Genomic DNA, 72,089 nt, shown 5'->3' on the forward strand with positions numbered 1-72,089 from the left:
CTTTGCTTTTACAACGTTTTTCCTTGTGCACAAATTGGTGCAACACGTATATACAGTGCTGGGTTCACCTCTGAAAAACAAATAAAATACAGATTCACATTTTGTTACGATTACGCAATGAATAATATCATGTGGTGTCATGTTTTAATCAAAAGAGATAAATAGAGAGTTTATTAGGCTGGCATGCAGGTTATTATCCTATTTGCCAAAATCTTGTTATAGAGTCATGTTGAATGGTTAAAAATGATCAAAACATCAAAACGTAGTGTTTTTTTTCTGGAATGTTTGTACGTTTGCACCACGTTCACTTTGAGAAATTTACGGTGGCAACAACGACGCAGCTCGGACTCGGAGCTTTGAGGCGCAGTGCGTTGATGCGGGACTTGGGACGGCCCCTCAGACCACTAGACCAATCACCGCACGTGACGGGGATTAAGTGTCGAGCGAAGCTGCTCTCTCACACTCTGGGTATCACAATTTGGGAGAGGTGAAAAAGCGGTACATTGACTTCCTCCTTTAACAGCCACAGCCGAAGCGCCACGGACGCGCGGCCCCATGGAGAAATCCAAAAACTTTCGCATCGACGCGCTTTTAGCAGTCGATACACCCAAAGTGCAAACCTCTCCGCTGGCGCTGGTTACCTCCCTGTCCTCCTCCTCTTCCTCCTCTTCTTCTATCCCCTCGTCTGGGAACGTAGCAGCCGCGGATCTGAGCGCCGGCGCTGACTCTTTACGCGCAGAGACGCCGTCTCCGCCGAGGATTTCCACATGCGGCCTGATCCCCAAACCGGGTTTCCTGAACAGTCCGCACAATATGGTTGGATTACATCCGCAGAACAGCGCAGGGATCCCGGCGCAGGCTCTGTACGGCCACCCCATGTACACGTACTCAGCAGCTGCGCTCGCAGGACAACACCCGGCGCTGTCCTACTCTTACCCACACGGCTCCCATCACCACCACCACACCACCGACCCTATCAAACTGACAGCCAGCACCTTTCAGCTGGACCATTGGCTCCGCGTCTCCACAGCCGGGATGATGCTCCCCAAAATGTCTGATTTTAACTGTGAGTAAATCTGCATTAATTATAACTCAAAACCGGCCGAACGATGCGATAAAGAATATCTGGTTTGTCTTAAAGAGTTTATCTGCTTTTAATGTTTATGCTGCAAATTTTGTTATCCAAATTAAGATTTGTGGTGCTGCACTTAGCCGCTTATGAATAAAAAGGCTGACAGAGTGGTTCCGAAAGGAACTAAAATGGACAGATAATGGACAGTGGGAAAGTGTCAGAGGAGTGTGAAACCCACAGCCGACATGCTATATGTGCTCACCACATACTGCCTTTTTGTTTCAGCTGGTTTTAACAGATTTGTTCCAAATGAAGTGACAAATAGCTTCTCTGTGGACACATTCGTGTGTCAGCCAGAGAGCTTGAAAAAAAACAAAAAAACAACCCGATTTGGACGTTTAATTCTCTATTTTCCAACGCGTATTGAGCGATAAAGCGGCTGTTATGATTGATGTTGCAGCGCAGGGGCACAAGAGAGACCGACTTTGTTTTGGTTTTGCAGCTCAGGCGCAGTCCAACTTGCTTGGCAAGTGTCGAAGACCAAGAACCGCATTCACGAGTCAGCAGCTGCTGGAGCTCGAGCATCAGTTCAAATTGAATAAGTATCTGTCGCGACCCAAGCGCTTCGAAGTGGCTACATCCCTCATGCTGACGGAAACTCAGGTATGTGGCTGCTTTTTGCGCAAAACGATTTCATATATATATATATATATATATATATATATATATATATATATATATATATATATATATATATATATATATATATATATAAAAAGTCTGGCTTCTATGTTGAAAAATGTGTGCGCCTGGCACAATACATTTTCCACAATATTTCATTTTAGTGTACATTGCAAAACACTTTCAGATTGTTTAACGTAAGGAGTTCTATTACGCACTCTTTACGCACGGACGTCCGCCAATTATCATTATTGCAGGTGTTTAAATAAACTAAAACCCTTTTCATTAAATTCTTTCAGGTTAAAATCTGGTTCCAGAACAGACGTATGAAGTGGAAGAGGAGTAAGAAGGCCAAAGAGCAGGCCGCCCAGGAGGCCGAAAAGCAAAAAGGCACCAAAAGCGGCCAAGAGAAATCCGACGGACACGAACAGGTTGATTATCACAGCAAGGCGGACTCAAAAAATGGCAGAATAAGAGATTTTAGGGACAGCGACGACGACGACGACGAAAATTTCATGTACAACTCGTCAGACTGCTCCTCAGACGATGAGAGGAACCATATGAGTGACGTAAGTCCGCAGTCTTGAAGCAGCGGGAGCGCGACGGTGGCATTAGTGACTCCGGGGGGGCTCGATAAAACGCAGTTGCATGTGATTCAACCTGTAAACACCTTCATGGAATAATAATAATAATAATAAAAAAAACATTTAAACTGAGGTCAGTCGACGGTCCTCGTGTTTATGACGCACAGACTGGCAGGTAAAGTGTGACACTGCATGTTTGTTCAGGACGTCACATCCCGCTCCTGCTCTGATCATTTCTCCTCATTAAAGTATCTTAAACATTCTAGAATTCGCTTGTCTGCCCTTGTTTCCTGTGAGGTTATAAAGTGTAACACTAAACCTGATAAAAAATATTATTTTTCTACACTATTTATAGCAGTGCATGCGAAATTACTGTTTGTGCAAACAATGAAATAAAATGTGGGTGCTTTTTTAATGCAGTGCGTTTTGTGCCTTTCAGCGCTTTGATTTACGACTTGCTTGCAGGGCTTGGATGCGGATGTTTTCTCCTTGCTCTGACAGGTTGGGTCATGGGAATTACTCTTAATAGTGCTGTCGGATCTGTGCAAACGTGCAGGAGAGCAAACAGCAAGACACCGGCAGTCAGACGGAGGAAACATTTCACACCACACCAGCAACGGACTGGTATTTAATAAACCTTCTTAAACTGCGCGCTCGGTCTCAACTTGTCTGTCCAAGCATCAGGGTGGGAATCATTTAGCACAATAAACTGAAATTACGAGGGGTTTTTTTTTTGTGTGTGCAAAAGTCGGTACGTTTAATCAAAGCTATAAATTTGCAGAATATATGCTGCAGAATTAGTCAGATCAAAAAGCAAAAATAAATAAATTGACAAATGTCTGCAAAATGTGACAATTCTTCTTTAAAAGGGTGATAAAAACTAGTTTTGTGGATTTTTTTCCCGTTTATTTTACAGATTTTCCCTGAAACAAAAAACAATAAAATATCAAAAGTGGCGGAAGCATGCGATAAAGAATATTTGATTCGTCTTAAAGATTTCATCTGCTTTTAATGTTAATTCTAAGAAATACTGTAATTTGACAAAAAAAAAAAAATTAAAAACTGTCATTGCAGTAATAACCAATTTCAGTTATTTTCCAATATTTTTACAGCACCCCATGTCTATATATTACGGTTTTTTAAACATTGCTTTTCATTTAAGTGATCTTCAAGACACTGAGGTTGTATATGTAACCAGGTTTCAACAATAATTTTATTATTGATCAGCACTGGTCTTGTTTGTCATATACCAGACATACCAAGAATTTTTATTTAATTCGTGATAATTAACCTGATTAGTTTCTTCACTGCAAATATATTTTAAAAATGTTAGAACATTTTAAATAATAATAAAAAAGCCACTTAAAAAGGTAATGATTGAGGGTTTCTCGAGACCTCTGCAGCAGCGATCTCTGGCTGGTGGACTGCATTCTTAATTTTGCCAGAAAAACAAAACAAAAAACAAAAACAAAACCCAAGAACACCCTAATTACTGTGGCAACAAAATGTATGTGCCAAATGTGATCATTATCATATGGCTCATTTTATTTTAAAATTAACTTAGGCATTTGATCAATCAATTTGGATAAAGAGTCAGAGATCTTACAGAAAGAACACATTGTTGTCATTCTGTACCTGCAGTCATCGATGTTGAACCTTAGCAGAGTTGACTGATTATATGGCATTTGTTGGAGGATTACTGAGGGATCTGTTGGTTATCTCAACTATTTGCTTTAGCTTTAGTTGACTAAATCAGAGTTCAGTTGAGGGTCAAGCCCAACCAGAGTAAACCAGGTGAAGCTGACAGCAGCTCTGAATACTGCACAGTGAGTCTATTGATGGCACAATCTTTGCCTCGTACACACCCAGTGCTTAAATTTTGCTGTTGGGTTTTTCATAATTTAAATCAGCCTCTTTAAAAAGCATCAAAATGGTCTTCCAATGTTACCCACCATTCAAACAGCTTAATTACACAGTGCTTTTTTTATTTATTTATTGGCAAAAGTAAGTGGCAACACCCCAGCCTGACCTTGGTGGCTGATTCCTGACCTCAGGACGCACTCTGACCTCAGACTGAGACAGGCCGCACCAATGGAGTTAATTAACAGAAGCAAGTATCAAATGTAACAGAATGACGCTGCTATGCTAACTATGCAGACAGATACTGGTGTCAGTCCGCAAACAGAATAGGTTCGACTGAAGGCCCCGGGTCGTTTCCTCAGAGTGTGTAAACTGTGAATGCACAACACTGTCCTCAGGTTCTTACACATGAAAGAGAAAATATCTACAGCAAAGTACGACATGCAGTACATATAGTTAGAAGTGCACATAAGGTGAGAAAAATCGTGAGAAAATTGAACTGTTGTTGCTTGGGGGCAGAATGATTAACAATATACATCTTCAATACACTAAAAAAAGTCTCACTGGATGAACTCAATTCAATTATGTGTAGGATTTTCACCAAATAAATATATGTAGCTCCAGCTCAAATAAGCACGTCCATGCAAGATAATTTAATTTAATTTAGTCGGGACTACATATATTTATTGGATGGAAATACAAACCAATGAGTCAGTTTTTTGAGTGAGGAGAAATGTGCAAAAGTTTAAATGTGGGTTTTCTGAAATCAACACTGGGTCACAGTTATATATAAAGAATTAAAAATACACATCGAGCCACTGAGATTATTTCAGTAGAGCTGAAATTTCCACTTGTACAGGTGGAGGCCTCTTTAAATTCCTGTTGGTGTTCATTATTAACTAAAGCGAGTAGCTTGTCTGTGCCATCAAAAAACTGGTTTGTTTGACAGAACTAATCAACATATCGTACAATCTAACAGCCCAAGGTGCTCAGTGTAGATCTGAGAAAGAGGATCACAGATTTACACTAGTCAGAAATGTCTTTTGGAATAATTTCTAAACACTTGCAAAAAGATCACGTTTAAATAAAAGGAGCACAACACCCACACCTTATGTTTGACACAATTCAAAATCAAATTCTTTTACCTTCCAAACTCACCCAAAGTCATGCTACAAATGGAAAGTCAGCATGGTTCCATATTAATGTTTGACATTAACTATAGGTGTATCTTGAAGCAGATTCCTCAAAATAATGTTTCTAATGCTGCGTTCAAAATCCTCGGAAGGTCGGAGATTTCAACCTCTAGAGAAAAATTAATTGAACGCTCCGCTGTTCCCGAATTTTTGCTTGGAACATCGTGAGGAAATTGAGCAACCCGAGGTATCTGATATGATGTCAAAGCCATGGCAGCCGCATTTGCGAGGATTGAGACAATGTTACTGTTAAAATTGCATATTTAAAATTAATTTTTGACATTACTGCTATATGTAATATATTCACAATCTATGTTCAATTAGTTAAGTTTATAGCACCACACATCAGCAAAAATGTCAATGATTTCATTTAGTCCAAAAGATAAAGTTAGCCTAGCTCTACTGCGACAGGCTAGGTAGCTGATCCATATTTGTCTCCAAGGTAATCTCATGCACATTTTCTAGAAGTAAGGTGTTTTTTTGTCTGGTCTTTCTGAGCTTCTGAGGGTTCTGAACCAAGCCGCAACACTCAAGCTCGCATTTTGACCCCACCTGTGTCGTTCCTTAACTAGCTGCTTGAGGCTGGCTCCAAGACAACACATTCCCATCAACGTCCATTTTAAAATGTACGACTTTTGAGCAGAAATTAACATGTTTATAGCCTAGTACAAAAACCAATTTGGTCTCTATACTTTCCTCCTCCATGACAACTCTATGGAGGATGATTTTTTTCCCCCCAAACTTCTTAAGATGTTTTAATTAATATAATTCTGTAATGTGCCAATGCACAGAAAAGGGGGTCATTTCTGCTTTTCTGCGTCTCTATAGAAAACCAAAGGGTGACATCATGTAGGCTCTGAACGCAGCATAAATATATCCCCTACATACTGTATAAGCATTGTCTCAATAATTTGACCTTGCTATGCGACCCTGACTTTCAACCATTTTTTTCCTTTTCAAAAGCAAATAACTGTTGTTGGCTGATCTTCATTCACGCCACCAAATTTGTTCCAAATGAGATCAACAATGTTCGACTTCTGTTCACACACACATGGACCCACAGGGCCAAAAACAACACCTCCGCATGTGCTACTGTGCACGTGTGTAACAAGTGGTATAACCACTTTTACCAAGGTCTGGAAGAAGAACCACATTGTTCCTTTCAGCTGAGAGTGAATTGCTTTTGAAGGTCAGGAATAATCCAGGAACCACCAAGTCAAAGACCTGCCATGAACGAGAAGCTGCAGCTACACCGGTGTCACTGTTTACAGACAAGTGAGTTACAAAATCACTTACTAACCAAGATCGCCACCTTGAAGCTCAACTAAAGATTGCAGCTGACCACATGGACAAAGGAAAAAAAAAAACTTTCTGTAAGCATGTTTTATGGTCAGATGAGTCCGAGTGTTTTGCCACAGTGATCAGAGACATGTCTGGAGGACTAAAGGTGTTGATGAGTAAAGGATTCATTGCTTGTTTTTGTCAGTCTGTGTTTGAATTTATTTTGGTATCTTTAATCATTGGTTCCATATCTGAGTGGATGTTTCCTCATCATTCTGTGTTGTTGGCTGTCCTGTTCACACACCAGCATTCACTGGGTAATCACACCTGTTCTATTTTTGCTCTTTATGTCATGATAGTCTTTTTTTTTTTTTTGCAAGTCTTTGTTGATTCATTGTAGATGTTACACATCTTTGGTGGCTTTCATTTTGTCCGCCCATTAACATTCACCACCGTTTTCACTTCATGGTGGTCTTTCGCTCATCATCATGTCTATTCAGTCTGGCTCGAACAGTCCTTTGACTTGATCCTCCTAAACTACAGCACCACTGCGCAGGAATAAATAAATTAACTAAAATCACCATTCATTACCAAATACCTGTGTGCTGTGTCCTGCACTTGGGTTCAATGACCCGTTTCAGTTGACATGTGAAACATTTAACTCCAAGAACACTGTACTAACGGTTATAAGCATGGTGGTGGTAATAGCACCACACTCTGGGGATGTTCTGCTGCTTGTGGATTTGGTGTATTACACAAATGGAAGGAATAATGAAGGAGGACGACTACCTCAGGATTCTTCAGCAAAACTACAAACCTTCAGCTAGACCAGTGTTTCCAAATCCTGGTCCTTGGTAGCCAAAGTGCTGCACATTTTCCATTTGTTCCTGAACTAATCAGAGCTGACAGTCTGACAACAAAATTTGAATGGGAGAAAAACCTGGACATCATCTGTCTATGTGCTGCACATTTCGTACAAGGTAACATTAATGTGTGAAAGGAAAGCTGTTTTTCTGAGAAAGAGACTAAATTTTGATCTATTTGATAGAAAAAAAAATTATCAAGTACATTAGTTGATTTTCAATTAACATAAAAAATTAGCAGTAAAGGAAGGAAAAAGATAAAAGTACATGATCTGATATGTCTCACTGCATATCATACACAACCTATAGCCAGCCTACCATAGCTTCTCTCAGGCATTTGTCTCCCAAAATTCATGATATTTTTAACTTGGACCCATCCACAAACAAACTGCAGGGCTTCCATTAGAATTTTTGGCCACTGAGTCCTGGGACGCAGTAGGTAATGAAAACGTGACTCCTGAGTCCCGCCGCCTCGCACAAGCACCGAATTCAGTGCATAAAGCTGCACATTTCTGGAGCTACTAAAGTGTGCTGCATTGTGCTACACACGGTGGTGTGACCAAGTATGCAATGAAAACAAACTGTGTCAAAGATTATGTAGTTTTATATTTGAAAAAGATAACAGTAAATCCACAATACTTCAGGACACTTGAAACAGGCGTTGGATCTAGTTACTCTTTTTGCACATTCAGAATTGGCTGGAAATTTAGTTGAAGCGGAATAAAGTTATTTCAGATTTGTGTTTTTTTTTTTAATCTATTGTTAAGAGTCACATCTTGAGCCAATTTAATTTAAATATAATACACACTTCATATTTCATTATGTTGTATTTCATGTCATTTGCTGTTATATATTAAGTCATAAATAATGTTTAAAGTGTTAAAAACAAATAATATAGGATGAATATAGCATTTGCCACTATGTTCAAAAATGTACATACAGTAGCTTTAATCTGTGAGCAGCAGAGAACTGCATCAGACACACTAAGACAGTAAATGTAAACTCTTTCATTAAACCTTTTTTTTAAATTTGGATTACAGCTCATTATTCACATTGGAGGAATTCATCTGCAGCCTGTTTATTTATTCTTTGATTAGTTGTTACAATTTGGGCGCCACCTTAAAAATTCTGTCAATTTGAAGATTGATTTTTGTGAAATTACAGCAACAGATTAAGAATCATCATAGGCAGCATCGCTATTCGTTGGCCATCCTACAAGTATTTGTGAAATCCTAATTCATATAAAATGTCAAATTAATAAGTAATGTAATAAGTGGCATGTTCTTAAATGCGCAGTGATTAAACACAAACGTGGTTCGGTATGTTTTGGCTTTTTAAGTCAGCCCATTCCATTTATTCTTCAAAAGTTTCTGGGTGGAGGGGTGCAGGCTGGTTTTGTTCTATGGTGTCCACTCTAGTGGCCTTTACAGATCCGCCTCGTGGAGAAAGGAAACAAGAGTAGCTGACAGCAGCGCAAAGAATGAAACAAAACGCATACGTTATTTTAAAAACTGATTTTTGAACTTTTTCAGTGCGCAGGATAGGATGCACAATGGAAGGGACGCGTGCATTATGCGTTGTGGGAATGACGTATTCTGCGTGACAGAAACACAGTATGTGTATTTTATATACTACATCCAGCCTTGTTGATTTTGTGTCAGGATGGCCTAAGCACAAACCCTCAGAATGGTGATATGCTTTCAAACTTTCAAGTCCATTTTTCAAGTCCTCTGATGTACAGGCGCTAGGTGAAAATAAAACAATTCACAATGGCCATGTGCATAACAATTTTAGTGGAGCAGATAAGTATGATTTTTGGGTAGAATCCTTCAATTGGTGATATAAGCATCAGATTAGGCATGAATGCTCTTCATAAATGAGTGTTTGAGAAAAAACATCCGAGCCACTTATAAAATATGGCGTCCAGGTAGGGGTCAATGAAGAAGTACACGGGCCAAATTTTAAAATGCTCCAATCATATTGAAAAGTATACCATTATTCATCTGATCAGAAGATTCCAAAAATATATAGTTTGGACTACCTGTGACTGAATGTTATGGGTTTATGTGGTTAAAACAAACAAACAAACAAACAAACAAAAAAAAATGGTGACAAAGGTCAATTTCAGTTTGTAACATTTTTAAATTTTAATCCCTGTGTAGTTCTTCAATTGACCCCTACCTGGCCACCAACTGAAAATTCAAGTGCCTAGTCTGCTTTTTCCAAAAGAGCAATGTCTAAGGAGTATTTGTGCTAAACTGGCTTGACTGTTTCAGTTATCTGCTGAAATACAACCCCTGGCAAAAATTATGGAATCACCGGCCTCGGAGGATGTTCATTCAGTTTAATTTTGTAGAAAAAAAAGCAGATCACAGACATGACACAAAACTAAAGTCATTTCAAATGGCAACTTTCTGGCTTTAAGAAACACTATAAGAAATCAAGAAAAAAAGATTGTGGCAGTCAGTAACGGTTACTTTTTTAGACCAAGCAGAGGAAAAAAATATGGAATCACCCTGTAAATTGTCATCCCCCAAATTAACACCTGCATCAAATCAGATCTGCTCGTTGACATTGACCCTATGCCATGACATTGACCCTATGTGTCTTTTTGCAAGGAATGTTTTTGCAGTTTTTGCTCTATGGCAAGATGCATTATCATCTTGAAAAATGATTTCATCATCCCCAAACATCCTTTCAATTGTCCAAAATATCAACATAAACTTGTGCATTTATTGATGATGTAATGACAGCCATCTCCCCAGTGCCTTTACCTGACATGCAGCCCCATATCATCAATGACTGTGGAAATTTACATGTTCTCTTTAGGCAGTCATCTTTATAAATCTCATTGGAAAGGCACCAAACAAAAGTTCCAGCATCATCACCTTGCCCAATGCAGATTCCAGATTCATCACTGAATATGACTTTCATCCAGTCATCCACAGTCCACAATTGCTTTTCCTTAGCCCATTGTAACCTTGTTTTTTTCTGTTTAGGTGTTAATGATGCCTTTCGTTTAGCTTTTCTGTATGTAAATCCCATTTCCTTTAGGCGGTTTCTTACAGTTCAGTCACAGACGTTGACTCCAGTTTCCTCCCATTCGTTCCTCATTTGTTTTGTTGTACATTTTTCGATTTTTGAGACATATTGCTTTAAGTTTGCTGTCTTGATGCTTTGATGTCTTCCTTGGTCTACCACTATGTTTGCCTTTAACAGCCTTCCCATGTTGTTTGTATTTGGTCCAGAGTTTAGACACAGCTGACTGTGAACAACCAACATCTTTTGCAACATTGCGTGATGATTTACTCTCTTTTAAGAGTTTGATAATCCTCTCCTTTGTTTCAATTGACATCTCTCGTGTTGGAGCCATGATTCATGTCAGTCCACTTGGTGCAACAGCTCTCCAAGGTGTGTTCACTCCTTTTTAGATGCAGACTAACGAGCAGATCTGATATGATGCAGGTGTTAGTTTTGGGGATGAAAATTTACAGGGTGATTTCATAATTTTTTCCTCAGAATTGAGTGATTCCATATTTTTTTCCTCTGCTTGGTCTAAAAAAGTAACCGTTACTGACTGCCGCAATCTTTTTTTCTTGATTTCTTATAGTGTTTCTTAAAGCCAGAAAGTTGCCATTTGAAATGACTTTAGTTTTGTGTCATGTCTGTGATCTGCTTTTTTTCTACAAAATTAAACAACTGAATGAACATCCTCCGAGGCCGGTGATTCCATAATTTTTGCCAGGGGTTGTACATGCAGTGAATTGTCACTCTCCAACCATACAAATGATGGCACTGCGTAAGCATCTTAAACACCAATTAATTTCATCTTCATTTCATATTGCGACCATGTTTCACTGCTAAGTCCATCTCTATATCTGTAGTGCTGCCTTGGTGTCTGCTCTTCTTCCCCTCCCCTCTTGTTCCTCCAGGTGCCACAAGACTGAGCTGATTACTGCACCTGTCATCTATCATCTGCACCTGTATTTAAAGCCTGGTTCAGTCACTCCACCTTCTCCAGAAACTCAGTGTCCATCCTGTGCAACCTCTCCTGTAGTCAGCTCCGTTCGTGGCAGCCTGGTCCTGGTTCTCTGCCCTACACTCGTTCTGGTCCATGCCTTTGCCCCCCGACTCCTGCACCTCAACATTCATTTCTGTATCAATATTCTACCTTGTATATTAAACCATTATCTTGTTTTTCCACTCCAGCATTTTTGGGTCCAAATCAGTCATTCCGATTAGACTGCAACAGGAGTTTCTGGCCAACCATGGACCCAGCAAGAGCAGACCCAGTGCAGAAAGCCCTCAGCTCGCAGGGGACATTACTTGGTCATTAACAGCAACAAACACTCATGGATCAGCAGCAGACACTATCCCTCCAAATATCTCAGCTTTGCACTCAGATCTCGGCACTCACCCAATATTTGTCTCAGATCACCTTGGTCCCCGCACCACCACCACCACCCACTCAGCCAGTTCATAGACAACCAGCTACCACACAAGAAACTGTTATATGCCACCCAAACCTTTGTCATTCGACAAATGTGCTGCTTTCCTCATGTAATGTACTCTGTTTTCTCAGCGCCCTTCCTCACACGCTACAGATCAGAGCAAAATCTCATATCTCATTTGTTTATTGAGATGGAAAAGCATTAGCATGGGTAACAGCACGTTGGAATCAGGACTCACTGACAACTGAAAGTTATTTCACATTCATCCAGCAGTTTCAGATGGTCTTTGATCATCCTGTGCACAGGCATGTGACCTCCAATCGGCTTCTGTCCCTCCACCAGGGAAGCCGCAGCATCGTGGACCTTTCAGTTGAATTCCAAGTTCTGCCGGTGGAGTCCAGTTGGAACACTGCAGCGCTGCGTAGTGTGTTTGTTAGTGGTCTAGCCAAAGAGCTTAAGGATAAGCTGGTGGTCCGGGACGAACCCTAAACACTCAATCTCATCAAATTAGCCATCAAAATAGATAACCGGATGAGGGAAAGACAGTGGAAGAAGGGCCAGAGGGCTGAATGCGCGCCTTTCCCTTAGCAACTCAGTCCCGTTCCTTCTTCCTCACGCTCCACTGGTCATGCACTCCCTTCAACCACAGCGTCCCCAGCCGATGAACCTATGCAGCTTGGCAGGGCTCGACTGACATCAGAAGAGTGACAGTGTAGGATCGCGGCCGAGGAGTGCATCTATTGCAGTGCTCGGGGACATATCCTCCATGAATGTCCGATGCGGCCAAAAGACAACTCTCACCTACTGGTGAGCCAAATCCAAGTCACAGGCGAAAAATCTTCACGTACACAAATTCCAGTGACTATTCACTTCCATCACCAATCCGTGTCAGTTCAGGCTCTAGTAGACTCAGGCGGAGGGTAAAGTCCTTGACGCATGTGTGGTTTCCCGAGCTCACATTCTGGTCGTAGAACTTCGCACTTCCATCACAGTCAACGCCCTTGATGACACTAGTCTTCAGGTCACCATGCATCAAACGGTTCCCATCACAATAGTTGTATCAGGCAATCACGTGGAGACTTTTAAGTTTTTTTATTACTCGTCCTCCCTGTTAGTGTTAGGGCACACCTGGGCTCACTTAACACATTCCAGTGATCAAATGGCTGTCCGGGACAATCACCCAGTGGAGCGAAGCCTGCCACCATAGGTGTTTACGATCCTCCATAGTTCCCAGCCAAAGTGCCAGAGTGTCAAACTACCATCCACCACCAGACCTCACCTCCATTCCTGTTAATTATCACGATTTGGCTGAGCTGTTTAGTAAGGATTGGGCTCTTTCTCTCCCCCCACATAGACCTTATGACTGCTCTATCAAGCTACGTCCGGGTGCGTGCCTACCCTCCAGTAGGCTTAATAACCTGGCGTACCCTGAGAGGGAATTGATGGAGCTGTTGTGTGGGCCGCCAGAAGAGGAGGTACTGCTGGCCCACCACCAGAGGGTGCCCTGCCTGAAGTGCGGGCTTCAGGCACGAGAGGGCGCTGCCGCCACGGACACAGCCGGGGATGACAGCTGTCACTCATTATCTCTTGACAGCTGTCACCCATCTACTCTACATCATCTCACTCCATAAAGACCAGACGTCATCTCCACCTCGTTGCAGAGATATCGTACTTCTATGGAGGTAACATTCATTCTCCTGTATTGATTGATTCCAAGTGCTATTGTGTTGCAGCTGTCAACCAGAGGACCGGCGTGGGTCGCGACTGTTTCGTCCTACGTCAGATAAGTGGTACACAGACGCTGCACGAGTGTGTGTTAGAGGTGGAGGTGGCATTCCCACCATTGTTGTTACGGGGTGTACACACACTCACACTTGACTGTCTTTGCTCTTCGCCAGCAGTACCAGATCCGACAGTCGGGGACGGTGATCACCTGGGAATTCGGGACTTGGCGGCTCCAGTATTCACCAGGTTCGGTGGCGGCGGAAATCGTGTGGTTCCGGCTCTTCTCAGGACAGACGTCTTCTATCCTCGAGCCTGCCCACACGTCACCTTTGTGGATTGACTTATCAGATTCTGAGATTGTCTGTATATTCGTTGTGCACCTTCACAACATTAAATTGTTACTTTTTTGGCTCATCTATTGACCATTCATTTGCGCCCCCTGTTGTGGGTCCGTGTCACTACACTTTCACAACAGGAGCAGTACATAGGAGACTCTAGCAGCAGGTCTCATCTGTCCCTTGTCATCTCGCCTTGGGGCTGGCTTCTTTCTTGTCAGCAAGAAGGACAGGACATTACACTCATGCATAGAATTTAGGGGGTTGAATGCCATTACGGTCTGCAACCAGTACCCACTCCCACTCTTGGATTCGGGATTCAACTCCCTGCATGGGGCCACCATATTCACCAAGCTGGTCTTGCACAATGCTCATCATCTCATCAGAGTTGGGGGGGGGGGTTGCCAATAGGGCATTTTGAGTATTTGGTCATGCCCTTCGGCCTTACAAATGCTCCTGCCACATTTCAGGCATTAGTTAATGATGTGTTCCGCGATTTCCTCAACCGGTTCATGCATCTTGGTGACATCCTTATGTTCTCAGATAGCCTTACTGAACACATCCACCATGTCAGATTGATCGTTCAACATCTCCTTGAGAACCGGTTATACGTCAAAGCAGAAAAGTGTGACTTCCGTAGAGACTCCATTTCTCTCCTAGGATTCATTTTTGAGCATAACCAATCAAACCCGATCCTGCCAAAGTCAAAGCAGTAGCTGATTGGCCCACTCCTACCAACATCAAACAACTGCAACAGTTTTTAGGATTCGCCAACTGCTACCGCAGATTTATACATAACTTCAGTCAGGTCACAGCTCCACTCACCAAACTTGCCTCATCCAAGACATCCTTCCATTGGTTACCAACTGCCGAACAAGCTTTCCAGTCACACACCGTTTCTCTCTAGCCCCCATTCTCATTCAGCTGGACCCAGACCACGACTTCATTGTAGAGGTCGATGCCTCAGACATCAGGATCGGGGCCATCCTGTCCCAGTGGGCTGAAGGCGATTAACATCTCTATCCATGTGTGTTTTTCTCCCAACGTCTGTCTCCCGCTGAACTGAATTACAACCGGGAACTCCTGGCGGTCAATGAGGCATTGGAGGAATGTAAGCATTGGCTGGAAGGTAACACCATCGTCCTTATTATTATGAAATGATCACAAAAACCTTCCATCCATCCATCCATTTTCTTCTGCTTATCCTAGGTCGGGTCGCGGGGGCAGCAGCTCAAGCAAAGCCTCTTCACCACGACGGTGAAGAGAGAGCATAAAAACCTTGCTTACCGTAATTTCCGGACTATAGAGTGCACCTGAATATAAGTCACACCGACCAATTTTAAAAAGAAAAAAAAGTACATAATAGGACGCACTTGTCAATAAGCCGCAGGTCTCCACATTGTTTACACAGAAAGATGTTAGACAAAAACATTTTTTAACTTTTAATTATATACATACCGTAAATGTTTTTTTTTTTTCTGAAGGTGTTACCTGTAAATATTGACCAGCACAGCATCCAGTGCGTGCACAGTGGCGCACTTTCTTTACTCCACACGGAGAACTGAGTAACTTTAACTTTTTTTCTTTGTGGATCATGATATAATTTCATCACGTGCATCCAGGATCGCCTGGTGTCTGTAGTAAATGAGACGTTAATGAGGCGCTGTGACTTTTTCAACTTGTGGCACAAAGACAGAGACCCGGTGGGGAGAAGGCTCCGCTGACTGATTTGATGGAGCAAAGTGCTCGATGGACTTTTCTTCAGCCACGACAAGGAATTAAAGTATTTTCAGACATCATTTCCCAAAATCAGGAGGCTTTATGTGGATAATTTTTCTTCAGGACGTGATGATGAATTCACTAAAAGGAACAGGTAAGACTGTATATTTACGCCGCATAAGGACCGCAGCTTTCAGCGAATCAATGGACAGCATCAACTGACGTATTTCGACTTATGAGAAAACCTATAAAAATCCATACATTAGCCGCATCATGGTTTAAGCTGCAGTGTTCAAAGCGTGTGAAAAAAGTAATGGCTTATAGTCCGGAAATTACGGTACATCCAGTCAGATAAAAGATTGAATTCACACCAGGCCAGGTGGTTGCTTTTTTTTTTTTTTTGGACGTTTTAACTTTACAATCACCTACAGACCCGGTGTCGCAGGCCGAACGGTCCGCCCCTAAAAATCGGTCCGCCTTTCACATCTGCGCATGCGTCATTTTGGACCACAGCAGCACGTCTGAGATGGAGTCTCTTCACCCAAAGCAATCAAATGGATTAATGGGATTATTAGCCATCAGATGATAAAGGTAAAACCTCTTAAATCATTCTAAAGTCAGTTTTAAGCAGAAACGAGGCTGTTTTAAGCAGAAACAAGGCAAAATTCAGTGACACTTTGAACTGTCCAACGCACAGTAAATGCATCAGCTAGCAGCTTATTTAGCCGCCGCGCTCTGATCTCTTCCGCCGCCGTTTATTATGAAATAATGCTGAATTTATGTAGAAATGATTGTTGCGCAAAAGCTTCAGATATCTGTTGCTGAGACAGATGATGACTGGTGTGCAGTTTGAAGCAGAAACAAGCTGTTAATCCGTGAACCGTGTCATCGGGGGGCTGACTTTTCGGGGGACTGTTCAGTCTCCGACAGCCGATCAAAGAACAACAAGCCTGACGTCTTATCAAGACAGTTTAGTACAGACAACCAAGCACCACCTCCAGACTGTATCGTCCCTACCAACACGGTGGTAGGATCTCACCTGGGACATTAAACAAGTCGGCTGGGAGGCTCAGCAACACCAACGCCATCCGGATCCAGAAGGAGGACCTCCTGGTCTGCTTTTTGTACCAGCTTCTGTCCGGTCTGCAGTTTAGCCACAGCTCCAAGATCACCTGTCACCCCGAAATCACCCGCACTCTGGAAACTGTTTCCACCACTTCTGGTGGTCCACTATCCTGGTAGATGTGAGGAACTTTGTCCAAGCCTGTACCGACTGTGCCACGGGCAAACCATCTCATCAACCTCCTGCTGGCTTCCTCCATCCACACCCAGCTGCCCCTGGTCTCACATCTGCCTGGACGTCAAACTCAGACTCCCTTGCTCCAACGGAAACAACACCATCCTTACTGTGGTAGACCAGTTCTCCAAGGCAGCACACTTTGTGGCCCTGTGCAATCTGCCATCTGCATGGCATTCCATCGGACATTGTATTGGACTGTGGACCCCAGTTCACCTCCCAAGTCTGGAAGTCTTTCTGTGCCGTGGTGGGGGCCTCAGTTAGTCTTTCATCCGGCTTCCATCCTCAGACTAATGACCAGAAAGAGCGGGCCAACCAAGACCTGGAATCCACCCTCTGGTGTGTGATGTCTTCCCACCCAGCCATGTGAAGTGCCCAGTTGCCATGGGCGGAGTACACCAAGAAGACCCAGATAAGCTCGGCCATGGGAAAAACAGCCCCCACTATTTCCAGCCCAAGAAGAGGATGTGGCCATGCCATCTGTGCATGCCTACCTGTGGCAATGTCGACAGGTGTTGAAGACAGGCTGTTCAGCACTGCACCAAATGAGAGACTGGACCAAGCGCCACTCAGACCGGTATCGAAACCCGGCCCCCCAGTATCACCCGGGTCAGAGGTGCAGTTGTCAGTCAAGGACATCCTGTTAAAGGCAGAAGCTGGCTCCCCGTTACTTTGGTCCTTTTGTGGTCGACCAAGTGCTCAACCCTGTGGTGGCCCGGCTTCATCTGCCCTGTTTTTTATGAATACATCAGTCATTCCACATCTCTTGCCTTAAACCAGTGCACACCCATATATTGTGCCCTCTGGCTGATCCCCCACCTCCCGTCCAGCTCCTGGATGACCATCCAGCCTGGACTGTCTGTTGGATCCCGGATGTGCGATTTTGGGCCAGAGGTTCCAGTATCTGGTGGACTGGGAGAGTTATGGACCTGAGGAGCACACCTGGGTGCTGCAGGGCCTTATCCTGGACCCATCCCTTCTCTGGGACTTCTATCGGGCCCGTCCAGGCCAGCCTGGTGGGTCGCCTGGGAGCTCCCATTGATGGGGTGGTACTGCTATGCTGCCTTGGTGTCTGCTCTGCTTCCCCTCCCTTCCTGTTCCCCCAGGTGAAACAAGACGGAGCTGATTACGCGCACCTGTCATCTATCATCCGCATCTGTGTTTAAAGCCTGGTTCAGTCACTCCACCTTTGCCAGAAACTCTGTGTCTAACCTGTGCATCCTCTCCTGCAGTCAGCTCCATTTGCGGCTGCCTGGTCTCTGGTTCTCTGCTCTACACCTCTTCTGGTCCAGCCTTTGCCTACTGACTCCTGCGCCTCAACATTCATTTCTGTATCAATATTCTACCCTGTACAATAAAGTTATTGTACAAATTATTGTACAATAATCTTGTTTTTCTACTCCAGCTCCCAGCACTTTTAGGTCCAAATCTGTCATTCTAGTTAGAACATAATATCAGCTGTCTCACAAGTTTTGTGATGCTTTTGCAAACTTTTGCCACCTGAGAACATGCCCTTCCACAGTCTCTTCTTTATTTGCCAATGCCTTAGAGATGGCCAAACATCTGGGTTACCCACATCATGCTGACGTCAGTGAAAACTCTCTTGGAGACCTACGAGAACACACTAGCCTCCAGTGATTCAACATAGAACTAAATCACATTGCTGCAGTGCTTCGCTTGGCTAAATAAAATATATTTCCCTGGTCCAAACATTTTAATAGACTTTTAGGCTACATTTTTGTGTACAATGTAGTGGCAAAAGTCTGGAACCGCAAGCATTTTTCCATACCCTAATTTTCTTTTCCATAATTCTTCAGACCTGGAAGTTACTAAAATCAAATTCCATACTGCGTAGGAACCTGGCATATATTAATTTGGATGGAGGGCCACAGGCCAAAAGTCAATGTTGATGTACATACAAGTACTTGTATAATCATCTATAAAAATTTATTCTAAATTTAAAATTACTACATGTTTATTCTGATTAACACTATTTATTAATTTGCAGAGAATTTGTCAACTGCCATTGGTAGCCAAAATGAAGGGTGTATGGACCAAACATGGCCCAAGGGTCCCACATTTGGTAGCACTGGACGCTTCCTGTATGGTTCTGATCATTAATGACCATGTTATTTGAGTTCTAGAATGGAACCACAGTTAATCACAAAGTATTGAGTGACTACATAAATGTATCTTCGGAAACATTCTGTCTCTCTGAGACTGACAGACACCCGTTTCTAATTCATCATCAATCCAGCATCCTCTAAACACCCAGCAGAAAGTACACACCTGTATGGAATATTACATAAGCAAAACAAAGCTGCTTTTTCGAGTGGCCTGGTCCACCAGAGTTGACTAGATACAAAAGTGTTTGTCCCCATAATGGCTTTTTTAATGTGTCAACTTACAAGATCATAGCATTTATTCTTTTTGAATTCTTGCAGTCAGGATGGCCCATTCATTCATCTATCTATTTACTGCATTTTAGAAGCTTTTAGTAAACTCAGGGATTTTGATCTCATATGTATAATTTCAATCCTATGTTGATTTAAGGAATCCCCAAATAAGTTAGCGCTGCACCAATGTTGCACTGTCCACGGTGTACCCCGCCTTGTGCCCTACAATTGCTGGGATAGGCTCCAGCCCCCGTGACCCTTGATTGGAGTTAAGTGGGTGTAGAAAATGAATTACCGAAAAAAAAAAATTATCTTGTACAATCCTTCTGACCCAGAATAATAAATAAGTGAAAGCCCAAAATTGCAATGGTATGCATGTCATTAATGAATATACAGTATGTAAACTTCTGACCACAGAATTACAGCAGGAAAACAGCCATATAAGACATTGTGCTCTGTCTCTCTAAATGACTGCTCTCAACTGTTGCTGTACACTGCCCCCAAGAGGTTAGTCTGGGGAAAAAAAAAATAGAGAAAGTGGAAATAATTCCTGACATGAAAAAGTATGAGCATTTAATGTTGGATTTCTAACAGAATGAAAACATTTCAGCGAAAATGTATCCATCAGTGACCCTCCAGGGGGTGTGTATAGAAATACCCTAAATAAAAAAAGATTTATGGTATTTCATCCCAGATGGATAGACTGATGTATCTGTTCATTAAAATACATGCAATAATAAAGTACTGCTGTCAGTCTGAAGGTACAAATATTTTTTTGTTTCACAATAATAAACAAACAGCACACTAATATACATTTTGTAACTGGTGTATGCTTCCATGTAGTAGTTCACGGTAACATTTTAAAAACTTAAAATGAGGAAAAAATATTAGAATCAATCAAAGAGGATTTTCCTCAATTTCATATTGAGACATTTTATTTTTGCAAGTTGTCTCCCACTGCACAGTTTCAATTCATTGTTTGTACAAGTGTTGATTTCCTGGTGTATATGTGCATATGTTTGAGAGTTTTACAGTTTGAGTTTGGCCTCTTTAGCCTCCATGGCTTTGGTGGCGATCTGAGCACGTTCTGAAAGCAATGCTGCTTGCTCAGGTCCTTGAGTCTGGGAATTTTTCATAAGAAAATGGCTGATGAAAAGCTTCAAGCCTTCCCGCAGCATTCCGAGTTTGGGAATTCCTGAAATCCTGGTAGATGGGAAACAATGGACATGCATTTTAGGCATGCTAACAAGTCTGGATTCACAAGGCAAGAGAAGTCAACCAATCTGGTAAGTTAAAGAAGAGGCAGATTTTTAAAGAATATATGAAACACACACATACATATATATAGTCAACGTCATTTCATTTGACATACATGCGTTCCTTTTCAGACATGCACATTACAAAAATATTGGGGACGGGGGCAATTTATGGCTGGTAATGCACTTTAAAGAAATTAAATAATGAGATTATTTCAAACAAGGGGAGTCAACAGGTGACAAAAGCAGTATTCATTAAAGTCTTTGTCTTTGAAGAGCAAAGATGGGCAGAGGAACTCCAGTTCATCAACAAAATTGCAACAGATTACTGAAATGTTAAAAACAATGTTCCTCATAGAAAGACCACATGCTGCATGTTTCTCCCTCTACAGATCATGTTAAATTATTCAAGGAACCTGGAGGATTCAGTGTGTGAAGGGCAAGGGTGCAAGCCCCTAGCAAAGGTAATTTATGCTTCTGTGATGGCAGCATTAATGCAAGAAAGTACATAAAATTTTAGAGCAACATACGCTGCCTTCAAGATGACATCTTTTCCAGGGACTCCCCTGCATTTCTCAACAAGACAATTCAAAACCAAATTCTGCTCACATTAAAAAGGCATGGCTGCAGAAGAAGAGGTTATGAGTACTGAATTGGCATACCTGCAGTCCTGACCTGACCCCAATTGAGTATGTGCAGAAAATTTTGAAATGAAAAATGCAACAACTGTACCACTTTTGGTGTGAAGTATTCAAATGGATTTGCAAAATGTATAACTGTGTTTAAGCCTGAGCCAGTGGTGGCACTGTTTGGCTACTCTCTCTTTAGGGACTCATAGCTTCCCCATACAGAACACCATTATGCATGGAATGATAATCACAAAGAGATTGATTGTAAAGCTCGAAGTCAGAAACGGTGCCTCTTTTCAAGATGTGGCTAACAGAACTTATCTCTGTATTGCACATGGAGAAAATCTGATATGACACAATGAAAAATCTTAAGATTTACAAAATGTCTAAGACCATTTTGCTCAATTTGGTGGAGACTGAGGGCAGTAATGAGATCCACAATAGGTTACCCAACGCTCCCTTGAAAAGTTGTGTTTTAATTTACAATACTAGTGATGCAGCAGTATTTTTCATTGAGCTGAACTGTAAATGGACTGCAATTATATAGCGCTTTTCCATCTGCATCAGACACTCAAAGCGCTTTACAAATAATGCCTCACATTCACCCCAATGTGAAGGTGCTGCCATACAAGGCGCTCTGGCACACCGGGAGCAATAGGGGATTAAAGACCTTGCCCAAGGGCCCTTACTGATTTTCCAGTCAGGCAGGGATTTGAACCGAGGATCTTTTGGTCTCAGGACCAACACCTTAACCACTAAACCATCATTTAGCAGGAAGAATGGGGCAAAATAACACCTGATACGCTTTATTGATGTATCCTCAATGCCAAAACATCTTAAGTGTCATGAGAAGGAATGTTAACATTACAAAGTGGTAAATGCTGTAGTGTCTCAAACTTTTATTTGGAATGTGCTGCAGGAATGGACATGTATTGACAAATTAAATGAAGTTGACCACAAAAACCATGAAATATCTTTGGCTCATATAATCTACAATGAAACAGACATCCAAGATAATGTAAAAGTTTTTTATTTGCATTTCTACATCACCCCAAGTTTTTCTGATTTGGGGTTGTAAATATTTATATGATTTATTTGGGTCTGGATCTAGATTGACTATGCTCACCTTCCAAATATGCTGGCTAGGTCTTCAGGTTCAGTTTCTTTCAGAAGCTTGGACAGAACTTGTCGTAAGAAGCGCACTTTGTGCTTGTCAAGTTCCCCAAACTCTATTACCTACAAAGAACAAAGGAGAGACAACAAATATTCATCAGAATGCATTTCATCTTCATACACCAAATACTCAACTGTTAATAGAATAGCACTTGCTTTTAATATAGAAAGCGAGAGGCACTTCTTCTGAAGAAAGCGTGTAACCAGCTGCACCAGGTTGATGAAGGTTCTGCTGGGGAGGTTTGACAGTTCCCTGAACTTGTCCCATAGACTGAACTGTAAAGTCATCTACCAGAACAGACAGTGTAGACATGAAACACACACTTTACCAGTTTGAAAGATTTTACAAAAGGCAATCAAAATCAACAGGAACTCACTCCTCCACATGTTACTCTGTCATCTAGATGAAGTTTACATGTGAAGAACAAACATTCCCACCAGCTTTGGTTGAAGCTCTTTGATGGGGACAATGGCCATCAGTTTCTGATAAAGACCAAATTCCTTCATGGCAACAATGTAGGAAGATTGGTCCCGCTCTCGTTGTTTGCCGTCACAGTTTGAGTCACATAATGTCAGCCATGAGAGGTGTGAGATTCTCCCACAGTACTGAGGTGGTCTGCAGGTCACGTACAGTTTAACAAACTGGGTGGTCACACTCATCCAGTGGGTAATTACCTCCGCCAAGGAGGTTATGTTTTCGGTCGCGTTTGTTTGTTTGTCTGTCTGTTTGTCAGCAGGATAGCTCAAAACGTTTTGAACGGATTTTGATGAAATTTTGTGGAGTGGTTGGAAATGACAAGAGGAACAAGTGATTAAATTTTAGTGGTGATCCGGATCACGATCGGGATCCCGATGCTAACGAGTTAGCATGTCTATGGCATTTTCAATGTTAAAAGTTAGCATTAAGCAGTTGCAGCTGTCATCACGTTCCGGTGCATTTGTTTCAAATTGTAATATTTCTTAAATTTATTTTGTTTATATATTAATAATCGAATGATTATTATATACAATTTTAGAGAAAGAGGCAAAAAGAATTTTTTGTCTGTCTGTTTGTCAGCAGGATAACTCAAAAAGTTTTTAACAGATTTTGATGAAATTTTGTGGAGTGGTTGGGATTAAATTTTAGTGGTGATCTGGATCACGATCCGGAGCCAAGAATTTTTTAAAGGATTCTTCACCATTGCGGGATAGGGGGAATTTTGACATTCTAGTTTCTAACTCCACAAAAACAAGGCAGAAAGGCTTGAAAAAATTTAGGGTGTAACATAGTCAAATGTTCTATCAAACAACAAAGTTTGGTGATGACCGGATCCTGATTCCGGATCTGGTGATCGAGAAAATGCAAAAATATAGGGAAAATAGAAAATGTATCAGTGTGAGGTGACAAATAAGCTAGAGATGCACAACTAACACCAAATTGTAGCTGAATCTGTACTGATTCAGTAAGGTGTCATCAGATTTGATGTAGCATCAAATGTTATGGAGCTAGATCCAGAAGAAAACCGCCATTACTGAAAAAATCGTTTTATACAATAGCTTTTGAACTAATAAAGACATAAAAGTGATTCCAAGTTCTAGTGGTGTGTTTTCATGGTCAAGAATGTCAAATATACAGGAAAGAAAAGTGTATGTATCATAGTTTTGGTTGTAACACTGAATTGTTGAATAGATCACTGTGCCAAGGAGGGAATCTCTTTAGGGTCAGTGACCCTATGGCCTTGGTGGAGGTTTGCACTCTGAGTGCTTCTAGTTCAATATTAAATTGCTCCTCATTGTAAGGTTTGTCTTCAAGACATACACCAGAACACTGCCTGTGATCCACGAAGTGAGAGCTTGTCATTTCATTGTGTCAAAACCCGTTACAGACAATGACTCTTTCCTGAATCACATCTACGAACATGAATCAAGACGTACGTGTGTAGAGATTAACAGATCTTTCTGGTGTCATAATTCATAGATACGAAATAAAAGAGGCTCCCAAAAATAAACATTGATATTTTGTACAAAGAGACAGGACTGATCAAATAACTTTCACTCTCCTTTGTGTTGTTTGACAGTACGTTTATGTCAGCAGGACTAAAATTACTAATTGGGAAACTTATTTGATGCTTTATATATAAACATAAATAGATACTGCCAATGTTACTAGTGCTAGGCCATGTTTTTTTATGTTGTAGACGTCACCCAACTTTGTAAGTAACTGTTGTGACTACCTTTGACCTTTAAAAATGGAATTGTTTTTGGTGAACGAGCACATGGTTTCACCACAACATTAATTCATTAATTTTCTATACCCTTTTATTCCAATTAAGGGTCACTGGGATGTGAACCAACAAAAAAAGTGAGCTATGTATCACGATGAAGGGAAAAAACCCAAACAAACAACTGTAATAATAATAAATACTTTATGGTTCCGACTGAAGGTTCAGGAGCAGCTTAACTTTGCGAGTGTGCCTTTAGGAAAAAAAACCACATGCTTCAAAGAATTTTTTTTTTTTTTAATGGAAGTCAAGTTACAATCATAATGTCTGTATTTTAAGTTTTTTTTTTTTTTTTTGAGAAATGCTGCTTCAATTAGAGAAGGTTCTTAAGCTGGATTTTATGATCATCTTAAGGGAAATATTTCTTGTTGCACTTCTGATGACAGTCCATCATACTTTTAAAAATAATGAAAACCTGATCAATAAGATGCAGCTAATGTACATACATGGTTTGTTTCACAGCAAAGTTATCTGGGACTGATTGTACATGTATGTAGTTAATTCACATTTGAAGATACAATATTTTCCAGGTGCACTACCTGAAAGCGTCGGTCGTGGGAACAGAATTTTTCTCCCAGTACAGCATAGAAGGGATTGAAGGTTTTCTCCTGCAGACAACAGTCCATTAGAACATGGACAATCTCTCTTTCCTGTTTGTCCTTCAGTCCCATCCTTCACAAAGAACAAAACATTTTTAAAGTATGAATGAAACAAAGCACTTTAATGAACATTGTATTTTTCTGAAAACAAATGCAGAAAAGGACAGAGAGGTGGGCATAGAGCGTAACAAACCTCAGGAGTTTCTCAAATGCATCCAGGTAATCCTCGCTGGTCATGAGCACACAAAAGATATTTCTTCTTACATCAGTGTTCATCCTCTGTTTCCTTGCCAGCTCTAATACTTTGGCACTAAACTGAAGCAGAGAGGTTTTGCTCATGAGCAAGACCAAATGGAAAATAAAGTGCTTTTTAAAAAGTTTAAAGTTAAAAAATACATAAAAAAATAAAGTCCTGACATTACTGGCTAATACAAGCCTTCATCAAATGCTGATACACGAGCATACCTATAAAATATTCTCTATTCATTGCTGGTTGAGCTTGCATGAGATGAATATATGAGCGCTGGACAGCAGGCACCCGATGCACCACATTCTTTATCCATCTGTGTATACATAACTGCCTTGACAAGCCCCATCTCAAATGCCTTGAATCATGATCATTGAGATTATGCTAATGTTATAAACCTACCAAGATATTTTATTTTTGAGCAGGCTGCAATTATCAACATTTTTACAGAGTGCGGACCAATAGGGGTGTGTGGGTGGGGTTGTCCCCTGCCTCTTGGAGAAAAGTTTGATGCATTTTGACAGCAATCGTGCATTCTAAGTCTTTATATCACAATTTCTTTCTGCTGCAAAATACACAACCACTTGATTACACAGTGTCACTTTTTGAAAATATTCATTTATTTCATTATAAAACTGGGGTTCCATCAAAACAAAGTTTTTATTTCTTTAACCCTCAAGCAATCAAGTTATTTTAGCAACTAATATGACTGAGTGGGGTTATTTATGACCCCACTGACTTTATATTGGAATACATCTACATAAATGATTGTTTTAGGGTTCTTCATATTTATTTCACTCTCTAATATATTTGCCCATCATCCTTTTCATTCTCCATCCTTGGCCATCATCAGTCTCAATGCTGCAGTGCAACTGTAAATCTTGCTATTCTAGGTCTGTTGGCCATGCTTCCTTGCAAAACAATAAAAAGAATAGAGTTGGCAAATTACAACACCATCTGTAGCCATAATGCCAAAAATCACAGATCTTCCTGGGGTTATAAGTGACGCCGCACAATTTTGGATTATACTCGGCACACAGATTGGTCGATCCTTGCAAAACTCTATGAACAAATGCAGGACAAACAGATTCACAAATTCATGGTAGGAAACTTTTTTCCAATTAAAACTAGAAAAACGGTGCACAAAACTATATAACTGGGGTCATAAATTACCCCACTCGCTCGCTTCAATTCAATGTATTTAATTTATATAGTGCCAAATCACAACAAAGCTGCCTCAAGGTACTTCACACAAGGTCTAACCTTACCAACCCCTAGAGCAAGCACACAGGTGACAGTGGTAAGGGAAAAACTCCCTCTGATGATTTGAGGAAGAAACCTCAAGCAAGCAGACTCAAAGGGGTGACCCTCTGCTTGGGCCATGCTACCGACACAACTGACAATACAAATATACAGGAAAGTTTGGGGGTCCATGCTGGTGTCCAGGACAGGAGGCTGGCTGGGGAGGGGATGGGGTGGATTCACAGATCTTGTATATTTCATGACCACTGCAGAAGAAGACCCCCACTTCCACTTCTGAATGGAGCCGCACCTTAAAGAGAGCAAAAAAAAAAAGCAAAAAAAAAAAAAAGCAAAAAAAAAAAACAATCAGGCGGCAGAAAGTCTACAAATAAGGTATAATTTGTCAGCATGTCTCGCCTGAGGGTTAACAGGACTGCTAACACACAAGTGTGATATCACTGAAGGCTTCCAAACTGACTTTCTCAGATTTGCTTCATACTTTAAAATGATGTCATTCTTACCAATAAATAGTGTTTAAAATTTTACCACTGTATCTTTGTTAGTTTTTCAGATATTGGGACTTGAATTGGAGGAAGAGTGTGTGTGTGTGTGTGTTTGTGAGACTCAGATCTTTACTGTAAACTACAGCACACATTTGTACAGTAAGTTCAGAATCACACCGCCCAAAAGCAAGTCTCAAAAACAAAGAGATATAGTGCTAAAATTAACCACTCTCTATCAGCATTCATGACATTAATTTCTGAAAGTATGAAACAAATATGAGATGTTCAGTCAGGAACATTTTCTGAAATCTGGTGATCTGAGGTAGACTGACCCATAACAATGTTTCGCTGATAAAACCTCAAAGTTTAATTTTTTTCCGTAAGACCAAAGTTTATCTTATTAATAAAATCTATAGCCACAAATTATCAGATATAATTGCATGAATAATCTTAACTTCTTCTGTGCTAAATTTTATAATGAAAAAGTTTAACTCACTGACCTGCTCATATTTTATAAGTCTACGCACTGCTTAGGTCAGAAGGAATGGAGCATGTTCATTAGAGTTGTGGATTTCTGTCCAATAGTAGTAACAGTATCAACAAATTACATTTCCATGCAGAGGTACAAAGCTGCACTACTGTGGTATTCTGTGCTTTCTGTACTCTACCTGTCCTTGACCATCAATCTGCTTTGAAGATGTATTTCCTTGGTCATTGATCATGGGTGCACCACTCCACGAAGAACCTACAATCCACCAGCGACCCACATCTTCTGCTGCCAGGAGATTTTGCAGGGAGACTCTTAGTTTCACGTCAGTGCCGCCTGCACTGCGGTGGATCTGAGTTTCACAAGAAATTACTTTTAAAATTATTTGTAATCAGTTACTCTTGAGGTGAGTAGTACATCAAACATTACTCAGAGTCTGTTAAGGATGGAATCCTGCTGCATAAAATCACAGGATTACTACCAGTACCGGGGCAATTTCGTTGGTGAGGAGTTAGTAAACGGCATGACCAGAGGGAGTTCATTGATGCGTGCGGTTTGGCTGAACTACAAGCAATAAATAAAAAGCTAGAGATTTTATTAAAAATTTATTGGAATAAAAAAATTCCAAAATTAGGAGCTGCGGGAGGTGTGTGTGGATCGGGAGGTCTGGGTGGCTTTGCCCCTGCGACCCGACTCCAGATAAAGCGGAAGAAAATGGATGGATGGATGTAAAAGTTTATTTTTCCCCATCTAAGTTCTGTAGTACAACCAAAGGTAGTTCACTGATGTGTCATGCAAGTTTGGTGGCACTACAGATATAAATAAAACGTTATTTGGATGTTTTTTCAAATCTATTGAAAAAAATATTGCTGAAATTATATAATAGTATCTTTATCCAACCCCAGTGCTGTAGTACAACCAGAGGGAGTTTCTTGTGTGATGTGAGTTTGGTGACACTACAAACAATAAATGTGACATTGAGTTTTTAATCAAAGCATTTCCTATCACCGTGGTAATTTGTTGACGGCCCCTGAGCTGCGGTCTCACAGCCACCTCCATGTCAAGATCAATATAATTCATAAAAAAATGGAGGACGTTTCATTTGGGGGGTGGGGGGAGCAGTTTTGATCGGTTGTAGTTTGTTGTCTGTATTACGACGCTTGAAAAGAGATATCATTTGATTTAAAATGGCGATTCACTTTGAAGTTACTGATTCCAGAATCTCTGAATATCTTTCCAACTTGGAAAGAGAGCTGTGCACCATTAGGAGGAAGGATGTTTAATCAGTGACTACGTTTACATGCAGCCAATAACCCTTTCATAACTGGAATATTAGCAATAACCCGGTTGCACACAACCACGTAAACACCCGCAAAAACCCGAATATGCTCATATTCCGGTTTTTAAAAACCTGAATATGACCCCTGGGTTACTCCTTTTCTAACCCGAATATCAGGTCATATAAATGCGAATATCCCCATAGAAAGGAACATTATTTTGTGTTCTGCGCATGTCCTATCCGCAAGGAATCTTGGTATTTTGAGTACGGCAACTACTTGTATGCGGCGCGCGCAACCCACCGGACACCACAGAAGCAGAAGTAAACAAGCATGGCGAAATCAAGACGCGGCAGCACAGAACCACACTTTTGGAGCAAGGAGGAAACCGAGTACTTCGTTAGTATCGTGAAAGACATGAATATAATGTCTTTTATTGACGGTAGAAAGTATCGAGATGGAGACATTTACAAGAAGGTGGCTGAAAAGTTACACGAAGCAGGATTTGCACGAACGCCAAACCAAATCAAGCACCGGTGGAAGACGTGCGTCACTGTTTAGAAGGGGATATTTCCAAATGATACCAATGACCATGTATACAGGAGTAACTCTGTCTGCTTAAGCATGTAAACATGTTATTCCTAATGATTCAGAAACCAGAATATTGACCTTATCCCGAATATTAACGGCATGTAAACGTAGCCAGTCAGTCCCACAACAACACACGGAGGATGTTACTTTTTTTTCTCCTTTACACGAGGGACCGTAACTTAACTTTACAAACTGGCGAAGCAGGAGAATTAATGTTCCAGTCCACACCAGAGAACCCTCACGTGCGCTGCCCCGTGAAAAAAAAAAAGCATATGAATTATGAACAAATAAAGACTGTCTGGTGTGAAACAGGACGATTCTCATCTCTTGCCCACAACAAGAGTCCCAGTTAGCGACTTTAATCAGCAGAAAGATGAGTCACAATTGACATCTTTAAATGGGTTTGACGAACGTTGATGAATAAATTGCAGATCTGCTGTTTATGAATCAGAAGCAGCAGGTCGACAATTAATGTACAGAAATTATAACTTTCCCGCTACACACCTTCAAAAACAACGTAACAGCCCAACTGCAGCGTAATGTTTTCAGGCAGCAGCGCAACGGACATTACTCGGTTGTAATGCTAGCAAGATCTATGAGTCAGATAAATACAAACTGCCAACATTTTCAGAGGCTTATTTTATGACATTTAATTTGTGATTTACAAGTTGAATGCAACACAAATGATATGCTTACAAAACAACAGAACAGAAAATTAAAAATACTGCCTACCAGAGTCCTGTGCAACTTCCTTAGTCTCTCCACAGGCTCTGGATCATAACCAGGGATCTTGCGCATATCATTGTTCTTCAAAGCCAGCATGGTTTCCAACATAAAACGAACCTGAGGATGAGTTTCAAAATATTGGACAAACTTCCAAAACTTTAAACATTTGAAGAGATACATCACCCAATGCTGTATTTAACATTCGATATAGACTTTGTCTTAACTATAAAGGTTACTTATTTAAGTTAAATTATTTGTGTTTACTTTAGCTGCTAGTACTTTACCCTGGTTTGGTCCTGAAACTTTGAACCCAGTTCACTGGCTTTACGTTGAGCTTCAGTGATGAGCTCCTTCAGAGCCAGAGCATCATCCTTCCTTAGAGTAAACCCGATATTCCTCAGCACAAACAAGACCAGTTCAATGTCCTTCTCGGTAAAGACTCCGACAAAAAGTTTTAGTATGTCGAAGATGAGGCAGGAATGCACCACTTGGAAGTTATAGAGGTGAGCAACAATGGCAATAAGGTTGTCACACTCTTTGCCTTCCCCAGGGTTGTTGTACACCTCAACAAACCTTCGCACGACTGTCTCCAGAAACTGAGCTCCAACCTGCAAAATTATTAAAGGAGAATAATTTAGACATAAGATTCATGTTGATATTGGATGATCTGATTAATGATGAACATCCATTCAATATATAAAATGTCACACTGGTTGTAAATACATAAATATGCCAGAAAGTGACCATGCTTAATTACATTTGTTAAAACTTATACATGTTAAAAGTTTAACAAAACAAGAAATCAGTGACCAAGCTCAAATCAAAATCAAATCAATTTTATTTATATAGTGCCAAATCACAAAAACAGTTGCCCCAAGGCGCTTTATATTGTAAGGCAAAGCCATACAATAATTACAGAAAAACCCCAACGGTCAAAACGACCCCCCTGTGAGCAAGCACTTGGCGAGAGTGGGAAGGAAAACCTCCCTTTTAACAGGAAGAAACCTCCAGCAGAACCAGGCTCAGGGAGGGGCAGTCTTCTGCTGGGACTGGTTGGGGCTGAGGGAGAGAACCAGTAAAAAAGACATGCTGTGGAGGGCAGCAGAGATCAATCACTAATGATTAAATGCAGAGTGGTGCATACAGAGCAAAAAGAGAAAGAAACACTCAGTGCATCATGGGAACCCCCCCAGCAGTCTAAGTCTATAGCAGCATAACTAAGGGATGGTTCAGGGTCACCTGATCCAGCCCCAACTATAAGCTTTAGCAAAAAGGAAGGTTTTAAGCCTAATCTTAAAAGTGCAAAAAAGCAGTCCTACATATTTGCTTAATATGTGCATTGAAGGACATATCCTGATCAAAAATGTCTCCAAGATTTCTCACAGTATTACTAGAGGTCAGGGTAATGCCATCCAGAGTAAGGATCTGGTTAGATACCATGTTTCTAAGATTTATGGGGCCAAGTACAATAACTTCAGTTTTATCTGAGTTTAAAAGCAGGAAATTAGAGGTCATCCATGTCTTTATGTCTGTAAGACAATCCTGTAGTTTAGCTAATTGGTGTGTGTCCTCTGGCTTCATGGATAGATAAAGCTGGGTATCATCTGTGTAACAATGAAAATTTAAGCAATGCTGTCTAATAATACTGCCTAAGGGAAGCATGTATAAAGTGAATAAACTTGGTCCTAGCACAGAACCATGTGGAACTCCATAATTAACCTTAGTCTGTGAAGAAGATTCCCCATTTAAATGAACAAATTGTAATCTATTAGATAAATATGATTCAAACCACCGCAGCGCAATGCCTTTAATACCTATGGCATGCTCTAATCTCTGTAATAAAATTTTATGGTCAACAGTATCAAAAGCAGCACTGAGGTCTAACAGAACAAGCACAGAGATGAGTCCACTGTCTGAGGCCAAAAGAAGATCATTTGTAACCTTCACTAATACTGTTTCTGTACTATGATGAATTCTAAAACCTGACTGAAACTCTTCAAATAGACAATTCCTCTGCAGATGATCAGTTAGCTGTTTTACAACTACCCTTTCAAGAATTTCTGAGAGAAAAGGAAGGTTGGAGATTGGCCTATAATTAGCTAAGATAGCTGGGTCAAGTGATGGCTTTTTAAGTAATGGTTTAATTACTGCCACCTTAAAAGCCTGTGGTACATAGCCAACTAATAAAGATAGATGGATCATATTTAAGATTGAAGCATTAATTAATGGTAGGGCTTCCTTGAGCAGCCTGGTAGGAATGGGGTCTAATAGACATGTTGATTGTTTGGAGGAAGTAACTAATGAAAATAACTCAGACAGAACAATCAGAGAGAAAGAGTCTAACCAAATACCGGCATCACTGAAAGCAGCCAAAGATAACGATATGTCTTTGGGATGGTTATGAGTAATTTTTTCTCTAATAGTTAAAATTTTATTTGCAAAGAAAGTAATGAAGTCATTACTAGTTAAAGTTAAAAGAATACTCGGCTCAATAGAGCTCTGACTCTTTGTCAGCCTGGCTACAGTGCTGAAAAGAAACCTGGGGTTGTTCTTATTTTCTTCAATAAGTGATGAGTAGTAAGCTGTCCTAGCTTTACGGAGGTTTTTTTTTTTTTATAAAGCAACAGACTCTTTTTCCAGGCTAAGTGAAGATCTTCTAAATTAGTGAGATGCCATTTCCTCTCCAACTTACGGGTTATCTGCTTTAAGCTGCGAGTTTGTGAGTTATACCACGGAGTCAGGCATTTCTGATTTAAGGCTCTCTTTTTCAGAGGAACTACAACATCCAAAGTTGTCCTCAATGAGGATGTAAACCTACTGACGAGATAATCTATCTCACTCACAGAGTTTAGGTAGCTACTCTGCCCTGTGTTGGTATATGGCTTTGGAGAACATAAAGAAGGAATCATATCCTTAAACCTAGTTACAGCGCTTTCTGAAAGACTTCTACTGTAATGAAACTTATTCCCCACTGTTGGGTAGTCCATCAGAGTAAATGTAAATGTTATTAAGAAATGATCAGACAGAAGGGGGTTTTCAGGGAATACTGTTAAGTCTTCAGGGAGTCGTCACAAAATGATACTCCCTGCTCTGCCAGATGAGTTGTTTTACATCTATTATACAATGGTGGTCATGAATCATTTCTGATTAAATAACTTGTGTAAACAGGTCAGCCTCCGTACTGAAAAGCCGAACAGGTGTGCTCATACACATAACTGACAAATGTGATGTGCAAAAAAAAAAACAACCCAATGATCTCCCTTTGACGGCGTTAGACTGGAATTAACTTTCTTCATACACATCTTCAGATGGTGTGTTACCACTGTGTGAAGCTTCAATGAAATCTACCACCCAATTTTGCTTATGATAATAATAATTCCATCCATTCATCCATCCATCCATTTTCTTCCGCTTTATCCGGAGACAGGTCGCGGGGGAAGCAGCTCAAGCAAAGCTGCCCAGACCTTCCGATCCACACACACCTCTCCCATCTCCTCCGGGGGAACCCCAAGGCGTTCCCAAGCCAGCCGAGCGACGTAGTCCCTCCAGCGTGTCCTGGGTCTTCCCCGGGGCCTCCTCCCGATGGGACATGCCCGGAACACCTCTCCAGCAAGGCGTCCAGGGGGCATCCGGAAAAGATGCCCGAGCCACCTCAACTGGCTCCTTTCGACGTGGAGGAGCAGCGGCTCGACTCCGAGCTCCTCCCGAGTGACAGAGCTCCTCACCCTATCTCTAAGGGAGCGCCCAGCCACCCTGCGGAGGAAACTCATCTCGGCCTCTTGTACTCGCGATCTCGTTCTTTCGGTCATGAGCCAAATCTCATGACCATAGGTGAGGATCGGAACATAGATCGATCGGTAAATCGAGAGCTTTGCCCCCCTACTCAGCTCTCTCTTCACCACGACGGTCCAATACAGCGACCGCATCACTGCACCGATCCGTCTGTCGATCTCACGCTCCATCCGTCCCTCACTCGTGAACATGACCCCGAGATACTTAAACTCCTCCACTTGAGGCAAGGACACTCCACCGACCTGAAGAGGGCAAACCACCTTTTTCCGGTCAAGAACCATGGCCTCGGATTTGAAGGTGCTGATTTTCATCCCGGACGCTTTACACTCAGCTGCAAACCGCCCCAGTGCACGCTGAAGGTCCTGATTTGACGAAGCCAACAGAACCACATCATCCGCAAACAGCAGAGATGAGATTCTGTGGTTCCCAAACAAGACCCCCTCTACACCATGGCTGCGCCTAGAATTTCTGTCCATAAAGATAATGAACAGAACCGGTAACAAAGGGCAGCCCTGGCGGAGGCCAATGTGCACTGGAAACAGGTTTGACTTACTACCGGCAATGCGAACCAAGCTCCTGCTGCGGTCGTACAGGGACCGGATAGCCCTTAGCAAAGGGCTATGGCCCCGGACCCCGTACTCCCGGAGCACCCCCCACAGGGTGCCCAGAGGGACACGGTCAAATGCCTTCTCCAGATCCACAAAGCACATGTGGACTGGTTGGGCGAACTCCCATGAGCACCCTTTACTTCCGGTTTCCACCACAGGGTTCAGGGATTGCCGCCGCGACAGGCACCAGAGACCTTGTGACCACAGCTACGAGCGGCCGCATCGACAACGGAGGTGGAGAACATGGTCCACTCGGACTCCATGTCTCCAACCTCCCCCGGGATCTGGGAGAATCTCTCTCGGAGGTGGGAGTTGAAGACCTCGCTGACAGAGGGTTCCTCCAGTCGTTCCCAGCAGAACCTCACGATACGTTTGGGCCTGCCAGGTCTGACCGGCTTCCTCCGCTCCCAGCGGATCCAACTCACCACCAGGTGGTGATCGGTCGACAGCTCAGCCCCTCTCTTCACTCGAGTGTCCGAGACACGTGGCCGAAGGTCAGATGATAGGACTACAAAGTCGATCATCGACCTCCGGCTCAGGGTGTCCTGGTGCCACGTGCACTTATGGACACACTTGTGCTCGAACATGGTGTTCGTGATGGACAAACTGTGACTAGCACAGAAGTCCAACAACTGAACACCACTCGGGTTCAGATCGGGGAGGCCGTTCTTCCCGATCACCCCCCTCCAGGTCTCACTGTCGCCGCCCACATGGACCTTGAAATCCCCCAGGAGAACAATGGTGTCCCCAGTAGGAGCGCTATCTCGTACCCCTCCCAGGGACTCCAAGAAGGTCGGGTACTCTGCACTGCCGCTCGGCCCGTAGGCCGAGACAACAGTGAGAGACCTATCCCCGACCCGAAGGCGTAGGGACGCAACCCTCTCATTCACCGGAGTGAACTCCAACACATGGCAACTGAGCTGGGGAGCAATAAGCAATGCAACCCCAGCTTCCAGCCCCTCTCCAGGAGTTGGGTACCAGAGCCCAAGCTGTGCGTGGAGGTGAGCCCGACTATCTCTAGTCGGTATCTCTCAACCTCCCGCACAAGGTCAGACTCCCCCCCCCCCCCCAGTGAGGTGACATTCCACGTCCCAACAGCCAAGGGCTGTGAGTGACCGGGCCGCCGGGCCACAGACTAGACCTCTTCAAATTAGACCTTTTTTATAAAACTTAAGCAAACTGATATTATTCCCATTCTCCAAGGTCTAAATTAACTAAATATACCAGTTACTTTGATCTTGGACCTTGGCTATGCCTGCCTCAAGAGCCATGTACTTTTTTCAAAAACGCTGCAAAATTCGGGATATTATGTCCTTGTTTTCTTTGTAGCTTCCCAGAGGTTAATGCTATAGCATTGAAAGTGGTACCAAATGAAAGCTAATAAAATTGTCCTGCATATGGTGTCAAACACATGAACACCTGTGTAAATTTTAACTAATTTTAATGCACAAACATACATATTTTTGATGCTTGGAAAGGATGACATCATATGATACATAACTTTATGTCAAAAATGTTACTCTATAGTCTATATAGCTTTAGTAAAGCTGTATGGACTATAGAACTATAGACTATAGAGCTCATGAAAAATGAGAGCAAAAACAAAAGTGTTGGATTTATATTTTTGTTCAGTGTATAATTGTTTCCTGGAGGTTAATGCAAAATATTAAAATGCATGTTTTGTTTTAATAGCAGTGCTAATATATTCAGTTTCATTTGGCTCATTGTAACTGAATATTTTACTCATTACTTCCAGTGAAATTTATGATTTTGTTTACTTGGTGATAATTTGGCTTTTTACTTGTCAAACTTGTCATGTGACGTTCACTGAGTTTGACGCAGCATACAGCTTTAGTAAAGCTGTATAGACTATAGAGTAACATTTTTGAGATAAAGTTATGTATCATATGATGTCATCCTTTCCAAGCATCAAAAATATGCATGTTTGTGCATTAAAATTTGTTAAAATTTACACAGGTGTTCATGTGTTTGACACCATATGCAAGACAATTTTATTAGCTTGCATTTGGTACCACTTTCAATGCTATAGCATTAACCTCTGGGAAGCTACAAAGAAAAGAAGGACATAATATCCCGAATTTTGCAGCGTTTTTGAAAAAACTGCATGGCTCTTGAGGCAGGCATAGCCAAGGTCCAAGATCAAAGTAACTGGTATATTTAGTTAAGTTAGACCTTGGAGAATGGGAATAATATCAGTTTGCATAAGTTTGATGAAAAAGGTCTAATTTGAAGAGGTCTAGCCACCCACCCTCGACCGCCACACAGTCCTCTCTGCACCCGACCCCCATGGCCCCCTCTGCAGGTGGTGAACCCACAGGAGGGCGGGCCCACGTCGCTCTTTCGGGCTGAGCCCGGCCGTGCCCCATGGGCTAAGGCGCGAGCCCCAACCCCAGGCCTGGCTCCAGGGTGGGGCCCGGCTCCGCCATACCGGGCGACGTCTCAGTCCTTGATTTTTTACTGGTCATGGTAGCTTCTGAACTGCCCTTAGTCTGACCCGTCACCTAGGACCTGTTTGCCTTGGGAGACCCTACAAGGTGCCCAAAGCCCCCGACAACATAGCTCCGAGGATCATCTGGGTACGCAAACTCCCCCACCACGATAAGGTGGCAGCTAGAGGGGGAGTGATAATAATAATAAAAAATATTAATAATTAAAAAAAAAACTTGTGGACAGACAGGGCGATTCCCATAAGATGCCCTTGAGCAAGTCCTAAAACCCTAAATTGCTCCCAGTGTGCAGTTGGTCACCTTTCACCGCAGGATGCTGGCATCACTGTGTGTGTGTGTGTGTGTGTGTGTGTGAGTGAGAGAGAACGGGTGAACATGATGCATCTTTCTAAAGTGTGAAGAGGATCCGCACCATATGGAAAAGTGCTATGTAAATGCAGTCCATTTACAGTTTCTTTGAAGTAAACACTCTGTATTTACCTCCAATCCTACAGCATGATGGAGGATGCTCACAAGTAGAACATGCTCCATCAGTAACCTATCAGGCATCAGGTTCGGGGTGATGCAGGCTGCTAACAGTACTTCGGTGAGTGCATCGTTCATGTCCTTTCTGCTGCAGCTCATGTACAGCTCCTCCAGCTGACTGCTTATCCATGCCATGTTGGGTTCACTCAACCTTTAAAAACAAACAAACAAAAGGATCAGTGCATCGCAACTTATCAAAATATCATAGAACGGGGTAAACAACAACTAATAGAGTGCTATTACACTATTTAGTAATCAATCCACCAGGTGTTTAAATGTTAAGTACGTACTTTAACATTTAAAGTAGGAGTCGACTGATTATCAGTCTGGCTGATTATCAGCGCCAATATTCAGCATTTTTGCAGATATTGGTATCGGCCATTTATACAGCCAATATGCTGATACGACAGTTTATTTTTGCAGCGCTGGATGTAGCGACTCAGTGGTTGCCAAGTTCCGCCTTCACGCACTGTGAAGCTGAAAGCAGCGCTGCTCTTCGTCTGAGTAAAAGAAAATAACTTCATCAAAATCCTTCATAAAATAATCCACAGCTCCTCCTGTGTCCGTAGCTGCGATTACATTCAGAAATTAATGGTTTATTTTACAGATTAAAGGCTTTGTGCTTCGAAAAAGCTCTGTATTTATTCAGACAAGAAAATACTAAACAGCAGAGATGCCGTCTGAACCAAGGAGAGAGGAGGGGTAAGAGTAAGGGGTACTGAGGAGGGGGAAGAGTGAGAGACGGGGGGGGGGGGGGGGTCACTCTGTCACATGAAAACAAAAGTTACAGATTTCATGTAACATTAATAAACCATACAAGCTGTTCACCGTTTACAAATGATCATAGTACACACTACCAAACTTATTTATCTTCTGTGCTCTAATTAATAAGTCAGTGGGAATGAATTATACGCTGTGTGATTGCAATAGTGTTTTGAGCGCTAAATATTTTTATCCCCGCTGGCCAAAGACCCGAAGCAGGATTACGTTGTGGCGATTTCCGTCCGTCTCTGTCAAAAAGGGTATAAGCGTTCGGAAATCAACTCCTCTCACACGTTGAGGGGGAATTTATAGGTTGGTAATATGCATATTATCGCATCATTCCAGTTGAGTTATGGCTCTTGATTAACAAATCTAGACTGTCAGTTTTATCCTTGGGTGCCTACATTCTGAAATCAACTCCTCTCACATTTTTAAGAGGAATTTCATGAAACTTGGTACAAGTCCTTGCTATAGTTTGTTAATAAGCATCAGAGGTAGGTGTGGACACTTTCATGCTCAAACCTTGAAAGTTAGGTCCTTTCAGGACATGCAGCTTTTTTCTTTCTTTCAGCTGCCCTCGTTTGGAGTTTCAACAAAAGAAAACATTCATCTCAACTTCACACACATTCTTTGTCAAACTCTCGTGGACTTTTGCCACAAGACAGCGTGTCATTATATTGGTTTGTTTCTTTTGTATTATCCCGTTTTGCTCAGATGAAATGTGTTTATATGCACACCTGTGTGACACTCTGCCTGTAATAATATGCAAGCAACAGCACACAAACATGTTTGAACTACTGTCTGCAGCCTGTTCTCAACAACAACAAAAAACCCCACAAAAACAAACCCATTGCAGTAAATCCATACAGTGTGAGGCTCTCTGCAATCCTACCACAAGTTTCACTCTGTGTTCAGTGAACAAAGAATTTGTAGACATCTCTCAGAATTTTTAAAATGTATGCAGAATGATTAGCAATGATGAGTAATACCTATAGAGTTACATATATGAAAGCTCGAGGGAAGAGTCAAGCCTGGCCGTGTGCCGCCAAGGAGCATGTGCAGCCATTTCAGCAGAGGGCAGAAAGCAGTATTTACCGCACAGATCAATGCTACCAGTGATACTGTGTGATTGTGCTGCTGTCGTGTTTTCAGACAGATTTTACTTGGATATGGACTTTTACTTGGACGGATTTTACTTGAATTGGATTATGCATTCACACTCTTTAATCCCACGTCGACTCCAGAGTGTGCTTAAAACTTCATGTTAGGATCTTGGGACAACGACACCATGAGAATTTATCCGTGGATTTATTTGAATTGCATGATGCACGGTGGAGTGTGTGTCCACCTCAGCGTTATGCCCGGGTGCTATGATTCCAAAGCCTTGCTATTTCTGCCAGGAAGGTAAGACTTTGAACTCTTTATTCTAATTTAATTAATAACATCTTAATTAAAAAGCGGACCAAAATTAGGTAGGTATGGCATTTACGGTCGGTCTGTGTGAGCCCATTGTTTTTTGTTTTTTATTTATACATCAAATACAAACAAAACAGGTACTGTACAAAATCTTGAAATATCTGCACACATAAAATTAAAAAGTAAAAGAACATAAATATACAATATAATAACATTGTATATTATTTACATATAATAAAAAAGAAAAGAAAATATAGGGCAACCGAACATTTACAGATCAAATTTGTCGAATAAAGAAACTAGTTTTGAAGCAATATTGGATTAATCAATGATAAAGAGTTATAATAAAGTTTTAATTCATTTCTTCAATGAGTAATGTTAGGTTTTGTCTTGAAAAAATTACATTTATGTATGTAGTTGGTTAAATTTTGTTCACTCAACATGCATGCTGCACATATGGGTATCCTTTTTGCCATCTTTCGTAGTGGCGGCCACACCCCCATGTAGGCACGGCAGTGTTACATTAGCGGTATAAGGAGTGCGCACTCTAGGTTTCATACAGTAGTGTTCAGAATAATAGTAGTGCTATGTGACTAAAAAGATTAATCCAGGTTTTGAGTATATTTCTTATTGTTACATGGGAAACAAGGTACCAGTAGATTCTCACAAATCCAACAAGACCAAGCATTCATGATATGCACACTCTTAAGCAGGGATGGGTATTGATAAGATTTTATGGGTATCGATGCCATTATCGATTCTGCTTATCAATCCGATTCCTTATCGATTCCCTTATCGATACCTCTTGTGAATTTTGTACTAAAAGTAGGTTTTACAGGTTTTCTATGTATTTCATTGAGTCTTAAAGTAAATAAATATGAAATTGGTCACTGTATCCTTGATCTCTGGACATAAATAAAAATAAACACAGTGTTTCGCTCTGAAGTTATTAATTCTGACTGGATTCTATTGTTCTAACTGGACTCGGCAGAGAGCCACGCAGCATTTGGAGCTGTGTGAACAGAATGGAGGACGATTCTCGTTTCTTTCTTGCAACAAGACAGGAGTCCCAGTTAGTGACTTTAATCCGCACAAAAGTGACTCACGATTTCACATATTCAGGGATGAAAGTGGTGAAAAACAAAAAAAGCTGAAACCCAAAATTACCCCCCAACACCACGTGTACAAAATGTTTGAATTCTAGAAGCTCTGAAATGCAATCTGGGACTATTCCAGACAATAAACTGAAGTGAGTGCAGCATCCATTTAGGTGAGAAAAAAACCCAACTTTCCTTATTCAGATTCATTCCAGTAGTATTCTGCTCTTACTAGGATGCAGCAGTTTCTAGTTTGGCAGATAGTTCTGGAGGAAATCACTGAAGAAATTAACACATCAAAAATATGGTTTGACCGAAACAAACTGTCATTAAACTTAAATAAGACAGGGATGAAATGGAGGTGTAAGAATCACTAGGTGTTGACAGGAAACACTTATTTATTTCTTTATGTATGTATGTATTTATTTATTTATGTATGTTCATTGTTAGTTGGTTTTATATTTTCTGTTGTGTTTTTATTCAGGTTCTTTGTGTCTCTTTCTCTAAAATTGTATATAATCATTAGATTAGTTATTATTACTATTATTGTTGTTCTTGCTATTATTAATATATAAACAAAAATAAATTTAAAAAATATTACAATTCATAATACATTTGACTCTTACGGCAACAAACGCTGACAGCTGCAACTGCTTAATGCTAATTTTAACATTGAAAATGCCATAGACATGCTACCGTGTTAGCATCGGTCCCGTTTTTAAGTTATAAAATACATCTATCAACTGTTTCAGAAGACCATAACAGGTCGGTTTAATATAAAAAAGGTAAGTAAGAGCCATATGCTCTTTAGGGTTTTAGCGGGGGAATCGAATCATTTCTTAACGATACCCAAAAGGAACCGGTTCTCGATACCCATCCCTACTCTTAAGGCTATGAAATTGGGTTATTAGTAGGGATGTCCCGATCAGGTTTTTTGGCCCTGATCCAATTCCGAGTCATCTGATTTTGAGTATCTCCCGATACAGAGTCCCGATCCGATACTTTAAAAAACTGAATGAACAATGAACAAATGCTAAATATATAATAATTTCATTTTAATCACCTTATTTTATTATTTATCACTTAAACAGTGCACTTCTTGAGGTAGCTTGAACAATCAAGTAATAATCTACCAGACTTAAAAAATGTACAAATTTCCATGCTATTGTATTTGTCTAAAAATAAATGTCAAAGGTTCCTTATGTTAAACAAGAAATGATCTAATCTGAAATAACAGGTGGTATTAATTTATAGATGAAAGGATTTTAAAGAACCATTTATTGATTTAGCTATTTTAATTACAAGTATTCTAAACTTTTTAAACAGTAATCAGAAATTTTGAGGTAACCAACAACAAAAAACATTTCCAACGATTTTTCTTCAGACACATGGTTTCTGCACTGATCTGTGGTTCAAATCCCCGCCTGACTGGAAAATCATTAAGGGCCCTTGGGCAAGGTCTTTAATCCCCTATTGCTCCCGGTGTGTAGTGAGCGCCTGGTATGGCAGCACCCTGACATCGGGGTGAATGAGGCATTATTGTAAAGCGCTTTGAGAGTCTGATGCAGATGGAAAAGCGCTATATATATGCAGTCCATTTACCATTTGTACAGATCAGTGGTTTCTGCCACTAGTCTTCCGTGTTTTGGCCTGACGCGTCGTTCCTATTGGACAGCGTGAAGCTACGTCACAACTCAGAGCGCCAAAAGTTCAAAAGTCAACTTGAAAAGTAAAAAAAAAAAAACAAAACAAAAAAAAACAACTTACATTTGCGTCCTGACAGTCCTCAGTGTGCCCCTCTGATGCTTTATCAGTGTTCAACAAGTTCAGAGCAGCGCAGTGAACGTGAATGAAGATGGAAGCTCTTTAAGACGCGCTCCTAAATGTGATGAGTGCGCACGTCTCTCGTGCACACCATCTCTCGCACCGTTTTGCAGACAAACGATCACAGGACCATTTGTTTTTTCTTTTTGTTAATCAGATGACAGATCTGTCCTGAGGACTTGGTCAGCACCGGGTCCTGCTGTGCATGGAGGGATGACTGAGCAAGTGTTTCGGTGGGAAAGTGTCCATCATCCTCTTGTCATTCCATCGAGGCGTCCAGGCTGAGCGCGTAAACACACAAACAGCAGTTCTGCGAAAGAAACTTTGCGCGGCTAACTCCCACCACCTTTGTCCGGCTGAACTTGTTTTTTCTTTTGTTCAATTAAAAAAAAAAAAGATTGGGTTGAACTTTGACCGCGTCAGCCTGCCAACAAGTGGCAATGTGCGCTCCCGTCAGAAGCGTCACGTCAAAAGCCGAGCTAAAGCGACGCTTCTGACGCCTCTAAAAAGCAACGTGTCCCACACGTGAAAGGCCCATTAATCTGAAATAATGAGCCTGAAATAGCGGTGATCAAAATAATGAGGATAAAATTTATATCGGATTCCTGATCGGGATGCAATGTCCGATTTTGATCAAGTCTAAAACCACGTGATCGGGCCCAATTTCTGATCACGTGATCGGATCGGGACATCCCTAGCTATTAGTACAAAAAAGTAGAAAAGGGGGTGTTCACAATAATAGTACAACCCCTGGCAATAATTATGGAATCACCGGCCTCAGAGGATGTTCATTCAGTTGCTTAATTTTGTAGAAAAAAAAGCAGATCACAGACATGACACAAAACTAAAGTCATTTCAAATGGTAACTTTCTGGCTTTAAGAAACACTATAAGAAATCAGGAAAAATAATTGTGGCAGTCAGTAACGGTTACTTTTTTAGACCAAGCAGAGGGAAAAAAATATGGACTCACTCAATTCTGAGGAATAAATTATGGAATCACCCTGTAAATTTTCATCCGCAAAACTAACACCTGCTTCAAATCAGATCTGCTCATTAGTCTGCATCTTAAAAGGAGTGATCACACCTTGGAGAGCTGTTGCACCAAATGGACTGACATGAATCATGGCTCCAACATGAGAGATGTCAAATGAAACAAAGGAGAGGATTATCAAACTTTTAAAAGAGGGTAAATCATCACGCAATGTTGCAAAAGATGTTGGTTGTTCACAGTCAGCTGTGTCTAAACTCTGGACCAAATACAAACAACATGGGAAGGTTGCTGAAGGCAAACATACTGGTAGACCAAGGAAGACATCAAAGCATCAAGACAGAAAACTTAAAGCAGTATGTCTCAAAAATCAAAAATGCACAACAAAACAAATGAGGAACGAATGGGAGGAAACTGGAGTCAACGTCTGTGACCGAACTGTAAGAAACCGCCTAAAGGAAATGGGATTTACATACAGAAAAGCTAAACGAAAGCCATCATTAACACCTAAACAGAAAAAAACAAGGTTACAATGGGCTAAGGAAAAGCAATCGTAGACTGTGGATGACTGGATGAAAGCCATATTCAGTGATGAATCTCGAATCTGCATTGGGCAAGGTGATGATGCTGGAACTTTTGTTTGGTGCCGTTCCATGACTGCCTGAAGACAACATGTAAATTTCCACAGTCATTGATGATATGGGGCTGCATGTCAGGTAAAGGCACTGGGGAGATGGCTGTCATTACATCATCAATAAATGCACAAGTGTACGTTGATATTTTGGACACTTTTCTTATCCCATCAATTGAAAGGATGTTTGGGGATAATGAAATCATTTTTCAAGATGATAATGCATCTTGCCATAGAGCAAAAACTGTGAAAACATTCCTTGCAAAAAGACACATAGGGTCAATGTCATGGCCTGCAAATAATCCGGATCTTAATCCAATTGAAAATCTTTTTTGGAAGTTGAAGAAAATGGTCCATGACAAGGCTCCAACCTGCAAAGCTGATCTGGCAACAGCAATCAGAGAAAGTTGGAGCCAGATTGATGAAGAGTAGTGTTTGTCACTCATTAAGTCCATGCCTCAGAGACTGCAAGCTGTTATAAAAGCCAGAGGTGGTGCAACAAAATACTAGTGATGTGTTGGAGCGTTCTTTTGTTTTCATGATTACATAATTTTTTTCCTCAGAATTGAGTGATTCCATATTTTTTCCCTCTGCTTGGTCTAAAAAAGTAACCGTTACTGACTGCCACAATTTTTTTTCCTCATTTCATAGTGTTTCTTAAAGCCAGAAAGTTGGCATTTGAAATGACTTTAGATTTGTGTCATGTCTGTGATCTGCTTTTTTTCTACAAAATTAAACAACTGAATGAACATCCTCCGAGGCCGGTGATTCCATAATTTTTGCCAGGGGTTGTAGTCTGGCATTCAGTCAGTGAGTTCACCAATGTTGTGGAACAAACAGGTGTGAATCAGGTGTCCCCTATTTAAGGATGAAGCCAGCACCTGTTGAACATGCTTTTCTCTTTGAAAGCCTGAGGAAAATGGGACGTTCAAGACATTGTTCAGAAGAACAGCGAAAACTTATATGCAGGTGCAAAAAATTATAGGCTCTTCATCTACAATGATCTCCAATGCTTTGAAATGGACAAAAAAAAACTAGAGACACGTGGAAGAAAACGGAAAACAACCATCAAAATGGACAGAAGAATAACCAGAATGGCAAAGGCTCACCCATTGATCAGATCCAGGATGATCAAAGACAGTCTGGAGTTACCTGTAAGTGCTGTGACAGAAGACGCCTGTGTGAAACTAATTTATTTGCAAGAATCCCCTGCAAAGTCCCTCTGTTAAATAAAAGACGTGCAGAAGAGGTTACAATTTGCCAAAGAACACATCAACTGGCCTAAAGAGAAATGGAGGAATATTTTGTGGACTGATGAGTGTAAACTTGTTCTTTTTGGGTCCAAGGGCCACAGACAGTTTGTGAGATGACCCCCAAACTCTGAATTCAAGTCACAGTTCACAGTGAAGACAGTGAAGCATGGTGGTGCAAGCATCATGATATGGGCATGTTTCTCCTACTATGGTGTTGGGCCTATATATCGCATACCAGGTATCATGGATCTGTTTGGATATGTCAAAATACTTGAAAAGGTCATGTTTTCTTATGCTGAAGAGGACATGCCCTTGAAATGGGTGTTTCAATGGGACAATGACCCCAAGCACACTAGGAAATGAGCAAAATCTTGGTTCCAAACCAACAAAATGAATGCCTCGCAGATGTGAAGAAATCATGAAAAACTGTGGTTATACAACTAAATACTAGTTTAGTGATTCACAGGATTGCTAAAAAAGCAGTTTGAACATAACAGTTCTGAGTTTGTAGCGTTAACAGCAGATGCTACTACTTTTGTGAACACCCCCTTTTCTACTTTATTTTACTAATAGCCCAATTTCATAGCCTTAAGAGTGTGCATATCATGAATGCTTGGTCTTGTTGGATTTGTGAGAATCCACTGAATCTACTGGTACCTTGTTTCCCATGTAACAGTAAGAAATATACTCAAAACCTGGATTAATCTTTTTAGTCACATAGCACTACTATTATTCTGAACACTACTGTATATGCAGCTCAATGGTTAATACCAAGAACGCTCATATTTCTGCTCATGTCCTCTTAATTAAAGATACATGGTAACAAAGTTTCAGTTAATTAGCGAACTCGCACAAACTTAAATCTCATTATCTCAGAGGATACAGCAGACAGAGAGCTGAGTTTGGTGTTATTTAAAAGCTCTTTTCAAGGTCTACAACATCTTTCTCAGAGCATCAACTAGAAGAAAGTTACAACAAGTTGAAGCCTTAAAATGTGAACCATCGAAAGGTGTATCCTTCAAATGTCTTTCAAAATTAGCTTATGGTTTCAACAGCATTCCCTGAATATGATATTTTCAGTTCCTCACTTGGAATGCAGGTCATGTATGTGTCATTTTTCAGGTTTGAAATGATGTTGTATGTACATGTTTCGAAGAAAAAAAAATAATCCGCCCACCCTCGACACTTTTTCCTGATGTCAAGTATCATAAACTAACATTTTGTTTTTTGGCAAAAACACGGGAGTTATGTGCATTACTCATGAATCCCAATGATCCCATAAATTTTATAAAAATTTGAGAGATGTTGACACATTAGTCATCAATTTGACGCAGAATGACCCATAATGCACATTTAGCGCCACATCGTCAGATAGCATATTACCGGGTTTAGTGTATAATCTGTTACCTGTTCAACAGGCCTTTTACGTTCCGCTTCAGCTTTTCAAGTTCAGCTTTACGCTGATCACCTCCAGTGTTACGCAAGTGAGGTGGCATGTACTTGCCTACTACAGAAGAAACCTACACATCAGAAGATGAGAAATGTCATTAAACAAATGCAGTGTCACATTTAGTGTCAATGTTAGATAAATATTTCATATTTATGAACTCACAATTCCTGTCACTGGCCCAGATGCGTTTGGCTGAGGGGATTCAGACTCTTCCTTGGTTACATCTTCATCACCCTCATCCTCTGAAGCATCTGTGTCACTCTGAACCTGTCCATCGTGGTTCTCCTCCTGGTTTTCCTTCAGTTCTTCCTCATCATCAGCCTCATCTTCAAGCTCTTCATCGCTTCCGTCACTCTCACAGTCACCTCCTAGTTCTTCATCCTCATCTGACAACTGAGAGTCGTTCTTCTCCAGCTTTTCAAAGTTCTCTTTGGCGACATCCATGTCTTCGTCACTGTTGTTCATCCCAACAGCGGGTGAGCCAGAATGAAGTACACCGAGGATGTAATCCAAACCATCAGCCACAAAGGACTGGGGGAGACTAGTTTTGTTTTTTCTCCTGTTTAATTTCAGGCAGCGTTCTAATTTCTTTATTTCTCTGTCCTCCTCCTCATTTGCCTCCAAAAGTGCCTTTTTTCTTGTTTCTTGAAACGTGCTGGTTTTCTTGGATTGTGATTTAGGAGCAGCAGTGGACTTTCTCACGGGTTTTTCAGACACTTGTGTCTCTGACACATTCTTTTTCTTGGTCTGTGCTCGTTTTTCAGCTTCTGTTACTGAGAGTTCCTCATCACCAAGCTGGAAAATGAGACTCTTTTTGCCTTCATAATGACTTTTCATTTTGGCTTTTTTCATTTTTCGCTTCTCCTTGCGCAGCTCTTTTCTGCTTTTCTTTTTAAGAATTCTGAAACTGCGGTCATTCTCTGCTTCTCCATCGCCACATTCACTTTTAACGAAATCAGTCACCGCCCCCTTGTACTTCTGTAACACCGCATTGACCTTTTTCCTTTTCTGCTTCAATTTTCCTTTCATATCGCCAAATTAAAGCCGACAACGAACACAGTATGTTAGCTAAACTGAGCAGAGTTACGCTATAACTTTTGCTTCTTCCTCGTCTTTAACCGTAATTAACAAATTCCTTGACGACTAAAACAATTGCAAATAACAGCTATCACTTCTTTCTAACTGACAAATACCTCAGGCGGCACGTGTTACTCCACGAGGCTAAACTAAGAAAATGTTTATGCTCGAAGCACAACTCGATACAGGATCGTCATCATCTTCTTCTTCTGTCTTCATGGCGGCTTGCAAACCGACACAGTGCATTACCGCCACCAACTGTTTGGTTGTGGAGCACTAATGGAGGCTGACGTACACAGCTTCACATATTCCACATTTTATTCTACAGCCTTATTCCAGAATGGAGTACATTTTTCCCCCACTCAAAATTCTACTCACAACACCCCATAACGACATTAAAAAAAGTTTAGAATTTTTTGCTAATTTATTAAAAATATAAAACAAAGAAAAGAATCACGTGTACGTAAGTATTCACACCCTTTGCTCAGCACTTTGTTGATGCACTTTTGGCAGCAATTACAGCCTCAAGTCTTCTTGGATATGATGCCACAAGCTTGGTGCACCTATCTTTGGGTAGTTTAGCCCATTTCTCATTGCAGCACTTCTCAAGCTCCATCAGGTTGGATGGAGAGCATCAGTGCACAGCCATTTTCAGATCTCACCAGAGATGTTCAGTCAGATTCAGGTATGGCTGGGCCACTCAAGGACATTCACAGAGTTGTCCTGAAGCCACTCCTTTGATATCTTGGCTGTGCGCTTAGAGTCATTGTCCTGCTGAAAGATGATCCGTCACCCCAGTCTGAGGTCAAGAGCGCTCTGGAGCAGGTTTTCACCCAGGATGTCTCTGTACATTGCTGCATTCATCTTTCTCTCAATCCAGTTCCTGTTGCTGAAAAACAGACCAACAGCTTGATGCTGCCACCACCATGCTTCACTGTAGGGATGGTATCTGATTTACTCCAAACAGCACACCTGGCATTCACACCAAAGAGTTCAACCTTTGTCTCATCAGACCAGAGAACTTTGTCATAGCCTGAAACTCCTTCAGGTGCAAATGTTTCTATAAGTTTCATCCTAACCTGGTTTCACTGGATTGTTGTGGCTGGCAGAAGCGAGGAGAACTTTCCCTCCAGTCCTTCAGGTGCCTTTTGGCAAACTTCAGGTGTGCTACCATGTGCCTTTTACTGAGTGAATTGCTGCAGAGATAGTTGCCCTTCTGAAAAGTTCTCCTCTCTCCACAGAGGAATGCTGGAGCTCTGACAAAGTGACCATCGAGTTCTTTATCACCTCCCTGACTGAGGCCGTTCTCCCCCGATTGCTCAGTTTAGATGGTCACCCAGCTCTAGGAAGAGTCCTGGTGGATCCAAACTTCTTCCATTTACCGATAATGGAGGCCATTGTGCTCACTGGGAGCTTCAAAGCAGCAGAAATGTTTCTGTACCCTTCCCCAGATTTATTCCTGTAGACAATCCTGTCTCGCAGGTCTACAGACAATTCCTTTGACTTCATGCTTGTTTGTGCTCTGACATGCACTGTCAGCTTATATGTAGACAGGTCCAAATCTTGTCCAATCAACTGAATTCACCCCAGGTGGACTCCAGTTAAGCTGTAGAAACATCTAAAGGACAATCACTGGAAACAGGATGCACCTGAGCTCAATTTTGAGCATCATGGCAAAGGCTGTGAATATGTTGTGAAAGTGTAGGAACACGGACCCACAACAGGGGGCGCAAATGAACGGACAATGGAGAAGGTGACTAACAAGGTTTTACTGTTGTGAAACGTGCACAACTAATACAACAATTGACAATGTGGAGGTAAGCCGAATTCCACTGGTGTCGTGTGGGCAGGCTCGAAGGTAGGAGACGTCCGTCCAAGTCGAACCGGAACCACCCGGGTTTCCTCTGCCACCGAACCCTGGAAGTACTGGAACCGCCAAGTCCCGAATTCCCAGGTGGCCACTGCCTCCGCTCGTCGGATCCGGTACTGCTGGCAAGAAAACAGTAGACACACAGGTGTGGGTGCGGCTGCACCCAGTAACACAGAGGAGGGGAGAAGTCGCCTCCACCTCACGTCACAATGCTGCAGGAAGGTGAGTACTTATCTGAAGCTACGGCTTCTTGTAAACAGCTGTCCTGCAATGCTCAACAAGAAAGACAATATAATAATGTACGAAGTACAGCAGAGAACGTTACCTTTATCTTAAGGCGATATCTCGGCACTGAGGTGGAGACGCCGTCCTACTGATATACCTCCGTGCTGAGTGGAACAGCTGTGTCCAGTGATGGGTGACAGCTGTCACCCAGGCTGCTCCCATAAGGTGGCAGCGCCCTCTGGTGCCTGGAGCCCGCACTCCAGGCAGGGCGCCCTCTGGTGGTGGTGGGCCAGCAGTACCTCCTCTTCAGCGGCCCACACAACAGAATACTTATGGACGTGTGATTTCTTACTTTTTAAATTTTTAATAAATTTGCAAAAACCTAAAAAAAAAAAAAGAAAAAAAAAGCTTTTCACATTGTCATTATGGAGTATTTTATGTAGAATTTTGAGGAAAAAATGAATTTCATCCATTTTGCATTAAGGCTGTAACAAAACAAAATGTAGAAAAAGTGAAATGCTGTCAATACTTTTTAGGTACAACCCCAATTCCAATGAAGTTGGGATGTTGTGTAAAATATAAATAAAAACAGAATACAATGATTTGCAAATCCTCTTCAACCTATATTCAATTGAATACACCACAAAGACAAGACATTTAATGTTCAATCTGATAAACTTTATTGTTTTGTGCAAATATTTGCTCATTTTGAAATGGATGCCTGCAACACATTTCAAAAAAGTTGGGAGGGGGCAACAAAAGACTGGGAAAGTTGATGAATGCTCAAAGAACACCAAACTGGAAACAGGTGAGTGTCATGACTGGGTACCAAAGGAGCATCCCCAAAAGGCTCAGCTTGTTATGTTTCGGACGCGGTCGGAGCACCGACCCAGCGTTTGACAGGACCCAGCATAAAATAAGCAGAGCACAGTTCAAAAGATAACAAAATTAATAAACATAACAGTGGGTGAAGTGCTAACAACTAAAAAGTCCGCGGTCTGGTGAGGTGGAAACACAGCGCACTCTCAACAGCGCAAACGGTCCGGAGCCACAGCAGTTCGGACCCAGGGACCCCGCCGACACCCCCCAGGTGGCCGCGACAAACCAAGTCTGTGAAGAAAGAAAACATGGAGGTGAGTCCAACTCCACACAGAGAGACAACTCAAAGGTGCACGCAATCAGCAAACACTTCCTGGCTTAAATCTATACATCAGCTTCTCACCCTGCAGGCACGGAACAACTCAGTTCAAATCTCCACTGCAGCAGAAGCTGATTAGACAATTAGCATAACGTGACAGCTCAATACAACAAGGTGTGAGGGACACCAAATCCACTGTCATTACTTCATAAAAGTCACCAGAACCAAATTACCTCAGGAAGTGTGCTGAAGAGTGTGAGACCTCACCCAATCCTCCTTCACAGACTGTGGCGTCAAACCTGGAGTGGTCTCTGCTTCCGTGATGGTGAGATTGTTCTCCTGACGTCGATCTCACATGTCTGCTCACAAGGTCGAGTCTCTGGCAATCACACACTGTGCATTCAAGGTTTAAATGCAGCAATCTCTGATCAAGACAAAATACACCACAGCTGTGAGTCCTGATGACAAGCCTCAGGTGTTCAGGGTGAGGTCCCAATGCTCAGCTACTCAGTCCTGAATGCATACCACCTGGTGGGAGAAACAGAAAACAAAAACCAAGCCAGCCAAACACCCCAGCCCACAACACAGCTGTTCACAAGCAAAGATGGGGCGAGGATCACCACTTCGTGAACAACTGCATGAAAAAATAGTCCAACAGTTTAAGAACAATGTTTCTCAACATTACATTGCAAGGAATTTAGGGATTCCATCATCTACAGTCCATAATATAATCAGAAGATTCAGAGAATCTGGAGAACTTTCTACACATAAGCGGCAAGGCCAAAAACTAACATTGAATGCCCGTGACCTTCGATCCCTCAGGCGGCACTGCATTAAAAACCAATATCATTGTGTAAAGGATCTTACTGCGTGGGCTCAGGAACACTTCAGAAAACCATTGTCAGTTAACACAGTTCGTCGCTACATCTACAAGTGCAAGTTAAAACTCTACCATGCAGAAATGAAAGCCATACATCAACAACATCCAGAAACGCCGCCACCTTCTCTGGGTCCGAGCTCATTTGAAATGGACAGACGCAAAGTGGAAAAGTGTGCTGTGGTCTGATGAGTGTTGGGGAAAGTGTAGTGACACGGGGCGCAAATGAAAGGTCAATAGATGAGCCAAAAGGTAACAATTTAATGTTGTGAATGTGCACAACGAATATACAGACAATCTCAGAATCTGATAGCAGTCAATACACAAAGGTGACGTGTGGGCAGGCTCGAGGATAGAAGACGTCTGTCCTGAGAAGAGCCGGAACCACACGATTTCCGCCACCACCGAACCTGGTGAATACTGGAGCCGCCAAGTCCCGAATTCCCAGGTGATCACCGTCCCCGACTGTCGGATCTGGTACTGCTGGCGAGGAGCACAAACAGTGAGATGTGGGTGTGTGCACACCCAGTAACAAATACAGTCAGAAGGTGGAAAGTCACCTCCACCTCTAATCACACACTCGTGCAGCTCCTGTCTGACCACTTATCTGGTTGGGGTGTGAAGCGAAGCCGTCGCTGATCACACCAAAACGCCAATCCCACAGATAAGGCAACACCCACAGGAAAATGGCTGCAAAGAAGTTCAGACTATAAAGTCAGTGTTAAGTTCAGATACAGCAGAGAATATTACCTTCACAGGTAGATGATATCTCGGCAATGAGGTGGAGATGACGTCCGGGTTTTATGGAGTAGTATGATGAAGTGTAGATGGGTGACAGCTGTCATGAGATAATGAGTGACAGCTGTCACCCCCGGCTGTGTCCGTGGCGGCAGCGCCCTCTCGTGCCTGAAGCCCGCACTTCAGGCAGGGCGCCCTCTGGTGGTGGGCCAGCAGTACCTCCTCTTCTGGCGGCCCACACAACAGGACCCCCCCCTTCAACGGGCGCCTCCTGGTGCCCGACCAGGTTTATCCGGGTGTCGGCAGTAGAAATCGGCCAGGAGGGCCGGGTCCAGGATGAAGCTCCTCTTCACCCAGGTGCATTCTTCGGGTCCATACCCCTCTCAGTCCACCAAATACTGGAACCCCTGGCCCATTCGACGGACGTCCAGGAGCCGGCGCACTGTCCAAGCCGGCTCCCCGTCAATGATCCGGGCAGGAGGCGGCACCGGACCGGGAGCACAGAGGGGTGAGGTGTGGTGTGGTTTCAGTCTGGACACATGGAAAACCGGATGGATCCCCAGTGAAGCCGGGAGTTGGAGCTTCACTGCGGCAGGGCTGTGGATCTTGAGGATTTTAAATGGTCCAATGTACCTGTCTTTCAACTTAGGAGAGTCCACTTGGAGGGGGATGTCCTTTGTTGATAACCACACCTCCTGCCCGGGCTGGTATGCAGGGGCCGGGGACCACCGGCGGTCTGCATGGGCCTTAGGCCTCGTCCGGGCCTTTAACAAGGCAGAACGGGCAGTGCGCCACACCCGACGGCACCTCCGCAGGTGGGCCTGGACCGAGGGCACACCGCCCTGTCCCTCCACCACGGGAAACAATGGGGGCTGGTACCCCAGACACACCTCAATGGGAAGAGGGCCGGTGGCAGAAGACACCTGGCTGTTATGTGCATACTCGATCCAGGCCAGATGGTTACTCTAGGCCGTCGGGTGCGCGGATGTCACACAGCGGAGGGTCTGTTCCAACTCTTGGTTGGCCCGTTCTGCCTGTCCGTTCGTCTGTGGGTGGTACCCGGACGAGAGGCTCACGGTGGCCCCCAGTTCTCTGCAGAAACTCCTCCAGACTTGAGAGGAAAACTGGGGACCACGATCCGAGACTAACGTCAGTTGGTATCCCATGCAGACGGACGACGTGGTGGACCAGGAGGTCTGCTGTCTTCTGGGCCGTTGGGAGCTTCGGGAGGGCCACGAAGTGGGCCGCCTTGGAGAATCGGTCCACTATTGTGAGGATGGTGGTGTTGCCCTGGGACGGCGGGAGGCCTGTGATGAAATCCAAGCCGATATGGGACCAGGGGTGATGAGGCACAGGAAGCGACTGGAGAAGGCCTTGGGACCTTTTGTGGTCTGCCTTGCCCCTGGCACAGGTGGTGCAGGCCTGGATATACTCCCGGACGTCGGCCTCCATAGACGCCCACCAGAAGCGCTGCCGGACAACTGCCACGGTCCTTCGCACCCCTGGATGACAGGAGAGCTTGGAACCGTGAAAGAAATCCAATACTGCAGCTCTGGCCTCTGGTGGGATGTACAGTCGGTTCTTTGGCCCAGTTCCGGGATCCGTGCCAGGGCCTCCCGGACGGTCTTCTCCACGTCCCAGGAGAGGGTGGCCACGATAGTGGACTCCGGAATGATGGGCTCCGGTGGATCTGACAGCTCAGTTTTGACTTCGTCTTCATGTACCCGGGACAAGGCATCCGATCTCTGGTTCTTGGTCCCGGGGCGATAGGTGATCCAGAAGTCAAAACGTCCGAAGAACAGTGACCAGCGGGCTTGCCTGGGGTTCAGCCGCCTGGCGGTCCTGATATACTCCAGGTTCCGATGGTTAGTGAAAACCGTGAACGGCACAGACGCTCCCTCCAACAGGTGTCTCCACTCCTCAAGAGCCTCTTTCACCGCAAGGAGTTCCTGATTGCCGACGTCATAGTTCCGTTCAGCAGGGGTCAACCTGCGAGAAAAGTAGGCACACGGGTGAAGAACCTTATCGGTCTCTCCGCTCTGGGATAGCACTGTTGTGAAAGTGTAGTGACACGGACCCACAACAGGGGGCGTAAATGAACGGACAATAGAAGGAGTTAAATTTGAACACTTTACTGTTGTGAAGGCCACAACCACACACAGCAGATTATAGAATAAATACAAAGTCAATGGATAAAGGTGTCGTGTGGGCAGGCTCGACGATAGGAGACGTCCATCTAGAGAAGAAACGGAACCACACGATTTCCTCCGCCACCGAACGCGAAGGATACTGGAGCCGCCAGGTCCCGAGTCCCTCAGGTGGCCACCGTCTCCGCGTGTCGGATCTGGTACTGCTAGCGAAGAGCAAAGACAGTCAAGTGTGGGTGTGTGTACACCCAGTAACAACAACGGTGGGAATTCCACCTCCACCTCTAACACACAGTCGTGCAGCGTCTGTCTATTCACTTATCTGGCGGAAAGCAGAGCGAAGCAGTCGCGGCCCACGCCGGTCCTCCGGGGAGACAGCTGCAACAATGTATCTACTGGAATCAATATCGGAATATTCAGGCTGAGAGTATTACCTCCGTAGAAGAATGATATCTCGGCGATGTGGTGGAGGTGTCATCCTGCTTTTATCCGGGGTGAAGTGCAGATGATCGGTGACAGCTGTCATAGTTGATGAGTGACAGCTGTCACCTTGGCTGTTCCTGTGAGGCAGCAGCGCCCTCTCGTGCCTGAAGCCCGCACTTCAGGCAGGGTGCCCTCTGGTGGTGGGCCAGCAGTACCTCCTCTTCTGGCGGCCCACACAACAAGCACGGCTCCTATCCCTGAGTCAGAGGCTTCCACTTCAACCACAAACTGGCGGCTAGGGTCGGACTGCACCAGAACTGGTGCAGACGAGAACCGGCGTTTCAACTCCTTGAACGCGGCTTCGCACCGATCCGACCAGGTGAAGGGGACTTTTGGAGAGGTCAGGGCTGTCAGGGGGCTAACTACCTGACTGTAGCCCTTAATGAACCTCCTGTAGAAATTTGCAAAGCCGAGGAACTGTTGCAGCTTCCTGCGGCTTGTTGGTTGGGGCCAATCTCTCACCGCCGCAACCTTGGCCGGATCAGGGGCGAAGGAGTTGGAGGAGATGATGAACCCCAGGAAGGACAAAGAGGTGCGGTGGAACTCACAGTTCTCGCCCTTCACAAACAGCCGGTTCTCCAACAACCGCTGCAGGACCTGACGTACATGCTGGACATGAGTCTCAGGGTCCGGGGAAAAGATGAGTATGTCATCCAGATATACGAAGACGAATCGGTGCAGGAAGTCCCGCAAGACGTCGTTTACCAATGCTTGGAACGTCGCGGGGGCGTTAGTGAGGCCGAACGTCATGACCGGGTACTCAAAATGACCTAATGGCGTGTTAAATTCCGTCTTCCATTCATCTCCCTTCCGGATCCGAACCAGGTGATACGCATTCCTAAGGTCCAGTTTGGTGAAAATTTGGGCTCCATGCAGGGGCATGAACACTGAATCCAACAGGGGTAAAGGGTATCGATTACGAACCGTTATGTCGTTCAGCCCCCTGTAATCAATGCATGGACAGAGTCCGCCGTCTTTCTTGCCCACAAAAAAGAAACCTGCACCCATCGGGGAGGTGGAATTCTGGATCAGCCCGGCAGCTAATGAGTCCCGGATGTAGGTCTCCATTGATTCGCGCTCAGGACGTGAGAGGTTGTACAGCCTGCTGGACGGGTACTCAGCGCCCGGGACCAAATCAATGGCACAATCGTACGGACGGTGCGGGGAAGGGTGAGCGCCAGATCCTTGCTGAAGACATCAGCAAGGTCGTGGTACTCAACCAGCACCACCGTCAGATTGGGAGGGACTTTAACCTCCTCATTAGCATTTACACCGGGAGGAACCGAGGATCCTAAACACTTCCGGTGGCAGGTTTCGCTCCACTGAGTCACAACCCCAGACGGCCAATCAATCCGGGGATTGTGTTTAATCATCCATGGGAAGCCCAAAATCACGCGGGAGGTAGAAGGAGTTACAAAAAACTCAATTTCCTCCCGGTGATTCCCAGACACTACCAGGGTTACAGGTAGTGTCTTGTGTGTGATAAATGGGAGAAGAGTGCCATCTAGTGCTCGCACCTTCACTGGCGAAGAAAGCGCCACCAGAGGGAGCCCTACCTCCCTTGCCCATCTGCTATCCAGCAGATTCCTTTCTGACCCCGTGTCCACCAGTGCTGGGGCTTGAAGGGTTAAATCCCCGCTCAGGATTTTAACTGGGAGTCATGTTGACAGATGTGTATGACCCACGTGAATGTTTTGACCCCCCCTCAGCCCAGTCTCTAAGGGCGGGCGTTTGTGTTTTGACCATTTGAGGCAGTCTCTCTGCTGATGCTCACTCGAGCCGCAGACAAAACACTCCCCGCGGACCAGCCTCCTCTGTCTGAATGTGGCCCTGCTCGTGTCCCTAGCACCGTCAGCAGGGGGAGCTGTAGCCACACGGAGCGCTGTGGCTGTGGAGCGTGGGGAAGACGGCTCCCTTTCGGACCCGGGAGGAAGAGGGACGGCTTGTGCCTGACCACGCCCTTCGCCTCGCTCCCGTCGGTGTTCTTCTAACCGATTGTCCAATCGTATAACCAAATCGATAAGCTCAGCCAAATCCCGCGGTTCCTCCTTAGCCACCAGGTGCTCCTTCAGGACCGACGACAGTCCGTTTATGAAGGCAGCGCGGAGCGCAGTCATATTCCAGCCGGATCTCGCAGCCGTGATGCGGAAGTAGACTGCATATTCAGCTGCGCTCCGGTGCCCCTGTCTCATTGACAGCAGCACGGTAGACGCGGTTTCGCCTCTGTTAGGGTGATCAAAAACAGTTCTGAGCTCCCTCACAAACCCAGTATAAGAGGCGAGGAGCCGTGAACTTTGTTCCCAAAGTGCTGTAGCCCAAGCTCGTGCCTCACCTCGAAGCAAATTAATCACGTAAGCCACCTTGCTGGCGTCAGACGCGTACATCACGGGACGTTGTGCAAAAACGAGTGAACACTGCATAAGAAAGTCCGCGCACGTCTCCACACAACCTCCGTACGGCTCTGGGGGGCTTATGTATGCTTCAGGGGATGGTGGGGGGTGTCGTTGAATGACCAGTGGAATGTCTGTATTCGGCACCGGGTTGGCAGGAGGAGGAGCTGCAGCAGCGCCCTGAGCGCGCGCTTCCACCTGTGCGGTGAGAGCCTCCATCCTGCGATTAAGGATGACATTTTGCTCGGTCATCAGGTCCATCCGAGCGGTAAAGGCAGTGAGGATGTGCTGCAACTCACCAATCACGCCTCCAGCCGACGCCTGCGCACCCTGCTCTTCTATTGGCTGTCCAACAGATGGTTGACGCCCCTCGGGATCCATGACGTTGGCCGAGATATCCTGTTGGGGAAAGTGTAGTGACACGGACCCACAACAGGGGGCGCAAATCAACGGTCAATAGATGAGCCAAAAGGTAACAATTTAATGTTGTGAATGTGCACAACGAATATACAGACAATCTCAGAATCTGATAGCAGTCAATACACAAAGGTGACGTGTGGGCAGGCTCGAGGATAGAAGACATCTGTCCTGAGAAGAGCCGGAACCACACGATTTCCGCCACCACCGAACCTGGTGAATACTGGAGCCACCAAGTCCCGAATTCCCAGGTGATCACCGTCCCCGACTGTCGGATCTGGTACTGCTGGCGAGGAGCACAAACAGTGAGATGTGGGTGTGCACACCCAGTAAAAAATACAGTCAGAAGGTGGAAAGTCACCTCCACCTCTAATCACACACTCATGCAGCTCCTGTCTGACCACTTATCTGGTTGGGGTGTGAAGCGAAGCCGTCGCTGATCACACCAAAACGCCAATCCCACAGATAAGGCAACACCCACAGGAAAACAGCTGCAAAGAAGTTCAGACTATAAAGTCAGTGTTAAGTTCAGACACAGCAGAGAATATTACCTTCACAGGTAGATGATATCTCGGCAATGAGGTGAAGATGACGTCCGGGTTTTATGGAGTAGTATGATGAAGTGTAGATGGGTGACAGCTGTCATGAGATAATGAGTGACAGCTGTCACCCCCGGCTGTGTCCGTGGCGGCAGTGCCCTCTTGTGCCTGAAGCCCGCACTTCAGGCAGGGCGCCCTCTGGTGGTGGGCCAGCAGTACCTCCTCTTCTGGTGGCCCACACAACGAGTCCACATTTCAAATTGTTTTTGGAAATCATGGACGTTGTGTCCTCTGGACAAAAGAGGAAATAAACCATCCAGATTGTTACCAGCGCAAAGTTCAAAAGCCAGCATCTGATAGTGATAGTATGGGAATGTGTTTAGTGCCCATGGCATGGGCAACTTCCACATCTGTGATGGCACCATCAATGCTGAAAGGTACTTCCAGGTTTTGGAGCAACACATGCTGCCATCCACGTAATGTCTTTTTCAGGGACGTCCCTGCTTATTTCAGTAAGACAATGCCAAGCCACATTCTGCACGTGCTACAACTGTGGGGCTTTGCAGTAAAAGAGTGCAGGTACTAGACTGGTTCGTCTGCAGTCCAGACCTGTCACCCATTGAAAATATGTGGAGCATTATGAAGCGCAAAATACGACAACAGAGACCCCGGACTGTTGAACAACTGAAGTCGTATATCAAGCAAGAATGGGAAAGAATTCCACCTACAAAGCTTCAACAGTTAGTGTCCTCAGTTCCCAAATGCTTATTGAGTGTTGTTAGAAGGAAAGGTGATGTAACACAGTGGTGAACATACCACTGTCCCAGCTTGAACATTAAATATTTTGTCTTTGTGGAGTATTCAATTGAATATGCATATAGGTTGAAGAGGATTTGAAAATCATTGTATTCTGTTTTTATTTACATTTTACACAACATCCCAACTTCATTGGAATTGGGGTTGTACTTTTAACAGGTTGATTGAGTCAGGAGAAACAAACTGCAGCTTTACCTGTGGTTCCTCTTTGCCTCGCATTACTCTGCTGTCATCGTCATAATCTGTATCACCATCAGATAGACTACTATAGCTTTTTTGCTTTTTATGTTTCTGCGTTACCATGTACCAGTCTACACTGTTGTTTCTTCTGCACCTCCATCGCCCAGCTCCACCTTGCTCCTATCTCGTACACCACTTCCTGGCATCACCGCTCCACACCGCCTCCTCAGCTGTTCCCGCATCTCGACACAGTACAAACAAAACAAAACAAAACAAAAACCTCCTTTGGTATCAACTCTTTAAAGAAGGAACAAGAGATGGCAGGATTCCTCTAGTGGCACTGGCAGGTAGTGACACCTCAGTGGCAGCTGAATAACGGTAAGGGCCCCGTCACACTTAGTACTGACAGGCGACTGAAGTAGGACACAAATGCAAATAGACTGTTTCTGCACAGAAATATACTAAATCAGAGATGTAAGCAATTTTTTTTGGAATGTTTGTCAGAAGGTATGTTTTAACACTCAAATAAAATGGATACACATCCACAGAACCCCAGAGAAAATATTTATTATTATTATTTATATTTTATCATTTTGACCAGAAGCAGATTTCTTCAGACATTTCCTTCTTCTTCAACCATGGCTGCTAAACATGGGGCCAGATGGCCATGCTTGGTCTCCAGTCCGTTTACAACCCCTGGCAATAATTATGGAATCACCGGCCTCAGAGGATGTTCATTCAGTTGTTTAATTTTGTAAAAAAAAAAAGCAGATTACAGACATGATACAAAACTAAAGTCATTTCAAATGGCAACTTTCTGGCTTTAAGAAACACTATAAGAAATCAGGAAAAAAAATTGTGGCAGTCAGTAACGGTTACTTTTTTAGACCAAGCAGAGGGAAAAAAAATATGGAATCACTCAATTCTGAGGAATAAATTATGGAATCACCCTGTAAATTTTCATCCCCAAAACTAACACCTGCATCAAATCAGATCTGCTCGTTAGTCTGCATCTAAAAAGGAGTGATCACACCTTGGAGAGCTGTTGCACCAAGTGGACTGACATAAATCATGGCTCCAACACGAGAGATGTCAGTTGAAACAAAGGAGAGGATTATCAAACTCTTAAAAGAGGGTAAATCATCATGCAATGTTGCAAAAGATGTTGGTTGTTCACAGTCAGCTATGTCTAAACTCTGGACCAAATACAAACAACATGGGAAGGTTGTTAAAGGCAAACATACTGGTAGACCAAGGAAGACATCAAAGCGTCAAGACAGAAAACTTAAAGCAATATGTCTCAAAAATCAAAAATGCACAACAAAACAAATGAGGAACGAATGGGAGGAAACTGGAGTCAATGTCTGTGACTGAACTGTAAGAAACCGCCTAAAGGAAATGGGATTTACATACAGAAAAGCTAAACGAAAGCTATCATTAACACCTAAACAGAAAAAAAAAGGTTGCAATGGGCTAAGGAAAAGCAATCGTGGACTGTGGATGACTGGATGAAAGTCATATTCAGTGATGAATCTCGAATCTGCATTGGGCAAGGTGATGATGCTGGAACTTTTGTTTGGTGCCGTTCCAATGAGATTTATAAAGATGACTGCCTGAAGAGAACATGTAAATTTCCACAGTCATTGATGATATGGGGCTGCATGTCAGGTAAAGGCACTGGGGAGATGGCTGTCATTACATCATCAATAAATGCACAAGTTATGTTGATATTTTGGACACTTTTCTTATCCCATCAATCGAAAGGATGTTTGGGGATGATGAAATGATTTTTCAAGATGATAATGTATCTTGCCATAGAGCAATAACTGTGAAAACATTCCTTGCAAAAAGATACATAGGGTCAATGTCATGGCCTGCAAATAGTCCGGATCAGAATCCAATTGAAAATCTTTGGTGGAAGTTGAAGAAAATGGTCCATGACAAGGCTCCAACCTGCAAAGCTGATCTGGCAACAGCAATCAGAGAACGTTGGAGCCAGATTGATGAAGAGTACTGTTTGTCACTCATTAAGTCCATGCCTCAGAGACTGCAAGCTGTTATAAAAGCCAGAGGTGGTGCAACAAAATACTAGTGATGTGTTGGAGCGTTCTTTTGTTTTTCATGATTCCATATTTTTTTCCTCAAAATTGAGTGATTCCATATTTTTTTTTCCCTCTGCTTGGTCTAAAAAAGTCACCGTTACTGACTGCCACAATTTTTTTTCTTGATTTCTTATAGTGTTTCTTAAAGCCAGAAAGTTGCCATTTGAAATTACTTTAGTTTTGTGTCATGTCTGTGAATCTGCTTTTTTTCTACAAAATTAAACAACTGAATGAACATCCTCCGAGGCCGGTGATTCCATAATTTTTGCCAGGGGTTGTATTACGGCCAGGCACGGGCTGTGACAAATTATCTGCAAATTAATAAATTAGTCTAAGGCAGATTAAATAATAATATTTTTTTTTGAAAATGCATTTTAAATTTAAAATGTTAATTTTTTATACAATGTAATAAAACATGAAATTTATAATTTTATCATAATTTCCAGGAAAGTTATTTTTTATACTTGTAATACGAGATTTTAACCAGAAGACGGCGGCAAACAACCACGGCTCATGAAGCTTTTAGGCTAAATTGTTTCATATGGTTGAATGGTTCAATGGTTCACAATCTTCGTTTCGTGATATTTTCTTCCGGTGCACGCCCAAACCGGTGCGTGATGATGACGCAGTTTATTTTGGGGCGGTTTTTTTTTTTCTTTTACGCAATGAGCGTTTTTTAACCACTCAGAGCGGTTTAACGTCGAGGGGAGAAGTTGAAGTTATTGGTGGTGTTTATGAAGAGCTAGTATGTAGCGAGTTTGGAGATAGTTTTTTTGTATATGCAATATGAAGAATGGAAGAAGACAATGTTACTATCAGAGAACAAAATTTTCACAGCCAAGTTCGAGAGTACATCGTAAGTAACCTGCAGAGGAAGAGCTGCTTGCTTTTGCTAGCTCGCTAACATCTCTGCACAGCAGCGTTCGTGTTAGCTAGCGTTAGCTTCTAGCTTCAGCTGTTTTAGGATCGCAGAACGTTTTAAACCCAGGTGTTTTTTTGTGTGTGGCATATTTAGCACATTTATTCTTTATATCCTCTGTCGTTATTAACCAGGTTTGGTTTAGAGTTTAATAAAGAACGCGCAGAATATTCTTAATTCAGTGTTAATTAAAATAATCAATGTACATTTCTTTTGCCAAAAATCACGGTGATGTGTGAAGGTAACCGGATGAGTCATAGATACGGACCATTCATAGACAAAACAAAACAAAAAAAAAGACCATTCATAGACACAAAGTGCAAAATTCATAGACAGACTTACTGAACGAAGTCAAATCATACTTCTGAGAGAAAACGTGTTATGACATATCTATTGTTATGTTTTATATAGAAATATAATGTATTCGTTAGTCAGTATTTTGTTTATATATATATATATACATATATATATATATGTCTGACGTAAAAACATATGAATGAAATCCATATAGTTTTTGAAAAAAATAAAAAGGACCTATACTTTACGGACAGCCCTCGTGTATATATATATATATATATATATATATATATATATATATATATATTTATAGCCATATCATATATTGTCTTTTCAAATTACTAAAATAGTTGACTACTATCTGTCGTCATTATCATATATTAGTGTGTATATGTATAATGTGTATGTTTACAGTGTTTGCAAAATACCTGTCTACAGTCTAGGCTATATCAGAATATTCTATTACTGTTAATCCCAATATGAATATTAAAATACGACAAACCATTTGTATCATAGCTACATGTGAAGTGTTTGCAGAAAAAAAAAGTGTGAAAATCAGTTTAGTATTCACAGTTACAATGGATTAAATGTGCTGCCATGGAATGTCCCTGCATCACCTGCCATAAACCAGTCCACAGTCATCACCTGGCCATCGCCTGTGACAGTGCTGTGTTTTATTAAATAATGACTGATTCTTCATATGTCTGTGAATGATCTTTTTTTTGTATCTGTGAATGGTCTTTTTATTTTTTGTTTATGAATGGTCCGTGTCTATGAATGGTCCGTAAACTGTGTGTGAATAATTTTAGACAAATAAATAGAACTGTAAGTCAGCTGATTAATTGCATTGTCTCAGCATTACTTGGCACTTTTTGTGTCAATATTGTTTTTCTCAGTATTTTACATCAGTATTATTTGCTGATATGGGACCTATTTACCTTAATTGACGTTATCTTTTAAAATTTCTTGTCCGTATTATTGCTCAGTGTTTTCAGTTTGTCAACAAGGCCATACAGCCAGGCTCACAGTGGCAATTAGTTGAAATGTGCCTATAGTGGAGACTAACAGGTTTAAGTGCAGCAGACATGATTATTCACCCCGGTTTCACATTATTTTGTGGTGGCATGTATTTTGTTATGTTAAAACGATTGAACACACATTAAGGGCCTAGCATGGCAAGATACGCAAGTTAAAAAATGTTTTGAAATAATCCACAAACTGTCAAGTTTCAAACTCTTCTTGTGGTGTTGGAGCTGCGGTCTCATGTCCACTGTTTTATTATTATTCCCATTAAGGGTTACAGGTGTGTGTGTGTGTGTGTGTTGGGGGATGGGGTGGTGGTGGGGATTGTTGGGTTTCTATAAAAGTCATTTTATTGAAACACCCTGGACAGGCTGTCAGTCTGTCGCAGGGCCGATGTGTCTATAGACAAACACCTGCACGCTCCCACTGATGCCTTCGGTCAATTTAAAGTTTCCAGTTCACTTAACCTGTATGTCTTTGGAAGTGGGACAAAATTGGAGCTCCAGGAGAGAGCTCATGCAGACACACTTGAAAATATGCAAACTTCACACAGAAAGGACCAGGAAGGAAACAATCCTGAGACCCTCTTGCTCTGAGTCCACAGTGCTCCAAGCCATTATGCTGCCAATGCGCAAGCATGTACCCTGTAAAATATAGTGAGTGGACAGACAGAGATAGATGGACATATGTCCATGCCCTCCAGTTTAACATGATAACTTAAAAGAAATAATACCTTTTTAGCTTGTAGATTTCTAACTTAACAGGTTATATGATGAGAATAAAGTGGTTGAAGTCTGGTGCTAATGTCTGCCACCTGCTGGACGTGTGTGTGTGTGTGTGTGTGTGTGTGTGTGTGTGTGTGTGTGTGTGTTGCAGAGAGTAATGTTCTCACATGCTTGATGAAAATTAGATGTGGGTATGGTTGAAGTTGCTGTGTCAGTTTCTCTCATTTCCAAAGCCTGTGTCTGATGGCCACAAAGCCCATCAGTGTTTGTGTTAGAAATATTGCAAGGAAATACATCCTAATTCGTTGTTATCATGACAGTTTACTATGGGGAAGGAAAACTTTTTTGGGCTACTGAATAACTATTTGGAATCAGAAAAGCTAAGTGTCTAAAGGCTGATCACATCCCAACAAAAGCACAAGTATTTTGTTCCCTCACATTGTCACAGGTCTTTTGATTTCTTTTCATTTCATGTTAATCTGGCTCTGGGGTGGGGCTCATTTTGAACATTGGGTTCGCCATTGATGTACGACGTTCATCTAAATGTCTGCTGAATTGCTGAACACTGAACTACACTGTTGTAGGTTGTTAGACACTATGAATCGAATGGAATAGCAAATGTAATACAACCCCTGGCAAAAATTATGGAATCACCGGCCTCGGAGGATGTTCATTCAGTTGTTTAATTTTGTAGAAAAAAAGCAGATCACAGACATGACACAAAACTAAAGTCATTTCAAATGGCAACTTTCTGGCTTTAAGAAACACTATAAGAAATCAGGAAAAAAAATTGTGGCAGTCAGTAACAGTGACTTTTTTAGACCAAGCAGAGGAAAAAAAAAAAAATGGAATCACTCAATTCTGAGGAAAAAATTATGGTATCATGAAAAACAAAAGAACGCTCCAACACATCACTAGTATTTTGTTGCACCACCTCTGGCTTTTATAACAGCTTGCAGTCTCTGAGGCATGGACTTAATGAGTGACAAACAGTACTCTTCATCAATCTGGCTCCAACTTTCTCTGATTGCTGTTGCCAGATCAGTTTTGCAGGTTGGAGCCTTGTCATGGAACATTTTCTTCAACTTCCACCAGAGATTTTCAATTGGGTTAAGATCCGGACTATTTGCAGGCCATGACATTAACCCTATGTGTCTTTTTGCAAGGAATGTTTTCACAGTTTTCGCTCTATGGCAAGATGCATTATCATCTTGAAAAATGATTTCATCATCCCCAAACATCCTTTCAATTGATGGGATAAGAAAAGTGTCCAAAATATCAACGTACACTTGTGCATTTATTGATGATGTAATGACAGCCATCTTCCCAGTGCCTTTACCTGACATGCAGCCCCATATCATCAGTGACTGTGGAAATTTACATGTTCTCTTCAGGCAGTCATCTTTATAAATCTCATTGGAACGGCACCAAACAAAAGTTCCAGCATCATCACCTTGCCCAATGCAGATTCGAAATTCATCACTGAATATGGCTTTCATCCAGTCATCCACAGTCCACGATTGCTTTTCCTTAGCCCATTGTAACCTTGTTTTTTTCTGTTTAGGTGTTAATGATGGCTTTCGTTTAGCTTTTCTGTATGTAAATCCCATTTCCTTTAGGCGGTTTCTTACAGTTCGGTCACAGACGTTGACTCCAGTTTCCTCCCATTTGTTCCTCATTTGTTTTGTTGTGCATTTTCGATTTTTGAGACATATTGCTTTAAATTTTCTGTCTTGATGCTTTGATGTCTTCCTTGGTCTACCAGTATGTTTGCCTTCAGCAACCTTCCCATGTTGTTTGTATTTGGTCCAGAGTTTAGGCACAGCTGACTGTGAACAACCAACATCTTTTGCAACATTGCGTGATGATTTACCCTCTTTTAAGAGTTTGATAATCCTCTCCTTTGTTTCAATTGACATCTCTCATGTTGGAGCCATAATTCATTTCAGTCCACTTGGTGCAACAGCTCCCCAAGGTGTGATCACTCCTTTTTTAGATGCAGACTAATGAGCAGATCTGATTTGATGCAGGTGTTAGTTTTGGGGATGAAAATTTACATGGTGATTCCATAATTAATTCCTCAGAATTGAGTGAGTCCATATTTTTTTCCCTCTGCTTGGTCTAAAAAAGTAACCGTTACTGACTGCCACAATTATTTTTCCTGATTTCTTATAGTGATTCTTAAAGCCAGAAAGTTCCCATTTGAAATGACTTTAGTTTTGTGTCATGTCTGTGATCTGCTTTTTTTTCTACAAAATTAAACAACTGAATGAACATCCTCCGAGGCCAGTGATTCCATAATTATTGCCAGGGGTTGTACATACCTATAGTGCCAATCACAGATGTGCACATTGAAATGGAATTTAGTCAGTCGTGTTTGTGCAGAACGTATTGGCTGATTGAAGATATCTCATGCACAAACTGTTTCTGTGTGTCTGTGTCGTCATGACCGAAATTCAGCAGGCAGTCATTTAATAGTGTTGCTGATATAATTTAGTGGTAGACTGGTCTTCAAATTAACCATTCGGCATGTAGTTCAATTCTTGATTGCTGCTGTCTTTAAAATTTTATGTACCACTTGTTGATTATCTTCCTCCACCCCCCATTGTAAGCTGATTTGAATAAAAGAACATTCACCTATTTCAGCTTGTGGTTAATGTTTGGGTAAGAATGTCTGGTTCAGGTAAGGACTTAGGAGAAAGGGTGGCTTGTATGTGATTGAAACTTGTACTTGACCCTTTGACCCACTGCATGTGTACAACTGTAAGTGGTAGATTGCTAGATACTGTCTGAACTTTATGGGAGCCACAAGCACTATCAGCAATCTAAAACTTATTTTTGCCTCACATTTGCTCATATGTCACCAAGTAGTTCAGGTTGGGTTGACCTGTGTTTAAGGTACAGTACTGAAAAAAGTTGGAGATTTTCACCACGTGCAAAAAGGATTTATATTTACCACTATAGTAGTAAATATAAATAAAAATTTAATTTAATAAATTAAATTTTGAAAAATAACAAAATTTAACATGTTGGGGATGTGGCTTGGGAATCTCAGTTGGACTTAAGTGCATTATAATTTTCAAAATGATTCCGTAGTTGTGAAACTGTTAGGGCGATTCTATGGTAACGGAGTTACAATCGCAGCACATTTTTAATGGGGAGCTAAAATATGGCCAGATTTTCCTGTCGTCATAATTCCGTTACCATAGAATCACCCATTAATAAGTGTGTGCGTGTGTGCGTGTGTGTGTATATATATATATGTGTGTATGTGTGTGTGTATATATATATATATGTGTGTGTATATGCATTTGCATTAATGTGCCATAAATGCTCCTATTGTTTGATCAATCAATCAATCAATCAATCAATTTTTATATAGCGCCAAATCACAACAAACAGTTGCCCCAAGGCGCTTTATATTGTAAGGCAAGGCCATACAATAATTATGTAAAACCCCAACGGTCAAAACGACCCCCTGTGAGCAAGCACTTGGCTACAGTGGGAAGGAAAAACTCCCTTTTAACAGGAAGAAACCTCCAGCAGAACCAGGCTCAGGGAGGGGCAGTCTTCTGCTGGGACTGGTTGGGGCTGAGGGAGAGAACCAGGAAAAAGATGTGCTGTGGAGGGGAGCAGAGATCGATCACTAATGATTAAATGCAGAGTGGTGCAGTGGAACCCCCCAGCCGTCTACGTCTATAGCAGCATAACTAAGGGATGGTTCAGGGTCACCTGATCCAGCCCTAACTATAAGCTTTAGCAAAAAGGAAAGTTTTAAGCCTAATCTTAAAAGTAGAGAGGGTGTCTGTCTCCCTGATCTGAATTGGGAGCTGGTTCCACAGGAGAGGAGCCTGAAAGCTGAAGGCTCTGCCTCCCATTCTACTCTTACAAACCCTAGGAACTACAAGTAAGCCTGCAGTCTGAGAGCGAAGCGCTCTATTGGTGTGATATGGTACTACGAGGTCCCTAAGATAAGATGGGACCTGATTATTCAAAACCTTATAAGTAAGAAGAAGAATTTTAATTCTATTCTAGAATTAACAGGAAGCCAATGAAGAGAGGCCAATATGGGTGAGATATGCTCTCTCCTTCTAGTCCCCGTCAGTACTCTAGCTGCAGCATTTTGAATTAACTGAAGGCTTTTTAGGGAACTTTTAGGACAACCTGATAATAATGAATTACAATAGTCCAGCCTAGAGGAAATAAATGCATGAATTAGTTTTTCAGCATCACTCTGAGACAAGACCTTTCTGATTTTAGAGATATTGCGTAAATGCAAAAAAGCAGTCCTACATATTTGTTTAATATGCGCTTTGAATGACATATCCTGATCAAAAATGACTCCAAGATTTCTCACAGTATTACTAGAGGTCAGGGTAATGCCATCCAGAGTAAGGATCTGGTTAGACACCATGTTTCTAAGATTTGTGGGGCCAAGTACAATAACTTCAGTTTTATCTGAGTTTAAAAGCAGGAAATTAGAGGTCATCCATGTCTTTATGTCTGTAAGACAATCCTGCAGTTTAGCTAATTGGTGTGTGTCCTCTGGCTTCATGGATAGATAAAGCTGGGTATCATCTGCGTAACAATGAAAATTTAAGCAATACTGTCTAATAATACTGCCTAAGGGAAGCATGTATAAAGTGAATAAAATTGGTCCTAGCACAGAACCTTGTGGAACTCCATAATTAACTTTAGTCTGTGAAGAAGATTCTCCATTTACATGAACAAATTGTAATCTGTTAGATAAATATGATTCAAACCACCGCAGCGCAGTGCCTTTAATACCTATGGCATGCTCTAATCTCTGTAATAAAATTTTATGGTCAACAGTATCAAAAGCAGCACTGAGGTCTAACAGAACAAGCACAGAGATGAGTCCACTGTCCGAGGCCATAAGAAGATAATTTGTAACCTTCACTAATGCTGTTTCTGTACTATGATGATTGATTTGGATTGATACTGGGAATTATTATTCTTGAGTTCTTTGAATTGTCATTTACTGTATACTTTTCTGAACCACAGTGTATGTTTTTTGGATTAAAGGCTGGCAGCACAATACAAGTAATGAGAAAAGAATTAGGGGTGGAAAAATTGACCTGACCCAACAAAAAATTTTGGAGATTTGTTGTGGGGGGGGGGGGATAGACCTGAAAATGCACCAGAATGCTTCTGAGATTTCAGTTCACCCCCCCCCCCCCCCATGGCCCACTTTCATCACTGTATAATGTAACTAAATGACTTTTACAAAAACTTTCTTTTACATGTCGTTAGATGATAGATTAACATTTCCTTGTTTTGACTATGTTTTGGACTTCATTTACACCAGTCACTAAGAAAAATAAACCGATTTACTGTGTGGTAAATCTGTTTGCAGTTCTCAAAAACAGAGTGACACTGCAAGAAGAAAACTAGTGAGAGAAGCCACAAAGACTCATGACAACTCTGAAGGAGTTACCATCAGTCAACCTTGATTGCTTCTGTCGCTGTGATTGAAGCGCTTGTACACAGTGCATTTTTAGTCTGTTAAATCACCAGTTGCACAGCTTCATGGTGGAGAGGAATAGAAAAGGATTTTCTTAAATGTGGAAGTTCAGCTACGGTTTTCCAAAGGCACTTGGGAGAGTTGAGTCTAGATTTAGAGTTTTCTTTTAACACAGTCCTCCTTTTTAATGCATTTGGAACAGAAAAGTTACAACACCAAATCAGATTCCCCCCCCCCCCCCCATTTTATCACAAACGTATTTCTGATTTTGGAATTGTTTTTTAAGATCTTAGCATTTGTGTTTCCTTTGTGATGGAGAGACTCCTGGAAATGTTTATGGAGTCATGACACCACTGGTCAGAGATGTTTGGCAGTCCCGATCATAAACATTATATGTGTAGACGCCTCATGGACTGCTGCTGCCTATTGAAGTTGACGTATCAGTGCGGCTGCCATCTTGGATGGGACCCTATTGCGCCCCCCAGTGTATTTATTTGCACTGCGGAAGGTGTATCCTCAACTACAATAATCCGTAACTCCCTGAATTTTTACCAGATTATGTCCCATGGTTTGGTTTGTTAGGAACACCAGAGATTCAGTTACAATATAGGATGCTGTCACACATTAAAAATCTGTACTTTCATGCTGAAAGACTTTGTCTTATGCTCTTTAACAAAGACATCGTATGGCATGTAGATAAATGTATAAATGAATGAATTTGCTAATTTAGCAAAGAAACAAGTTTGGATTGTTCATTTGTACACTGTGTGTGCTTTATTGTTGTTATTATTAAATTTTTTTCTTCATCTTACTTGGGTTTGAGAAATTTCCACAGTCTATTCACATGTATAATAGCAAGATAATACGAGCTGAACACTTAACAGCAAGTATAAAACAAATTGAACATGTAAGTAGCAATGAGATGTTTTATCTTGTTTGCACCATGATCTTATCTTTTCCAAAGCTGGTGTGTCTTTGTGTTATCATAACTGGGCACCTTGTTTGTGCGCCTTCAGAGACATAGCTTTACTTGAGCCACTGTTACCACACACTCTGTAATGACATTTCTTTTCATTAGTGGATAGAGAACCTGTTTTGCTGTAGTGCAGTGCTACGTAACAACATATAGACAACTTGTCAGGTGGCATGAGGAGCCTTGATGGTTCTTTTTACACCAGTTTTTTTGAAGTGGCTGGTGTCTGGTCAAGTCATCGTATATTCACAGCTTGGTTATGATGACTTGTGAAATGTTGACAGGGAGCAAAGTGCTGAGTGGGACCTTCTAACATTAGTTACGTCTGTCGCTGTCACAGTAGAACGATGGAATGTGGAAAGTGATCTTCCTGTAAGCACATCCTGCTTGTTTTGAGCATGTGGA

The 72,089-nt window shown here is 42.3% G+C and overlaps 3 protein-coding genes across 7 annotated transcripts in view; 2 read left to right on the top strand and 1 right to left on the bottom strand.

The window, feature by feature from the left end:
• Positions 1-467: 467 nt before the first annotated feature.
• Positions 468-2,385, top strand: mnx1 (motor neuron and pancreas homeobox 1). 2 transcript variants are annotated; one of them, XM_034168239.1, is made up of 3 exons: positions 468-1,066; positions 1,566-1,735; positions 2,053-2,385. In XM_034168239.1, the coding sequence occupies exons 1-3, from the start codon at positions 556-558 to the stop codon at positions 2,338-2,340; spliced, it is 969 nt and encodes a 322-aa protein (XP_034024130.1). In that variant the 5' UTR covers positions 468-555; the 3' UTR covers positions 2,341-2,385. The 2 variants fall into 2 exon arrangements, with proteins under 2 accessions (XP_034024130.1, XP_034024139.1); XM_034168248.1 differs by having other exon boundaries at positions 469-1,066; positions 1,575-1,735.
• Positions 2,386-20,013: 17,628 nt separating this feature from the next.
• Positions 20,014-48,539, bottom strand: nom1 (nucleolar protein with MIF4G domain 1). The gene is made up of 11 exons (XM_034168255.1): positions 47,426-48,539; positions 47,221-47,333; positions 37,797-37,992; positions 30,733-31,056; positions 30,455-30,565; positions 28,036-28,206; positions 25,569-25,690; positions 25,316-25,448; positions 22,672-22,803; positions 22,469-22,578; positions 20,014-20,660 (listed from the first exon to the last, which is right to left on the bottom strand). Exons 1-11 carry the CDS (start codon positions 48,290-48,292, stop codon positions 20,486-20,488), a joined length of 2,454 nt encoding a protein of 817 aa, XP_034024146.1. The 5' UTR covers positions 48,293-48,539; the 3' UTR covers positions 20,014-20,485.
• An 11,573-nt stretch (positions 48,540-60,112) lies between these two features.
• lmbr1 (limb development membrane protein 1) overlaps positions 60,113-72,089 on the top strand; it is a 142,311-nt gene continuing 130,334 nt past the window's right edge. For 2 of the 4 annotated variants that reach the window (XM_034168273.1, XM_034168287.1), the window contains exons 1-2: positions 60,113-60,123; positions 62,982-63,118. In XM_034168273.1, coding sequence (XP_034024164.1) covers positions 63,056-63,118 — 63 coding nt within the window. In that variant the 5' untranslated portion in view covers positions 60,113-60,123; positions 62,982-63,055. Of the gene's footprint in view, positions 60,124-62,917; positions 63,119-72,089 lie in introns of those variants that run through there. The other 2 variants (XM_034168264.1, XM_034168277.1) reach the window with 1 other exon arrangement.

This window comes from Thalassophryne amazonica, chromosome 1, assembly GCF_902500255.1.
Source record: "Thalassophryne amazonica chromosome 1, fThaAma1.1, whole genome shotgun sequence".
NCBI classification, from domain to species: Eukaryota; Metazoa; Chordata; class Actinopteri; order Batrachoidiformes; family Batrachoididae; genus Thalassophryne; species Thalassophryne amazonica.

What these genes read in the sequence shown, in the direction of transcription:
- nom1 (XM_034168255.1), bottom strand. Translation starts at nt 48,292, where the DNA reads ATGAAAGGAAAATTGAAGCAGAAAAGGAAAAAGGTCAATGCGGTGTTA. An exon ending in AGATTGATGGTCAAGGACAG is followed by an intron (nt 25,691 to 28,035) that starts GTAGAGTACAGA and finishes TCTCTGCTTCAG; the next exon opens with TTTAGTGCCAAAGTATTAGA. An exon ending in CTAGCCAGCATATTTGGAAG is followed by an intron (nt 20,661 to 22,468) that starts GTGAGCATAGTC and finishes CCCATCTACCAG; the next exon opens with GATTTCAGGAATTCCCAAAC.
- mnx1 (XM_034168239.1), top strand. Translation starts at nt 556, where the DNA reads ATGGAGAAATCCAAAAACTTTCGCATCGACGCGCTTTTAGCAGTCGAT. An exon ending in CAAAATGTCTGATTTTAACT is followed by an intron (nt 1,067 to 1,565) that starts GTGAGTAAATCT and finishes GACTTTGTTTTG; the next exon opens with GTTTTGCAGCTCAGGCGCAG. An exon ending in TCATGCTGACGGAAACTCAG is followed by an intron (nt 1,736 to 2,052) that starts GTATGTGGCTGC and finishes AAATTCTTTCAG; the next exon opens with GTTAAAATCTGGTTCCAGAA.